This window comes from Gastrolobium bilobum, unplaced genomic scaffold (assembly GCF_033153095.1).
Source record: "Gastrolobium bilobum isolate Gb01-03AN ecotype WA unplaced genomic scaffold, APGP_CSIRO_Gbil_v1 utg8008, whole genome shotgun sequence".
Lineage (NCBI taxonomy): Eukaryota > Viridiplantae > Streptophyta > Magnoliopsida > Fabales > Fabaceae > Gastrolobium > Gastrolobium bilobum.
Window position 1 is genome coordinate 22,065 of NW_026895942.1, and position 72,089 is coordinate 94,153.

The following is a 72,089-nucleotide window of genomic DNA, read 5'->3' on the forward strand; positions in this document are numbered from 1 at the left end:
AACAGCCATTTTTTGTCTGTTTTGGCTATTTAGTCGATTAAAAATGCAACGTAGTCGATTAAAGAGGGGCAGATTGATAAATAGTTTCGAATCAGGGGCAAAATGGTTATTAATTAATTAATAAGGGGCAAAAGGGTGAAAAAGCCCGTATTCTTGTTATTAATTTATTTGCGTTACTATATAGTTTTGACTTTTGTGTATCAGCTACTAGCTAGCCTTCTGCATAAACCAATCAAATCATCAAATTGCAAATTAATTTTGACTAAAGTCAAATATATTCTCTCCCAACCATTCATTGTCAACTACAGAGAATAATTCATTCAAAAGATACCATTTTTCCATTTTTGTAACATTACGTTAGATGTAAATTAAATAAGCACCATCTCCACCTAATTGGTGGAATTTAGATGAGCTGTGTCATTCAGAATTAAGAAGGTTCAAGCTGACACATAAAAATTCATTATTCGAGATAAAAAAGAAGAAGTAATCTTATCTTATATATTTGGCGAATCAAACCATAAACAGAGAAAGTAAGAGAATTTTGTTTGGCAAATTGTGGTTCACGTTTATCAAAATGTGTCTTTTGACTCTTTTCACTCCACCATTCAAACTAGGGTTTCATGTGTGCTTGACTGAAAAATTAACAAAGTTTTTCAGATCTACGTATGGAAATTTTTAGCAGAGAATGCTTTTAGTGATCCTCGAAGCTAGGCTTCACACTATAATTCATGTTATAATCGACTTAATTAATATCCAGAAATGCATAACACTACAAACATTTTGATTTGAATAAATTTCTAATATTTGTTGTTGTAATTATATATTGGAGTCCCAGGGTTCAATTTCCAGTAATTTACTCTTGAACTCTCTCTGTAACCATGCATTATTAACATAATAGTACACATCGCCGATATCTCCTCAATTAAAGTACTTTCCCCACTCCCAGTTTTGATCTTCCTTCCATGCAATTAAGATATGCAAATAGTTTGCTATCAATTTCTTTTAATTTATACTAGTGAAACAAGACAAAAAGACAGAAGATTGAATGTAGACGACGATGATATTAATTGTAGACGAGTATTGTGAGAAAAATACAAGGACAAACTTTTTGAATGTAGCCTTACATTGAGGTAAATCAGGGTAAACCATGCTTCCTGCTTTTTCTCTTCTTTTTCTATGTGATATTGTGTTTGTGTGATTGAAGCATTCCTGATATTAATGCATCACATTATGTCTGACTTGTTCCTTTTTTTCTTCTTGCATAATTCAGAGAATCTAGCCTGTCTCGGCGGTTTTATCTTTCACTTCAACACCAATGCCATCATGGGAAAGGGCTTAAAATCTTAATCTCTGACCTGTTCCGAACTCAATATTAGTCTCATAGACAACTCAAAGAGTCACAATCTTGAAGATACCCAGAGAATCCTACTTACCTCAAAGAGATAATTAGGGTTGGTATAAGAAAAAAATCTTCACCTCAACACAATTCATATTAAGGCTAAGGTCAAGGATCAATGCGGATTGTTCCGGGATTAATTACTTGAGTGGGCGCTTTGTACAATTCACGCAACAAATTCGTTTAATATGAGAAGGATTTTGGTGTCCTCCACAAGTCTATGGTGATTAACAATATTAGTGAATGCTTTTTTTTAGAAATAAAAACGTTTTTTAATTAAAAAATAAAAAAAATTAAACTTAATAAAACCAATGAAAGCACTTTTCTTATAAATCAGAAAGGATAGCTTTTGGTAAAAATGTTATAAAAAAGTTGTATTACAAAAAACCTTTTTTTAAAAGCTATTCTGAATGCACCCTCACATGAATAGTTGGGAAGCTATTATGTTGAATGAGGTGCAGAGGTTCCAAATTAAGAATCAAATTCTAGGCACACATAATTCTCCACTAACGTTGGTTGTATTGTAATTCAAGTGAGAATTCTGAGTACGTGTGAGTAAAAGAAACGATTAAAATGAAAACGATATGAACAGAAATATTGATGTATATAGATATAATTAATGCCGATATCTCCACGGCATTTTAGACTCTTCTTGAGTTAACAAGTTGCAAATCTTTTGTATTGTAAAATTTCAGCAGTACATGAAAATATTTGGTTTGTTATATATATATATATATATATATATATATATATATATATATTATGGATTTTATAATTCTCAAGTTAGATGAGAATCGAAATCTTAAATGGTAGAGACAAAAAGTATGTGAGACCCATATATTACAAAAAGTTATATATAGAACCCATGTCAACACGGAAATCGAAGGGTGTGTAGGAAGATTTCAATTCTCGAATGTGAATTATTAAACCCATATATTATAGTTAGTATGTTTTTATCATATCATTATAAAAATGCTACTTCGTATTAATTTTCTTTCTTATTCTTAAAGTTTTGTGAGAGAAATAGTAAAAATGTTATTTTATTTTTACTATTTCATTCACAAAAAATTTGAAAATATAAAATAAAATAATGTGATATTTTTATAGTTATTCATAAAAATAAATTGATTGTAAATAAAATAAAAACAAAATAAAAATCCATCACTCCCTTTGTTGCATGCCAACCAGTATAGATAGTTGAGGAATCACCTCGAACTCGATAACTGTCTCTCTAATAATCTCCAATCACGTCTTTGAACGCTTCTTTTCTTATTTAGTTCTGAAAAACAGTTAGCAAAAAATGTGGGCAAAAAAAGCATTATCATGATCAATTTCAAAAGGCTTCCTTGGAATTCGAACAAGTAGTGCTATCTCCCTTGTAATGTATTTAAGGTGAACTTAACAATAGAAGTGGCTATCTCCTTTGAATGGTGCCGAACAAATTAAAGAAATATTTTAGAATAATTTCCGAATTTGACGCTTTAAATAAGTCCTCTAAGCCAAAAACATTATTGAATTATTAAGCGCCTGTTTGATTTGAGAAATTTTTTTATTTTAATTAACAATCATAAAAATATTATTAGTTTTATTTTGTTTCCTATTTTTAAAGATTTATGCTTTGTTAGTTTCACCATTTTCTGTACAAATCTTTAAAACACAAGAAATAAAATAAAATAAAATAAAATAAAAGTAATATTTTTTAATTATCAATTAGAATAAAATGAGAGATTCTAATTTGCAGACAATCAATCCAGGTGGCTAGTTAATTTCCCACAACCATGCACACCGAATTTGGAAATTCTGGACCCAATACCAATAGAATAACACTATATTTTAAGCCATATTTATATTCCATCTTTTTTTATTTTTATTTTTTTATTATTCCCTGTTTCCCAACGATGTCAACAGGCAACAACTTAATTCCACGAATCAAACCAACCTACACATGCATACCCTCTAATTGTAAACACTATTATATTTTTTCACATGCATTCATATATTTACATCTTTTTTTTTTATGTAGTTCTAGGATTAATAATGGAGAATACCGTATCTGAAAAATTAAGAACATTTTTAAAGATAGTGTTAGGCATGGAATTCGATCCATTTTACAGAACACCCCACCATATGCTTTATGGGAAATATATATTATTATTTTGGTTGTTTTATCATGAGGCGAAGGGACAAACCCTCGCTATATATATATATATATATAAGGTCACTAACCCTTAGTTTTCATTATAAGTGTAGTGCATGTGCTATAATAAATATGAATGGTTCCAATGAGAGAAGTTCCCTAGTTCCTTTCAAAGGGCTCCTATGAAGCATTTTGTTTGTTGGCGATTGAATAGAGAAACTGTCTTCTGTGACCCTCAAAGGCTTCCGCTACACTGTTTCAAATCGATTGATAAATATGAAGAAACATGGAGTAGCGGTTAGCCTGAGAGAGTTAACTGAAGGCTTTATTCTTTGTATTTCGATAGTCTAATCAATCACAGAGACACTATATATAAGGTTTGTTTGCTTTAATTTGTCGACACATTGGTGCATGTGTATTAAAAGATTGAATTAATGTGATCATTTTCTATTCTTTGTATGATGCCAACCTGAATTGCAGTTCAAATCTTGCAATATAAACATCGATCTATGTGGCAGCCAAATATTTTTCTTCAACTCCAAAATCCAAAGGTAGAAGCACGAGGGAGGAATCATTATTAAATTATATATATGCAGATATTTTTCTTCAGATTCAGTCTTTCTTTTGGCTGTATTATAGCATTCATCTTTAGCAAAATTGTGTTCCTGTTCTTTTTTTCTTTTCTTTTTTAAGTCTCCTTAACAGGTTCGTCTTTTGGACTAGTCCGGTTCAAGCATTGTTGGACCCTATAATGGGACGGCTCTCTCAAGATCATTTTTTTCATATCTAGGGCTCGAATACAAGACTTCTAGTCAAGGGACACAAATTCTTTACCACTTGTGGCAATGGTGTTTGGTTGTGTTCATGTTCTTTACTATTTAGCTCTCTCTATGTTAGTTCATTGTTTATTGCATTTTTACCTACATGTCTTCTTCCCTCATTTACATTCAATTGATTGAATGGTGCTATCGTCCAGGTTTCATTTATTATTTCTCATCCGGTTACATACACCATGGAATAATCTGATGAATTGTTTGCAATTTTTCTTTCAATTACTTGTTAGGGTGTAATATTGAAGTTTTAATATCAGCTGGTATAATAATAATTGCCTTAAAAGGAAGTTATAAGAAGGTTTTCTGATGGTGGTGTCCCGTGTGGAGTTGTTTGCTCCATGTATAGTACTTGTAATTGGAAAAATCACACTACAAACAAACCAGTGCAATTAAACAAGGTTAGGTCCAATCTGTTTACTAGACTATTACAATAACAATACGGGAACAAGAAGTATCTTTGAGAGAACAGAAGCTTCTGTACTACACAAAGTCTGACCGGTCAGACTTTGGGTAAATATGAAAAGTTATTTTTTTTTTTCTCTCTTCCTAATCACATCGCTGACGTGTAAAAAAAATAACTTTTCAGATTTACACAAAGTATGACTGGTCAGACTTTGTGTAAGTCACTAAAAGGACACAACTTACATCCTTTAAAATGACAAATGACACACAGTAAGCTCTCACAATAATGTGATAATTCTTATTTGAGTCTCTCTCTACTCATTTATTTTTCCTTCTTCTCATGGGCTTCTCTTCTCAGCTGACCAAGTCTGTTTATCATAGTCTCTCAACCAGTGAACATCACGGCACTCTCCTATTCTGCCTTGTCTATTTCTACATCAAGAACTATATATGTTAGTGAAACTCAGGATTTTTCCAACTATCTCATTCGGTTCATATTCTGATCTTGTTATATGCAGATTTTAGAAGGCTTACTATCATGACTACATAATAGTTTTCCTTATCACAATCAATCCATCTCCATGTTGAAAACTCAACCAGATCAAGATCTTGATGCTAATTCTTTACATAATTTCAAGGAAATAGATATTTTGCAAGGTGTCCATATGGGTGCAGCTGAGGGAAAAAAATATGTACTATTGGAATAGAAAAATTGGCACCATGCAAAGTTTGAATTAATTATATATTGTGAATTGAAAGATTAAAAAGTTATAATTATAAAGATTATAATAATCCTGGAATAAATTAGAATTACAAAAATATCATGATTTCTTCCCCAAGACGACGTCGTATTGGGCTTACTGCGGATAACTTATCTGTCGTAACTGCAGAAAAAGCGAACCTTTTGTATTAATCCTAAAACTCGTGTAGAAGTGCATCGTACTGGAATTAAAAGGTCAGGCAATAGTCTTCGAAACGGAACGTAATTAGTTCAACGAAATGCCGGGGAAAGCTTGTGAATGAAACAATTTTTTTTTTATAGAAGTGAGAATTAAACACATAATCTAATGCTCAAACCCCTCGTCACTAGACCAATCATAATGACAAATGAATGAATGAAACAAATTAGATCTTATAGAACTGACTTAAAGAAAAATAACAATATTAGAAAAAACAAGAATACTGTTAGTTAAAAGAATAGTTAAGAGAAAGTTTAATTTTATCACAAAAATTAAAAGAGTTTTTTACTAAAAAAAGAGAGTTTAATTTGTTAGCTACACAAATACTCGTACTTATAACCTTTCGATTATATAGAGTAATCTTACCGCGGCTCTAAGGTTCATTCTCATATCCAAAGCCAAGTTTCAACCCATAACAGTAAAGGTGTTAAGTTTATGAATCATTCCAATTATATGATTCTCATTTAGTCTATTTTTAATCAATATAAAATTTCACTATTCACACTTGAATTTCCAACACTTAACCGTCAAAACTGCTTGCGTAGTTGCTTGAGGATGAAGATTAATAAACTGAACTGCACCAAATCAGGTGTTTAACTTGTTGATTTCACTAAACCGATCGAAGACAATACAGGATTAAAACATTCAGTAACCCCCGAGAGTTTCCATGACTCCACATTTCTGGTCATTGAATGATTTGACTGTAACATGGTGGCATGGAAGCCTCTGAGGGTTGCCGAAGACTTTCTCCTTTCAAATTCCATAACACACAAGCCATGCTAACATTACCAACAAAAATACCTATTTATACACAAAGATTAAAAAACTGATTCTCACATCCCACCATTATTTGAAATTGGATAGCAAACGACATTCCCATTCTTTCTCTGCTGAGAGTTTGATTCACCGATTTTAGATAATGTTACTTTTTTTTTTTTTTCGTATAGATAAGGTTACTTTAATTATGGATCATGACTAGTTAGAATTTATTCCTCATGAACTTGCCTATTTCAAGGTCCAATATTGCTTCTGAGATAGGGCCATTGCTTTGCTTTAATTTTGATAAATAAAAGTGATTCTCCACAGTTATGTAGCAAAATTTGAAAATTAATATTGAAAATATGTATTTGCCTGGTAAAATCTTTTCCAGCAGGTTGCACAAGTTATAGCGATATGGAACACTTAAGGATTGCATTTTTTACAATAATTTTGACAAAAAGGTGAAAAAAATGAATAATGTTGAAGATTAATCCCCCGATTGAGTCCTGCCAATAAAAATTAGGGAAAATTACAATTATGTATAGGCCATCCTAACAATTTTATAATTGTACTATGATTATTGAGTATACTTTTAATAGGAAAATATTAGACAACTATATTTTTTTACTAGGAATATTATTAGGGTTTAATGTTTTTTCGCGTAATTAAGTTGAAGATAGAGTTATCTTACTCAGGGTGGTATGGCCCTATTAGGAAAAGAAATAAAGAAAAAAGGAGCCCAACTTGAAATATTAAATCCTTGTTATTATTATTAATTCTTAGATAAACAAGCAATTTTAACCATTAAATTATCTAACAATTATCAACTACCAAAAATCAATTATCTAACAATTATCCTTAACAATTTTTTTTTTTACTATATGTCTAGTATTCGATCCATGTGAAAGAATCTCTTTAATTTGTGTAATTCTGCCCATGGATTTCAAAGCCACTGATGAAAGATATTTGATAGCCAAGATTGCGATTAGTGCGTTGACATTCTAATATGAAGCGTTCGTTTCCAATAAAACAGCATCATATTGGAATTCGCTTTGGGGTTGTGACTTTTTTCGACGGAGAATAAGTTATCCATATAGAAGCACTATGACCTATATTATAGGAAGATAATTGCTTTTTCTGAATTCGCAGAATTCTATGAACGTGTCATTTTTGCTCTTGTGGTCTGTTCTATGAAATCTTTCTGTAATATTAAGGGTCTGCATATAGGGATTTTTTAAAGTGATCCGGGCTTATTTTCTTAGGGTGATCCTTTTTTCATTTTTGAAAAAATGAGCTTCCTTTTTTGTCTCTCACTTCTTTGAAAATTTCCTTCAACTCCCTTATCCTTTACTACTTTTGGAATGAACCATGTGTACCGGGTCCACTAAAACAAAGCTCTGGCATATAATAGTACAAATTTTTAAATCTGTTATTCTATATTTTTTTTTTTAAAAATATTGGTTTATATTTAAATATTAGTTTTTAAAAAATATGTGTAAATTTTATCATGATTTTTGAAGATATAAATCTAGGGAAATATAAATATTGTGTTGTAGGAATAAAAATTGTGCTGCAATTTATTTGTAACTATGTATTCCCCGAATACATAGTTAAAAATGGATTGCAGGACAAAAATGATGTCATGTAACAAGATATCCAACGGATCCATAAATCCATAACATCTGTTATATATATATAGGAAAAATATCTCTCAAGCAGCTTGAGATAAGTTTATCTTCGGCTACCCCAAAATTACGTCGTTTTATTTATTTATTTTCTTATATTAATTGATTCACCTTTGAATGGTTATGATTCTCTTTTTCTCTCTTCCTTTATCACCATTGATCCATCTTTGTACGGTTATGATTTACTAGCCGGAGATAAGATTATCTCAAACAGCTTGAGAAACGATAAGCCCATACATATATATATATATATATATATATATATATATATATATATATATATGGGAGGGATTATATTGACAAACTTATAAACTACACAAAGTTTGACTAGTCACACTTTAATCAAGAGTGTTTAACTAGTCAGACTTAATATAGTTTGTAAGAAAAATATTTGTTAATATAACCTTCCTATATATATATATAGGTAAAATCATTTCTGCAATCGTTTTACGTACAACAACGACAGGCGTATGGTTATGATTCTTCACATTTAATGTTTTCATCTTTTGTATGGTTATGTTTTCCCGCATTTAATCTTTCACGTATATAATGCTTTCATCTTTTGTATGGTTATGATTCCCCACATTTAGTCTTTCACGTATATATATGACAAGTATTTGATTGCTGCACGTACAACAGCTGCAGAGATGTAAACCCTATATATTATATATATATATATATATATATATATATATATATATATATATAATATGGGTAGTATCATTTTACTTTAAATAAAAGTTTTATATCCAATTTTTTCCATTAACTCACTAGATATATAGAAGATAAACGGCTAAAATAGAGTGCTTATTTGAACTAAAAATTCCACTACTATATCTTAACGGAATAAAGATGGGCTGTTTTAACTCGTTCTTCCCTATCTAGCTATTTTCATTCTTACAGAGTTTCCTAAAGATAAGCTTTCTCTTTATCTAAAAAGAGAGAAAAGATAAAAGCAAAACAGAGTTGTGGAGAATCGAATAATGAATCAAATACGGTATGACCCAGCATAGTTGATTTCACCTTTTTTTCTTAGAGCAATAAGGGCCAACCCTGCCTATAAATTAATATGAACAATCGCATATAATCATGGTAAGGTTGAATGAAGAATTCTCCATGTTCCCTCAAAGGCTTCCAGTATACAATCATAACTTGAATACTGGAAGTTTTTGTTGGAACTTGAAGGTTTACTTCTAGTTTGAGTGATCAGTTTCAAAATCATCTACTCAGTTTATCAAAATGTCTGTTCTGTTATATATGAAATGCTCTTCATTTAGATAAAAAAAAAAATGAGGTTTCCGGTTCAAACTGGTTCAAGCAAGCAGCACCAATAGAAAATTCACCATACAATTGATGATCTCTCCATGTTCATTTCTTTCTCTTTCTTCCAAATCTGAATATCAAAATCCTAACAGATGTGGTTGTTGGGACATAATGTGAGGGATGTCCTTGAGCTTCCATAGAATAGGCCTACGAGAAGCTCATTGTGCTCGAGTGAAACAAAGGATTAGTGTACTTAGACGCTTAAGTTAATAAGAATTATAGGTTCAATGTTTAAGATAAAAGAGATACCTCTTGCTTGATAAATGAGGGAGAATACCCCTTTATATATATATGGTGGCAGCACAAGAGTTCTCTTAAGAATATATGATTTCTCATTTAGTGAATTAACCTACGGTTGATATATAATATATGCATAACACCTTTCTTTCTTTGTCTGTGATATCTACGGCCATATTAAAGAGCTAGGATGTGTTAGATCACTGTGTTTTATATCATGATGTTATTTTGAATGTATGCAAGATAGGAGACCTCTCACATGCTCATTTCCTCCCACCAGAACTCGTTGTTATTTCAAAGTTATGTAATTAGCTTATTAATTTTGTAATTAAAAGAACTTATTATTAAAAGTCTTAAAAAAAAATTATTATTTCCTTAAAAAATAATCAAATCAAGATTTTTTTTTTTCATTTTCTTCTTCCAAAAATGAATGTCACAACATGAAGTTCATTGAATAGAAAATACAATTGTAAATTTCATTGCATATATATATATATATATATATACAAACGTAATTTTAAAATATTTGTCGCTTATGATAATTATATAATTATTAAATAAGTTTAACAATTAATACTTCTTTAATTTTTATAATGACAAATAAATAAAAATGATTTTTTAAAGCGACAAAAATTTTAAAAGTGGAAAATTAACTATTTTTCCTCCCACTTAAAGAAAGTTGCTATTTCTATTGGATATGGCTCATACTTCGTATGTTGATGAGGACCTTTGTTGTCCAGGTCAGTTGAAAGACAACTGGAGAGTTTGGGCTTCTGATTTACAAGGTACTGTTGTGGGCTTGTTGGGGCTAGCTACTGTTATGGGCCTTTAATTTATTGTATTTTTCTTTTTTAGTAGTTTGAGTTTGGACCTATGAATAGTTGTTGTTAAGGTTTTTCTAATCCTATTTATATTCTCCTTGCAAACCGAGTGGCTTGTAATGAGTGATGGTGATGTGAATATAGTACAGACAAGCTGGACATAACCTAAATTGGGTGAATCATGATAAATCTATTCTCTCTCTCTTTCTCTTTTGATTTTCGATTTGTGTGATTATCGATTTCCAACAATTTGAGTGCTCGATTAATTTTTAATCGTAACCTTGAATAGGACTTGCTATAATGTTTTTTTTTTCAATAAGATATTAAAATCGTACTTTCCATGTAAAGTTGCCTATGATTTTATTAAGGGAAATACTTTTCTTATGTTGTAGGAAAGTTGTTATCTCATGTTGAAGAAATAAAATTATAAGTGAGAGACTCAAAGGTAAGAGGAGAGAAAAAAAAGAGTGGTGGGACCTACCCCTGTTTTGTGTGTGTAGAAAATTGTTTATCTCATTAAAATAAGATAAATATAACCCTTTTATTAAATTGATATCGAGTTTTCTATACACGAATTATGCTCTCTCTTTTTTATTAATTTGTGGCCATGTCCTGTGACTTTTTATTAATTATATGGTAGATATGGGGAAATTGGGGAACAAGAAGAGAAGTTTTCAAGCAACATATCAATGTCTTTTCCTTTTTTCCATTTTCCAATTTATATTAACACAGCAACCGTTCGCAAAGAAACCAAACACTACCACTACTAAAAAGTGATTTTTTTTCCGACGAAAAAATTACGCCGAAAATGGTTAAAATTCTGTCAAAAATTATGTTTTTGACGGAATTATCGACGGAAATGAAATCGTCGAATATCTCTTGGTGGGTAAATTTTTTTCGACGGAGTTAGAGATTCCGTCGAATATTTTTGACGGAAAATAAATGAAATTCCGTCGATAAATTTCGTCAAAAATTTTCGACGAAAAATGAATGAAATTTCGTAAAAAAACTTTGAAATAATTTTCGACGAAAAATCAAATTTCATCAAAAAAATTTGACAAAAAATGAATGAAATTTCGTTGATAAATCTTGTATTAATTTTCGACAGAAAACAAATTTCTTCGAAAATTTTCAACGGAAAATGAATGGAATTCCGTCGAAAAATCTTGTATTAATTTTCCACGGAAAACAAATTCCGTCGAAAAATTTTAGAATTTTTTTTAAAATTGTTCTCTAAAAAATTAATACCAATTTCTGTATTGCACCAGATAAAAAAATATAATCAATATAAACAACATATAGAAATGAAATCTTATCAATCAATACATTAAAGCACAAAAAGTCCATATCATATATTAAGCTAAGTATTAAAAACAATTATACAATTAACGGATGATGTACAATAAGTATATATTATAACATGTATAACTTTAATAATAAAAATTAACATATCAATATACAATCCTTCTATTCCAACACATACAATATTCAACTTCACCAAGAATTTTTTGACGAAATTTCTTTTCCGTGGTAAATTTTTGACGGAATATGATTTTCGTCGAAAAATTCATAAAATTAATTTCTTTTTGATTTATTTTCTTGAAATTGTTTTCAACGGAATTTCTTTTCCGTGGAAAATCTTTGACGGAATCATAATCCCGTCAAAAAATTCATAAAAACAATTTCTTTTTGATTTATTTTTTGAAATTGTTTTCGACGGAATTCTTTTTCCGTGGTAAATCTTCAACGGAATCTGATTTCTGTCGAAAATTTCATAAAATTAATTTATTTTTGATTTATTTTTTAATTGTTTTCGACGTAATTCTTTTTCCGTGAAAAATCTTTGACGGAATCTGAATTTCGTCGAAAAAATTCATAAAAAAACAATTTTTTTTATTTCTTTTTTTGAAATTGTCTTCGACGGAATTCCTTTTCCGTGGTAAATCTTCGACGAAATCTTATTTTCGTCGAAAAATTCATAAAATTAATTTCTTTTTGATTTATTTTTTTGAAATTGTTTTCGACGGAATTTCTTTTCCGTGGTAAATCTTCGACGGAATCTGATTTTCGTCGAAAAATTCATAAAATTAATTCCTTTTTGATTTATTTTTTTGAAATTGTTTTTGACAGAATTCCTTTTCCGTGGAAAATCTACGACGAAATCATATTTCAGTCGAAAAATTCATAAAAATAATTTCTTTTCGATTAATTTTTTTGTAATTGTTTTCGACAGAATTCTTTTTCCGTGGAAAATCTTCGACGGAATCTGATTTCCGTCGAAAATTTCATAAAACCAATTTTTTTTTATTTTATTTTGTAATTATTTTCGACGGAATTCTTTTTCCGTGGAAAATCTTCAATGAAAAATAATTTTCGTCGCAAATTTGGACTTTTCTAGTAGTGATACTAAGGTCCCAACATCAAAAAATACAAAAGACTAAACAACAACTTAGTGTATGTTTGGGAGCAGTGGCGGAGCCAGTACATCTTGGGTGTGGCCTCGGCCCGGGCTAAATTTTAACAAATTATACTTATTATATAATTAATTATAATTTGGCCGGGTTAAAATTATTATTTGTCCCGGGCGACAATTTGTATTTTGATCCTATCTAAAACTTAATATTTTTTGTAAGAGATTTGAGTAAGTTGTATTAGGTTATGTGTTAATTTTCACTTGTATATAAAAAATATTTAATAAAATTATAATTCTTCTTGATACTGTCTGCTCAGGTGCTCGATATTTAATATAATTTAAATAGGGAGGTTATATTTATAAACTTTTTGTTTATAAACTCTTACAAACTACACTATGTACTCCCAGAAATACATTAGGTAACACTATTTACTTCCGAGAGTATGTAGTATAATTTGCAAAGATTTACAAAAAAAAATTATAAACGGATTCTTCCCCAATTTAAATATATTATAATATGAACTAACTAAAGTTAAGAAAATTAAATACACGTAAAAATTTTTGGCCAATTTGAGCCTGGCTCCGCCACTGTTTTGGAGGTCATTTTTTTTTAGTTTCCTTTCTCTTTATTAGCAAAAGTTAGGCTAAACATATTTTTATAAAAGTTCTTATAATAATTTTTTTTTTATGATGAAGAAAAAAAATCAAAACTCAAGAGCTCTTAGGAGGGAAAATTTCTTCAATGCAATAGGAATACCGAATTGGGTACTCCTTTTCTAAACGGAGAAAGTTTCCTTCTATTTGAATCAAGATTTTTGTTTGCATTTTTATTTAAATCCCATAAACTTTTCTTTTTTGAATTGGGCGTAGGTAGAATGGTTATACCTAGGGGTGTTCATCAACCGATCCAAACTGATTCAAACCGCGGAAACCGAACCGAAAAACTGAAAACCGAATAAATCGAAAATCGAAAACCGAAAAAAAATCACAAATTTTAATTGGATTGGATCGATTTTCGGATGGGTTGATGAAAACCAATCCAATATATTAATTCTCCTCTACCATCCTGGTCCTTTACGCAATCATAGCTCAAAAATTTCTAAACCCAAGACTCATTAACTCATCAACTAAACCCAAGAAAAACCTAGTCACATCTCATCAACAAAATTTCATCTGTGTAGAGCTTCATATCTCATTGCAAAAAAAAACTATAGTATCGTTTACTGATATTTTTGTATTTAAAAAAAATAAAATTACAAAGCCAATATATAAAAGATGTTATTTGCACAATAATCATAAAATTAATTTTAGTATATTCAAAAAACCGAAAACCGATTCAATCCAAACCGAAAAAAATTAGATTGGATCGGATCAGATTTGAAAAAAAAATCCAAACCGAATGGATGATTACATTATCAAACCGAAGGAATTAGATCGGATGAATTTTGCTTCCAAAACCGATCCAATCCAGACCGCGAACACCCCTAGTTATACCGAAGGTTTTCTACCTAGGAGGAGCTTTTTTTAAGTTGTATTAGCTTCTTCTTTTTTTTAAATTAGCAGTTTTTAAGTAACTTAAAATAAAAATTTTATATAATCATTAAACAACTTTTAACTTTATTTTTAATTTTTTTTTCTCTTTTTTCCGATTTTGATCGTGTGTGTGATTGTGTCGATTTCAACACCACACACACATATAATTATGATACTAAAATTTGATTTTATAATGTCATGTAAATTAATTAAGTCTCTTGCCACTAACTCACTTTTAGTGATTTATATATCTTTTACTTTTGATGCATGGGCTTAGAGATGATGCAAAAGCGTGAATTAATGGATAAGAAGGACATTACAATTATCAAGTATCTAATTTTTAATGCTAAAAATATTGACAGTCTTGAAGTTGGAAAGCGAACAGAAGTATATCACTCTTACGATTTCTTTTGCGGATAGCATGCTCCATTTTGGAGCAAATAATGGCAAAGAACAAGACATATCTAATCTTGCTTTTTTTTATAACTACTCCGGCCACAACATTATTATACAAACGCTCCTCTCTCTCTCTCTCTCGTCTTCTCAACTAGATTGTAAAAATAAAAAAGAATAATTAGTCTATGGTGTATTCAACCGAATCCATTGAATTGGTCATCAATTAATAAAGTAGTAGAGATGTCAAAAGGACCATTTAAGTGAGTGGCAATATATATATCTTCTAGCAATATGAATGAACAAATTCAATAACCACATAAAAAGGATGGCTTCGTCTAATCAAATGAGTTCAACAAAGATGAAATGGTAAAAGTGATTGTAATACTCACGTTACTGGTTCTGGCCTCTGGGATACAACTTTGCTTTTCTTTATGTCAAACTTCAAAACATATATGAGGAACCAGTGCCTTTGGAGATTTGTGATTGTAATACACGATGAACAGTTGTAAAGATTGTCAATAGAGGTGATACAGTCATAATTTTTTTTTTTTTTTTTGATATCAACCCTAATTACCTCTTTGAGGTAAGTAAATTCTCTAGGGTATTCTCACAAGTTTCGGCTCTTCGGCTATGGAACTAATCTCAAAACAATAAAAATATAAGGAAGCTTCATCCATGAACCAATAAAAATATTATGACTATAATTTAAACCATTAACAAATAATTAGTAGAAAGTTTAATATCATCGCCAAGAAAAAAAAGAAAGTTTATATAATTTGCTAGCTGGTACAAAATAATGTTCATCTGAGACCACGTAGCTTGTGTATTTTTTAATGTACTCACCCCCATTGTAGTAAAGAAAAGATTGATTGGTTCACATAAACAAAAAGTTTAATAAGAAAATTCAAGAAACATGAATTATTTGACAGCCAAAACCATCCGTGATGCTACTTGAGGATGAAAACAAATAAGCTCAAGTACACCAACTCAGGTGTGTTTAACTCACTGATTTCACTAAACCAAGAGAGGATTAAAGACTTGGGTAACCCAAAAAGTACTTCCACGACTCCACATTTCTAGTCATTGATTGATTTGACTGTAACATGGTGCTGTGGAAGCCTTTGAGGGTTACTAAAAACTTTCTCCTTTCAAATCCCTTACACAAGCCATGCTAAGATTACGAACAAGGAATGCCTATTTATACATAGATGACACATTGATTCCCTCATCCCACAATTAATTGAAATAAGACAACTAATTAACATTCACATTTTCTTTTTCTCTCTGCTTAGAGTTTGATTCACCAAATTTTAGATAAGGTTACTTTATTGATCTCGAATAGTTAGAATTTATTCCTAACGAACTTGCCTTTTTTCAGTGTCCAAGTGTCAATGCTTTGCTTTGCTTAAAGAGTATGCTGCAGAAACAACTAAGATTCAATGTAGAGAACGCTGATTATGAAGGCATTCCATGTGCAATAATCTCTCTAATTTCAAAGCCATTTTAATGGAAGGAATGTGACTGCCAAAAATGCTATTAATAGTGCGTTGACATTCTAGTATGCATTGTTATTATCCAATAATAAAACAGCATCATATCGACATATATAGCTTTGGGGTTGACTCTTTTCATGCAGAATAAGTTATCCATAACAAGCTAGCTCCACATGTTATATTCTACAAAGATCATTACTTTTCTAAGTTTATTGAACTATAAACATGTCATTTTAACTCTTGTAGTAATTCCATGAAATCTAGTCTAATTATTGTTATTATTATCAAATCTAATATATTATTATAAATATTATATAAAGTAAGGATTTAGCCTATGACTTGTATATCATGTGTTATTTTGCGGTTTTTTTATTTTTCTTTCAAAATGATAACTTCTTTCATAAGTTATAAATGTTACTATCAATTAATCCACTTTTTTTGGTATAACTGGCTTATAATAACACACTTAATTTCATTTATACCTTTGATGGTATCTATCTTTAATATATGTATTTACACATGTTTCATTTATTTGTAATTTGTTTTGGATACTTTTTTTTTTAACTATGAAATTTGAATTTCAAATGTTTGCCTATATCACCATTGATCTTAATTATTTGCCTCTAAATGCTTTTTACCAATATTATAAAAACTGGAATGGTGGTTAACCCGGTTGAGGTACTGGATCAGTGAGTCACTGATTCAACCGGTAAGTTACTAATGAACTGTTTGATTTGAATTTATAAAAAAAAAAATAATAAATATTATTATAGTCACAAAGTATTCCAAATAAAGCATTGACATAGTGATTGGTTTCTCTTACTTAGTGCTTGGGGCTGGTTCGAGTCTTGGTAGCACCACACATTCGGTAAAATGATTTTTGAAAAACACCAAATTGGTTCAACCGGTCCGGGTTTCAACAGTTAAACCCAGGTCGTAGACGGGTAGAATTCTTAATCATGTTTCATTCTATACAGAGTAAATACCCTTTGGGGTCCCTAACAAAAAATACGGTCTCCACTTTAGTTCCTTACAAAAAAAAATTAGTCTCGAGGTCCCTAACAAATTCAAAGTGAACCCATTTTAATCCTTTTGAGGAACTAATATGGGTCTTTTTTGAATTTGTGAGGGATCACGATTTTAACTAAATGGGTCCACTTTAAATTTGTTAGGGACCTCTAGAGTAATTTATTTTTGTAAGGGACTAAAATGGGTACCGTGTTTTTTGTTAGGGACCAAAAAAAGTATTTACTCTCTTATATATTTAATAATTGTAAGTGATATACGGACATTAATCTAGTTTTTCTATAATTTTAAGGGTCTAATATACATTAGGAAAACTTCCACTAACCCCACCAAACAAAGTCCTTGACAGTTGACATATCAGAAACTAAGAGAGAATCAATCTGAAGGGAATATCATTCTAAACCATCCAATTCTCATCTTGCTTGGAATTCCACGTATCCAACAAAAAAAAAAAATCATATCCATTTTTCATTAATAAAAAAAATCTAATAAGTAATAACCCATTTTTGTAGAGAGCTAACTTCACCATAATATTCCTGGCTCAAACATAATTGCTTCCTGTGAAAATATATGTGATTTGTCCAAATAATAATAACCCATTCTTGTTGAGGTTACAATCTGATATTCACAATAACGACACCATCTTTATGGGTCTCTATTCTCCACTTCTGCATGCTCAACCAAGTAAGAATAGCTTTTTTTGATATAGACTTAACCTCAATGGCGGAGTCACGTTGAGACCAGCTGGAGCCTTGACATTGTCTGATTTTAAAAATATTACATTTTTAAAAAAATATTATGATACAGCCTTGTACTGGCTAAGTTTTTTGGCATGGACTTAAACTATTTTCTAGCTATGCCACTGTTCAATCTCATGTATAGGTTATTTTTTTGAAACTACCTTAGTTGTTGGGCCAAAGTTATTGTTAAAATAAATAAAAATAAAAAACTTTAAAAAGTAATTATTTCTCCTGTATAATCATTTTCCTTGTTCATGCAAATAGAATAAATTTTCCTTGTTGATGCAAATTTTTCATTGTCTTACTTGAGAAAATACAACTTAAAAGAAAGCTTTTTCTAAGACTTAAAAAGAAAAATTAAGAAGTAGCCTTTGAAACTGTATTCCGAGAACAAAATGATTGGAGGAGGTTGAATAAGAATGCCTCCAGATTCATTCCAAAAAAAAAAAAAAATCAATATATATATATAAAGATGGAGTTAAAAAAAATTTATAAAACTATCATAAAAAATACTTGCATAAAATGAAAATACAAATTATAATAATATTTTTCTTTATTTTTTATTTTATATAAACAGCTTAAATGTAAATGTTAAGTTTTGAATATTAACTTAAATCAAAATGCATACAAATGTTGAATACAAATGTTAAATTTTGAATATTTTCAACGACAAAAATGCATACAAATGTTAAGATTAAAAGCCGAAACACAATGGGCTCATATCATATAGTTATCAAATTTTGAATAAATCTTTTATCTCACTTTATAAAATTAGAGTTATGTTTAAATTAATTTATTTTATACTTAAAAAATTCTATTAAAATACTTTTTGAAACATTTGGGCTATAAAATTTTAAAATTAAAAAAAGTTAATTTAAATAGATATTATGTATTTATCTATCAAATCAGAAACTCATAACGTTACATGAAGTTGAATACAGAACACTAGCACAGGGTATAAAGAGTAACTTGTATGGTTTAATCAGAGACGAAAATTGGAAGGAAAAGAAAAGGTGGAACAATAGCTGCAGTGTCAAAGGCTTTTTGTCTTTTAAGATGGGAATTGATCCTCTCATGCTAAAAGGTGGAACAATAGCTGCAGTGTCTATGTCTCTTTATAAATTTTCATAAATTTTTATTGTATCCCACCTATTTCATGCCAATGAAAAGAGATATAGATATCAAATTTTCAAATATACATTAGGAAGCACCAAAATAGGCTGCAAAGAATGAAACCATGGGAGTAACATTAAGGGAACAAACTCCCAGTAGAAAAAAATTTCTAGAACTAAAAATCAATATACAAAGCATAAAAAGAGAAAGAGTCAAGCTCTATGCAGCATGGAACAGCTTGGCTACAAATTTCTCAACCTGCAAACATAAAGGCACAGGAGATATTAAGAATGTATGATATTTGTATTACAACTAGTATACTGCCAATTAGTATGAAATTTGGGAGGAATACATCCAGCTGATTAGTTAATTCCTTGCAATATGAAACATGATTAAATGTATTTTGTAACAGAAATTGTATATTTACCTCATGATAATATGACCAGTCCAAGGTACAAAGATCCGCCAAGAAATGCAAATGAAATCATTCCCCTGAAATTGGAATTACATATACATAAATATCATTAATGACAATATAATAATGACATAAGTGATAAAGCATATATTATTCTTGCCATCCAGCGGCTCGTTCATGCACTTCTTTTCCTTGTGCTATAACTCATTATTTAACCATCTCAATAATCAATCTTGTGAAGCTTGAAGAAATTTATAAATTTTCATTCAAATCTAACAAAAAACTAAACAATCAGGGTGGCAAAATGAGAACAAGTTTCATAAACAAAAGGTTATTATTTACTAGAGCATAATTTGTAACAAAAATAGTCTAAATTTCAATCCTATAAAACCATTAACTTTCAGTCCAAAATAAAAGAATCTTCTTTGCGTTTAAGTGTGTTTCTACTTTCCATACAGCAAAACTCACCAAATAACTCCCCATCCCACACCATTACAGGGGCACGGGCAAACTTCTGCAAACTTCTCAGCATCACTGGAGTTGACTCTTCGAGATATTAAATCGTCATAAATATCTACATTATATGAATTTCAATCATATAATATAAGCCATGTCAGTAGATTTGTTATCTGAAGTGAAAATAAACCATAAAAAAGGTGCTTGAAAGCATACCATAAACTGAAAACAAACTGTTCATCACACCTGAAAACCAAATCATAGTTAGTTTCCTATATATTTCACAAAAAATGACAAACTGTCTACCAGAAACAAATTCAAATTATTTATAGGAAACAGATGAAGAGGACAAGAACATACCAATAAACAGAATGACATAGCGAAGGATATGGACTTTTGTTTTCTCTTGTAGAAGCCAAATTACAGCAATAAAAACAATAAATCCTGATAGTCATTGATCATGAAGAATAATGTGAGAAATCTTGTCAATGTCTTCTTTGCTTTTATCCATTTTATTTTTGAAGATAGTAAAATCACTCACCAATACAGAGTCCTCGGAGTGTCCACTATTTTGACAAAAGCATGTAGCAAGACATAGGAAAGGGGAGAAAAGTCAGGACACAAATAGATTCAATAGATTTGATAGAAAAGATTTTTATTTCTGCATCTATAACCATCTTACATTTTTAGCAATAAAGAGCACAACAAAAAGAGCAACAATGAAGCAACCAGCAGCAATTCTTGCCGTGATAAGATTTGTGGAAGCAAGTATCAAAGCCATTCCCCAAAATGATGAACCAAGATCTAGAGGAAAAACCAATCAGAAAAATGGTAAAATGCAACTGAAAAGTGCTCTTATTAAATTCAAATCATATGCATTAAAAATTTTAGGTGTGTGCGTGTCTATTCAAGGTATAGAATATTAACATATTTATACATCTCATTATTTGCTGCACATGTATGCAAATTCACATCAAAACCATAGCATGTGTGCTGCTGTTAGTTTCATAAGATTGCTATGCATAAAACCCTGATTATAAATTAACTTCAAAAGATTTAACCCATTGCATACCTTGTTTATACACCATATAATTAAAAACATCAAGTAGCATCCAAGTAAAAATTAATGCGATAACTGAAAATTTAGGGAGAAAAGTGCATTACATCCAGCCGGCAAGATCACCCAGTATAGGCCACCACGTGTCTGTGTTAACCCACCCTCATTTGCATGAACCTGGATTCCCTCCACCTATTGGCATCAAAATAACAATGATTTAACATGTAGAAAACAGAAATAAGTATAAAGAAGCTTACAGCAGAATCAAACTTCTAAAATTTCTCAGCCTTAATATAATAAGGCCACCATGGTCCTGCCAGCAGTAAAAAAAAGTATAAAGCTAATCCATTGTTGACTATATTGGTAACGATATTTTATACAACCTCACATCATTGAAACATGCAGCATTGATGCATAGGAATTCAGGATTTAGGAAGAATTGACTTGATATTAATAAAGTACGCAACATCTTAACTTGCAATACTGAAATAACAATGAATCGCCTTAAAAGCCTTAAATCTATCGAATCCATAATTTGTAAGCTAGAACAGTGAAATTGCTAGTGCTGTAATATCAGAAAAACAATTAAAAATAACAGAGATAAAAAAATAAAAATAAAAAGCCTCTCAGGATGATTGCAAGCCATGGTTTACCCAAAGAAAGGAAGGCAAAACAATCTTAAAGAACAGCATTAAATTCTTATCATGATATACAACTGTGTTTCTTTTCTTTTCTTTTTTCCCTTTATTCATTCATAAAAGTTATTATGATCTCAAGGCATAACCTTGAGAAAATCAGAAGCATGCCCTTCTATCCCTGGTGGTTAAATCAAAACTTCCATAAGCCTCAAATAGAGCATCCTTTTCTAAGTCAAAAAGATTAAAATACTTCTATAACGTCCTCCTTTCAAAACCAAAATTATGTTGGCTCCTACTTTACACAAATGCAATTTAATTACTTAGCAGACAGTTTATTAGTTTATTGTTGTTCTAATGCTTCTATTATATCCATAAACGAGACAAGACAATCACACTAGGAGAAACCGTGTGTAATGATTTAACAGCTTTACTTTAAATAGTCTACCTAACTACCGAAGAGCATTCAAGTGACTAAGATCATCCTTGATAAGCAGCTCATTTGGTGAGCTAAATTTACCATCTTAATCAGCCCGTGCCTGCTAATAACTTTTAGTTGGTGAAATGAAAGATATCTCGTGTTGGAAATGCAACAAAATAAAATAGATCATTAGATGAATTTTCAATGCTATCTCCATTCAAATTAAGTTGCTAGTGGCTACATGTTTGATGATATATATTGGCCTCAGAAATTCTTGGATTTTTTGCAACACTATATTGTAAACCATAACTCATATCTGTATTTTCATGTAATTCAGGGCATAGAATACAAGCTGAAACTTGTAAAACATGGTAAAGGAAAAAAAATTCTTCAAAAGTTGTCTACTTGTATCATCAAAGAACATTAAGCTCCTACATTTACAGGTTTACCTTGCCACAAGTGAGCTTGCAAGCAATTGCATGACTCGCTTCATGCAGAAACACAGTGATGAGCTTAAAAGGTGTAAGTAGAAAAGTCCTCCATAGCTATAACCACCACAACAAATTATTTGCGTAAGAAAATCAGTTGTAAGCCACTGCGACGAATATAAATATCTACATGACATCAATATCAAAGGTTATTAAATCCATGTAAATATCTGGGAACTTCTCTGTTTTAACCAATAACAATTTAATATGATGTAGCATATAGATGTATAGTATATGATCATAAACTAAGGACCTGCTTTTGGAAAGATCCATTGTCAAATGTCAAGTAAATCCAGTTGCTCAGGCTTACTCAAGAACCTAAGTTTGATCCAGTCAAAACTAGTTTGAGAAATAAGTCACACGAAAAAAAAAAAAAAAAAAAAAACATCTTAGATTCTCTTGCTATTCTGCCATACGATTCTCTCAAGAAAACCTTTCCCCGTGGCAAAATTTATGGGTTTCAGGGCAAATGAACAACTAGTACTAGCTAGGAATATTCTACATGGCAACATCATTTGTGGAACTCCAAATTCTTAAACCCCATTCCTCATTTACCAATATTAGAAAGCAACTGTTTTCTCTCAGCATTTCTTTCCTTCTATTATGTAAGATTTCAATCGTTTCCATGTTCAATTTATAATAGTCATCAAAATAAAATAAAAAAAGCAAAATTACCTAAAAAGTGTGTAGTTACATTTCAAAAGAGAGAGAGAGAGAGGAGTGAAAATTAATTATGATTGACTTATTATCTAAAGCATCTGACTGTGACAACCATGGATATACTTTTGAATTTAGAAGAAACAATAACTATAATCCTAATTCCTAAAGTGGGGTTTTTTCCTTTCTGAAAAGAAGTAAGAAAAGTGGGTTTGAGAGAGAGAGAGAGAGAGAGAGAAAGAAAAAATGATACCAGGAGGATTACTACGGTGAAGGCAGCAACACAAGCAATGAAGACCTTCTGGTCGTGATCACAACAGTTCTTGAGTTCCCAGTTCGGCATTGCTGTTCTGATAAAAAAACCCAAAGATGAAAAGGATTCAACTTTGAAGGAGGAGAATGGTGTTGTGTTTTGATTCTCAAGGAAACGTTTGGTGGGGTGGGAAAGCTGAAATGACAGAAAGACAATTTATAAATAAAGTAAAACAAAACAATTAAGAAAACAACAAAATACGGTAAAGCCAATGTATCGGGTAGATTCCTGCGATGACTTGGCTTAGTGTCCAACGCGTAAAGTCAACCACGTCAATGGATTTTTATGATTGGGTGAACATTTGAATAGTTGAATGTTCATCACTTCTTCTAACGCAATCTTCAAAATAACGTTGTTACAAGATAAGAGAGAGACCAGATGTGGTACTTTAAGAGAATACATTTACATTGAATTTAATTTATACTATTTTGTGATTTGAACTCACTAAAATTTAAGGTCTGTTTGGTGTTTGGTGTGATGTATAAGGCCTGATAGTATAAGCTTATACTATACGTTATGACATTTTTAGTTGTTTGGTGTGACCATCGTATAATATAAACTTATACAGCAGGACCCATTTATACATCAAAATGATGTATAACTTAATCCGGCCTAGGAGTTGTGGATTAGGCATGATAAGGGGTTAATGTAATAATATTGCTTACAAGTACAATTCCCAAGAACTAATATATCATTTCAACATTTATATATTAAAATAAATTTTTTTAATATATTAATTTTTAAAATATTGGAGGATATTATCTTATACAATATCATACCAAACGCTGGATAGTATTAAAATTTAATCAGGTCTTATACAATCAGGCATTATCCTATACTATGCACCAAACATGCTCTTTATTTATGTATTTTAGAAATAAACTCACCTTAAAAAAGTCTTATTTTAACCTTAATTAATGGTAAAATCTATCACTTGAAATATCTTTCTCCTATAGTAATTGAAATATTTTTATATATGTAAAAATGTTTTAGCTATTTCCTGTGTAAAACTTTTGCATCGTTATGTACTAAATAAAACACTTCTATTTGTCATTTGATCCTCTCATATCTATCTAGTTGAGTTTTCTTGCTTCCCTGTTCTTTAGATATAGACACAGTCACACAGTCACCATTCAAGATCTTTGTCTGTGTCTCAAAAGCGACCCGGTCCAAATTTCCCTCACATGTAGTTTTATAAAGTAGGGCCTTTTTGGTTAGCTTTTTCAATATGCAATTTACTTGCTTTTTTGTTTGATCATAAAGAAATATTTTCAACTCTTTTCTCCTCATAAACTAATTCTTGTTTAGCTTCTACATTCGCATTCAATTTATCGAAGTTTTGATTATCTGAACTCGTGGAATCATATAAGTTAAAGTAGAATTTCTCTACAGGCAAAATAGTGCCTAGTCAATAAACTGAGTGAAAATATCTAAAAATATTATTGAACTTCGCTTAAACTTGCAACTTGAGCAATGAAATTAGCCCAAATGGGAGAATATTAAAAAAAAATATGTGGGCAATATAAATTAATTAATTTTTTGTTTTAAAATTAATCGGGTTAATAGATATTTCAATTATATTATTTTGACTAGCCCATTGTGATCATATTAAGTTGGGCTTATGAAATCTGTTAATATTGGGTCTAGTTGGACAGTAACGTAGGCTTTAGTTTGACCCTAGTTTTCCACGATAGATGGACCCAGTGGACACAAACTCTTTTCGGGGTATTTGGCTAGATCCCCTCTCTAGCCTATTTATATTGGGGTAAAATCCTATGAACCGTTATGCTCTCATCGTTGAGGCTGCCATTTTCGGAATAGGTCATAGAGATGAAGATATTGGCATGTTGTCCCTTCTTTCCTGCGACTTTATGATGGTCCAACAAGGTACGCACAATCCCAATTTTAATTTCATATTGTTTGGTATTTTGTAATCATATACGTGATTAAAATCGTGGGCACGTAAAATGATCTCTTAGTTATTAACTCGATAGAATCATTTTCAAAATAAAATGATTTTCAAAATAATATTAAATTAATTAATATAGCCCAAGTGTGAGAATATTAGAAAATTTTCTTTATATGGGCAATATAAATTAATTATTTTTCTATTTTTAAAATTAATTAGGTTAATGGATATTCCAATTGTATTATTTTGACTAGCCCATTGTGATCATATTGAGTTGTGCTTATGGCATCTGTTAGTATTGAGCCTAGTTGGGTAGCAATGTATGTTTTAGTTTGATCCTAGTTTTTCATGATGGATAGACCTAGTGGACACAAACTATTTTCAGGATATTTGGCTAGATCCCTTCTCTAGCCTATTTATATTGGGGTAAAATCCTATGAGCCGTCGTGCTCTCATCGTTGAGGCTACCATTTTCGGAATAGGTCATAGAGATGAAGATTTTAGCATGTTGTCCCTTCTTTCTTGCGACTTTATGATGGTCTAACATGGTACACACAATTTCAATTTTAATTTCATATTGTTTGGTATTTGGTAATCATATACATGATTAAGAATTTTTAAATCTTTCAAAATAATCATTTTAACAAGTAATAAGTAATAACTCATTATTATAGAAAGCTAGTTTCACCTTAATATGAATATTCTCGGTTAGAACATAATTGCACCTCTGCATGCTCAACCCAATATGTGATTTATCCCACACACAAAAACAAACAAACCATTCTTGTGTAAGTTACAATTTGATATTCAGAAGAATGCACCATCTTTATGGGTCTCCATATCTCCACCTCTGCATGCTCAACCAAGTAAGAATAGCTTGTTTTAAGATAGACTCAACCAGCAGAGTCCTATGGAGACCAATTGGGACCTTCACGTTGGCAGGTTTTCAAAATTGTTAATAGTTTTTTTTTTTTTTTTTTAAAAAAAGAATTGTGGTAAGTTCTGTCATGGCTGGGTTTTACTTGACTGGATTTTTAGATACGAACTAAAATTATTTTCTTATTATTTCCCGGCTCCGTTACTCTCGTGTGTAAGGAAATTTCTACAATATTACTTGATGTTATTTTCTTATTTTTGGTTTCTCATTTAGGATATTTATTTTGATGTTATGTTACTTGGTCTTTCTTGTAATAAGCTTGTAGCATAGTCAAGGGGAAACCACGGCTGCTCACCAACTGTTAAATGAAATGTCTGAGAGGGATCTTGATGTTGATGTCCTGGTCAGCTCAGTTGTCTTTGCCGATGATAATTCCGGCACTGTTTAGAAGTTCCTCTTGAGGGGGAGCACTGTCCATGTTGCTGATGGTCATTCCAGCACAATTGTCTTTGCCGATGATAATTCCGGCACTGTTTAGAAGTTTCTCTTGAGGGGGAGCACTGTCCATGTTGCTGATGGTCATTCCAACACAATTAATTGTCTTTGCCGATGATAATTCCGGCACTGTTTAGAAGTTCCTCTTTAGGGGGAGCACCGTCCATGTTGCTGATGGTCATTCCAGCACAATTGTCTTTGCCGATGATCATTCCGGCATCTTCCATGTTGATGTTAATTTCGACGCCATTTTTAGCACATTGTTGTTTTTGGTTCCTAATGGGAGTATTATTTATGTATCAAGCTTGTAGCATATGATCTATATGCTACAGCTTGAGGGGGAGTGTTAAGAGTGTTAGTGTTAATAGTGTAGAAGTCCCACATTGAGTGTGTCTCTTTGTATTCTTCAATTGGTTTGCTATATAATAGCACCAATGTTGTGTAGTTTAATATAACAAGGATTACTATCATTTCCTCTTGTATCTATGATATTCAACATGGTATCTAGAGCCTAACAAGATGAATCTTAATCCGTTTAACTTAGTTCTATTTTCCATAATTTCAATATGGTTATAGAGAGATATCACCCTCCTTGAGGGATTCCCGTTGCTATTTTTTTTCGGGTTTTTCTTAGTATGCTCTGTGACTGCAGCTTAGACTGATCTGTCACATCAGAAAAGAATGATCTTTGGGAAGTTGTTGGGTTGACCACCGTTGTCGTTGACCAACCACCGTTGACCGCGTCGTCCACCGTTGACAGTCGTCTACGGTGACTTTTCTGATGACTTCCGGTGACTTTTTCGGCTCCGCTACTCTCGTGTGTAAGGAAATTTCACAATATTACTGTCTTACCCACTTTTCTATACATCCCTCCAATACAAATTAAACACCTATACTGATTGATGACATGGAAAAGAAAAAAATATATATTAAAAACAAGTGTTTAATTTTCAATGGCAGTAGTATACTATTGTTGTACCAAAGATGAGCTCCGTGTGTAGATTATCTTTCTGAAACTAGCTTAGTTGTTGGCAAAGTTATTTTTAAAATAAAAAAACCTTTAAAAAATAATTATTTCTTCTATATAATCATTTTCCTTGTTCATGCAAATATAATACTTTTCCAATTTAAAGAAAGCTTTTTCTAAGACTTAAAAAAAAAGCTACCTATATATATATATATATATATATATATATATGGGAAATCACTTCTGCTATGAATGCAGAAGTGATTTTCTACTGCCACACACTCATCATCATTTTTTCTTTATTTTTATTTCTATTTTACTTTTTAAAAATGGTGGGGTCCACAATACTTTTGGGTCAGCTGCAAACTCTCAAATTTTGCAGTCTCAGCAGAATTGCAAAGCCCATATATATATATAAGATTGAGTTAATTTTTTTTAAAATTATCATAAAAAAATACTTACATATACTGAAAAAAAAATTATAATAATATTTTTTCTTTATTTTTTATTTTATATAAACAGCTTATGTGTAAATGTTAAATTTTATATATTAACTTGAATCAAAATACATACAAATGTTAAGATTAAAAGCCGAAACACACTAGACTTATATGTAAATGTTAAATTTTGTACATTAACTTAAATCAAAATGCATACAAATTTAATATAAAAAAACAAATTATAATAATATTTTTTCTTTATTTTTTATTTTATATAAACAGCTTATGTGTAAATGTTAAATTTTATATATTAACTTGAATCAAAATACATACAAATGTTAAGATTAAAAGCCGAAACACACTGGACTATATGTAAATGTTAAATTTTGTACATTAACTTAAATCAAAATGCATACAAATTTTAAGATTAAAAGCCGAAACACACTCGGCTGTGCCCCCCTTCTACCAAAAAAAGAAGAAAAAAAAAAGCCGAAACGCACTGGGCTCATATATAGTTATCGAATTTTGAATAAATATTTTATTTCAAGGGATCATTTTTTTATGTTGCGTGAGAAAAAATAATTTTCCAGCAAACACAATTCTTATATAGAATTCACTTTAATTTTTTTTCTCTCCCCTATTCTCTACTCTCTGTTCCTTGTGTGTCTGAAAGATTGTTTTTTTCTTATGCAATATACAAAAAATCCCTTTTATTTCACTTTATAAAATTATAGTTATTTTAAATTAATTTATTTCATAATTAAAAAATTCTATTAAAAACCTTTTTTTTAAATTAACACATCGATAGTTCATAAGACGGGAACTTAATTGTGATATTATATATACACTAACATACACCATACCAAAACCGTAACACAAATGGAAGCAAAAACAAGAATCTAAGCTTACTTTGCATTATTCAAGAAAACGAGGAAGCACTCCTAATTTGTCTAAAATATGAAAAACTAGAAGCGTTACTAATCTTAATCCCAGAAAGAAATCAAGGAGATATAAATCACAATAAAGATTTCGAACAAATGCAGCAATGGAGCAACCAACTCCGTACAAAACCCCCAAAAAAAAAATGTGCTACACTATGGCTTTTGCACCACACTCAACTTATTTGACTTGTAATGCACATTAATGTTTAGCAAAAAAAAAAAATCCCAAGAAATACACAACGCTATCCATTTAGAGATTTACATGAGTTTTGATTCAAATCATGGAACTCGATATACAAAAACAAATATATAAAAAAATGGAAACAAAAATTTGATATAGTGCAGAGAATATAGTGCAACATGACATATGCATATACAGTGTCCATGAAAAAATGATAAAGACGATTTAATGTCCAATAAATGCTAATTTGCTTTTTGTTTTCCTTTTGGAAAATATAATAAACAATAAAGACGATTTACTTTTCCAAGTAGCGTATGCAAGCATGGAAAACATTTAACACTTGCATGATTTAAACCTACAGTTATCAGCCCAATGAATTAATCAATTCTGCAATAAATTAAAATTAAAAATTAATAAAGTTATATGTAATATTTCCCTTAAAGCTATATTGGCCCAATGAATTAATCAATTACGCAAAGAGAAAAATTGGACGTTAAATTAAAAATCAATAAAATTATATCAAATATTTCTCTATGGAAAAAATTTCACAGTTGCATGATTCAAAGCTACCGTTATCAGCCTAATGAATTAATCAATTATGCAATAAATTAAAATTAAAAATCAATAAAATTATATCAAATATTTTCCTTAAAGTTATATTGGCCCAATGAATTAATCAAATAGAAATCAATAAAATTATATCAAATATTTTCCTTAAAGCAAATAGTCTTTATTGTTTATTATATTTTCCAAAAATATAAAATAAAAATAAATCAACATTTATTGAACATTAAATTTGCAGAATTGATTAATTCATTGGGCTGATCATACAACTATTAAATGTTTTCCATGCTTGCATTCGCTATTTGAAAAAGCAAATCGTCTTTATTATTTATTATATTTTTCAAAAAAAAAAAACAAAAAACAAATCAGCATTTATTGGACATTGAATCATTTTTATCGTTTTCTTATGGACACTCCATATGCATATGCCACGTTGCACTATAGTCTATGTACTATTCAGCAACTTTAATCCTCTCTCTCCACGTGTCAAAATGTCACGTAACACGCTTGTACATAAAGGGTGCGCATGACAACGTTTTCGGAATCAATTTTTTTTTTTTTTAATTTCTGTTCCCGGTAATAGAAATGGATAAAAAACTCGTTTGTTAAAATCGGTTTATTTTTTTGTTCTCGGGATGAACCAGATTAATTTTTGTGCTGGGGAACAGACAAAAGAATCAGAAAATTTCTGCTTTTTTGTTTCTGGGCACAAAATGAGAAACATTTATATCTCTTAATCATTCTCCATCTCTACCATCATCACCACCGCCACCATCATCCCAACACGACCACCGCCACCATCGTCGTCGCAGCTGTCGTACCCACCCCCACCACCACGATACCACCGCCACCATCACCACCACCTCTACCCATCACTACCACCATGCCACTATCACCACCACTGTCACCGTCACCACCACCACCAGCATCGCAACCACTGTCTCCACCGCCACCATCGCCATCACCACGCCACTGTCACCACCACCATCGCCACCGCTACCATCACCATCACTGTCACCAACCACCACTATCATTGCTGCAGCCACCACCGACACCGCTGCCGTCGCCACCAACCACCACCACCATTACACCACCCCCACCACCACTATCACCTTCCACCACTGCCACTTACACCACCACCTCCATGATGCCATCACAACCACCACCTTCATGCCACCGCTACCATTGTCACCGCCACCAACCACCATACCCACCACCATTGTCGCAGCCACTGCCATCACCTCCACCATCACCATCCCCACCATTACCACCGCCATCGCCGCAGCCACTGCTGTCACAACCACCACCACTATCATCACCACGTCACTGCCACCACCATCGCCGTACCGCCGCCGCCGCCACCACCATGCCACCCCCCGCCGCCACCACAACCACACTATATGGAAAGGAAAGTGATGATCCGAAATTTTTTTATATTTAATAGAAATTATTTTTTATTATATTATTTATTGTGTTATCAAACACAATTCTCATTCTCGGAATAAAAATAAAACATGTTATCAAATATTTTTTTTTTCTCATAAACTGTTCCAAGGAACATAAATAGAAAAGAATTATTTCTTTTCAGAAATAGTGCTAGGGAATAGAATGGTTGTCATGCACATCCAAAGCGACTTAGGCCTGGACACACTGACTGGTTAAAAAAATGCTAAACTGTTGAGCAAGTTTACATAGCTTTAAACTCTACTGCCACGTGTCTAAACGTAAAACGCCAGATGTTGTAGCGTTTTTGATAACATGATATTTGGCAAAATTTTTAGGGAGCATGGTATTTCGAGAAATTTTTAGCCGTTGTCCGCAAATATATAGGAAAACACAATCCTTTTGCTTTAAAAAATTCAAAAAAATATAAAATTATATTCTTTAAAATGATAAAAAAAATTAATTAAAAATTACAAAACTACTGAATATATGTATCTGAATTAAGTGGGTGGAGAGAGAACCTAACGCTGAGGCTCATTCCTCAAATAAATAATTAAGATTGGTAAAAATTACAACTTATAAAAAGTATTTTTAATCCAAATTAAAAAAAAAATTAAGTAGCAAAAGCAAAAACTTAAAGGGTTTTATAAGAGTTATGTTGCAGGAAAAGTGATTGTGTAATGTTACATAGATTCGTTTTGCGTGCCATAAATTTTTTTTTTTTTGCTTCAAAAAATGTGAGCCCCACAAAATGATGTTGTGTGTGTAGGAAATTTTTTGTGTCATGTGAAATGATAAATGCAAATCCCAAACTTAAAATATGTTATAAAAAAAAAAAAAAAAAGTAAAAAATGTAGTGTTTTTGTAGAACGCAGAAGGAGCAAAGCAGCGAGAAGGAGAAGCGAGGAACACAGTAACTGTTGAAATATCATTCAGCTTATTCATTGAGCAATCTTGAGTTCCCTTTATTCTCTCTTGTAGTGAAGAGTGAAGTGTGAAGAACAATGAGTATGAGGTCGAGAAACTTGAATTCAGTTTTCTATGCGGATTCTTACCATCCGATTCAAGCAGGCAGCATCGACGGCACTGATGTTGTTCCTCACGACAATGCTGTTTATCGTGCTCAACTCTGTTCCTCAATTGGCCTCTGTCTGTATTTGATCTTTCTTTTTTCTACTCTCCTTTTTTTATAAATTTTCTTCGATTTTAAGTTCAAAAATTGAATTTTGCAGATGACCCATTTGGTGATCCTAAGGCCACTGGAGACCCTTATTGCACTCTCTTCGTGGGTCACCTCTCTCGCCTCACCACTGAACATACTCTCCGCAAGGTTAAAGTTTTTTTTTTTCGATTTTTTTTTTTTTTATGTGGGATGCAAATAGAATATGTTCATCTTCCATGTTAGAAGTGTTAAAAGTTAGTAATATTGCCTCTCTTTTTTCTTCATCTGAAAAAAAATTTCCTTGTTTATATGATAAATTCAAATATGTAGAAAATTGTTCCAAATATATTTTAGCTTAGTTAATTTAGATTAATTTTTGCTGAAGAAGGGAAATAAGAAATTAGATTACATGGATAGGGTTCAATTCTGACCCCGTCTCTGCATAAACAATAGATCAGCAAGAGTATGCAACGAACATAAAGCTTATGAGTTCAACAGGAGCATCTGGAACTCAATTACAGTTGAGTAAACTTATGAGTTTTTTCCTGGAAGGAAGGAAGAGAACTTCGTTGGATTTATGGAGGATACTGACAGTTCTCCTGAACTATGTTTAGGATACTGCTGCTACCTCATTTTTATGGCATAAGTAGCTTCTCTGGTGTCTTAATTTGCTACGGAATGTGTGGTTTTTATCTTTCAGGTTATGAATAAGTATGGTCGGGTGAAGAACTTGCGCTTGGTCAGGGACATTGGTATCATTCTTTGGTCTATCTTAGTTCTTAACCCCTCGTTGATTGTCAGTTTATGCCAGTTATTTTCTCCAGCTCTATGTGGATCTCTTTTACATCTTCAAATTATATGCTTTTTGAAACACATCTAGTAGAAATGATATTTCTTATTGAGCGAGCTGGTCAATATGATTTAGTACACTACTTGCTGATTGAGTACTTGTATAATGCTCTGAATTTGACCGTGTTTTTGAAAAAAACTATTTTAGATTCAATGATATGTTTTGTTGTATTTAAGTCATTTTAAGAACTGTGAAATATTTAAGTCTCTCAGGAATCAAGATACTGCTATTTTTAGTATAGTTTTTCCAGTATAATTTGTTTTCCATCTTATTGAAATAATATGGTGCATCTAAATTTTATATGCCTGGGAGCTTATATTATTTCTTTTTTATTTTATTTCTCCACTTGTTTATCAATCATCGACTTTAATCTGGTTCGAGCATGGTCCGACCAATGTAGGAGGTGGCTCTCCCAAGACCATTTTCTCCATTCCCGTGCTCGAATTTTAGACCTCTAGTTAAGGGGAACAAGCTCCTTACCATTTGAATCAGTGATTGTTGGTATTTTTTTTCTTTTATTAAGTTGTTTTATGGTTTGCCCGCATACTGGAAAAGGATCCTTTATTAACTCTTTGTAACTGTTCATTTACCAACAGATATAGCTTTTCCAATTGGGCTATATATGCAGCATCTTGTATAGCCATGTTTTTGTGTTAAGACCCTGCAAATGGTTTGGCAATTTTATGCATTTGTGCTTTTGAATGATATATTGATAATTTCTCTTTTAACCATACATATTATCAAGCTTTGGAATTTAAGTTTTTACATGTGATTTATTTATTTTTGGTTGCAGTGACAGGAGCTTCTCGTGGTTATGCTTTTGTTGAATATGAAACTGAAAGGGAGATGCGACGAGCATATATGGTGCTACAACATGTTAAAACTTTGTCTAATTTGTAGCTTAAAAAAGTGAAGCTTCATGACATGACAAAAAATAAAATCCTATCAAGCCTTATTAACTATCTATCTATATATATAGGGAGCATATCTGGTACTAATGAAATCATCTGGACTTCAGAGCTGGCTTGTAATATGCTTTTTTATGAAATGTTAATGGTACTAATAAGTATTGATTTTTCTCGTTTGCAGGATGCTCATCATTCTTTTATTGATGATTGTGAAATCATAGTTGATTACAACAGACAGCAGTTGATGCCTGGATGGATTCCTAGAAGGTTAGGTCAGTTAAAGTGACTCATTCTTTAAGTTGCATATCTACCCACTGAGCCAGAGCCATCTGATCATTTTCTGTCCTCTTCTACAGGTGGTGGTCTTAGTGGGAAGAAGGAATCAGGACAACTTCGTTTTGGCGGAAGAGAAAAACCATTTCGTGCACCACTGTACAGTTCATTCCTCTTATATCTGCAAACTATATTTTTCCTTATTTCTGAGCAATCTTATAACCTATTTTTCAAAGACATGTGTGACAACCTCTAGTGTGTTAAATTCAAATGAATATTGAAGCATTATGTCAATTGGTTGATTATTAGAGTAAAATGTTTTGTATCCCTCACTTGTACGGAAGGCTGTACTAGGGGGAGTATGTGTCTGCAAAATTTTAAATGTGGCCAATCCCAAGAATCGAGATAAGTCTTGGTTCTTGTTATTTTTTATGATTATTACTATTTTTTTTAATGGAAATTCAAAGCACAGCAATTCAATGTAATTTTTGAAACAAGAGAGGAGATGAGTGTAATTTAGCCAAATCTCACGGGTCAGTATAATTTTCTCAATTATTATAATTTTAAATATTATGGTACTGCGGTATTGCCATGTTTGGTTTCATTTGGTTTTATATTACTTTTATATGATGCACTGATACAAATACTCATACTTATTGGGTCTGAGACTGAACCAGTTTTAATAAGTTCTAATGTAAATTAAGAAGTATCCATGAAACATAGCTGTGTGTGGGATATCATTGACCGTTCATTCTCTACTGATTTAATTTTATCCCAACTGAGGTTTATTTTTTATTTTGTTGTTGAACTAGTTCGGTCTAAAATGAATCCGTTGATAGTGATACAAATATAAAAAGGCAGAAGGATAAGAGGGAGAGTAAGATTGAAATATGAGGCAGTGATGACGGTAATGATTTATATGACTACTATAGGTGTATTGAAGGTTAAAGCGCCATAGGAGGATTGAATGCCTCTGTGGTGGAAGCTATGATTCTCAAAACTGAAAGAACTTGTTTGTATAATTCTTCATTGTAAAAGTTTTGTGAAAAGGTATAAAGCTAGTTAGGGCATTGTAGACAAAAGCATGACATATCTCCATTTACTATTTGACTGTAAGCTATTATACGGCTTATGACACCAGCTTGAATTTGACCTAACAAGTTAACTATCATATCTTAGCTTCTGTTCTTTGACTTGTGGCTTTATTGATTCAGTTATTTCTCTACTATTTAACCAGGAAATCAATCCCATATGAGGAATTGGAGAAGCTTGGCATCCCACCTCCGCCTGAGGGAAGATACATGTCACGCTTTCAGGTGTTGTTTTTTTACCTTTTGAGCATATCCTATTTATATAAAAAGTTGTAAGAACAGCAGATCAATATTAAGTATTTTAAGATATTAAAACGACGAATGACTTTGTTTTTGGTCTAGGATTCTTCATTGTGGGTCATGACACGACGTTTCTCTTTACTTGTTCAAGTGTTGCTTTCAATAAATCGTTAGTTTACTAAAAGTTAGTGTTCCAAACCAAGATTTTGAAATTTACAATTCATTTGTTAATTTTTTTCATTTGTCCATACACATGTACAGGTCCCATCCCCGCCTAGAAGAGAAAGGAACCTTTCAGACAGGGAAGAAGACTCTCATAAAAGGAGTTCTAATGACAGGAAAAGAACAGAAGGTTCCCTCAAAAGTTCAGTGGACATTGAGGAAGGTCACTACAAAAGGAGTTCAAGTCACCGAGAAGACCACTCTCGTCGAAGGAGCTCTTTGGAGAGGAGTGGTGATCGTTACCCTGACAGGAGTTCATCTGAGAAAGAACATCGATACAAGAGTTCTACCAAAAGAGAGAAACATTCCCATAAAAGAAAAGAAAGAGATGAACACACTAGGAGGGAAAAATATAGTCGCCATTCCTCTCACGAGGACTGAGGTCTACAAGTCATTATATCATCCTTCTGTTGTGCCTTTCTGCTTTGTGTGTGTATATATAATGGTATTAATGGGAATGATTGTCGTTCTGTAGGACAAAGCAATTCACACTAATGGTAGTAGGAGTTGTGTGAATAGAATGGTGACTAGGAAACTCCACTTCTCGCTCAGCATGATAGAATTTCATTGCACAAGCTGCAAGTTTAAGCAAAGTTCAATAAAATTTTTAGATATTTTCACTCAGTTTATTGACTAGGCACTATTTTGGCTGTTGAGAAAGTCTACTTTGACTTATATGATTACATAATCAAAACTTGGATAAATTGAATGCGATTGTAGAAGCTAAACAAGAATTGGTTTATGAGGAGAAAAGAGTTGAATATGTTTCTTTATAATCAAACAAAAAAGGAAGTAAACTGCATCTTGAAAAAGCCAACCAAAAAGGCCCTACTTTTTACATGTGAGGGAAATTTGGACCCAATCGATTTTAAGACAGACAAAGATCTTGAATGGTGACTCTGTCTATACCTAAAGAACACGGAAGCAAGAAAACTCAACTAGATAGATATGAAAGGATCAAATGACAAATAGAAGTGTTTTATTTTTAGTACATAAAGATGCAAAAGTTTTACACAGGAAACAGCTAAAACATTTTTACACATACAAAAATATTTCATTACTATAGGATAAAGATATTTCAAGTGATCGATTTTACCATTAATTAAGGTTAAAATAAGACTTTCTCAAGGTGATTTTATTCTAAAATACATATATAAAGATGTATTTAATCTTCAATTTTAGTGAGTTCAAATCACAAAATAGTACTAAATATTTGGCATGAAATGAAAAATTAATTAGTGAATGGTTAACTATGATAAATAAAATAATTAGTGGATAAATTCTGACATCAACGGACGTTACAAGTGAACGATTAATAGGTAAATGTAAGATTAATTATGCAAATTGTAACACGTAGCAAAAAGGAAAGAGTTTATATGCATTCTTCACTTAATAAGTCTAACGTTATTTTTGCCGCAAGTAATTAATATTAGCTGCGCTTAATACCATTACAATGATAACAAACCGGGTCGACGCGGGGTGTTATATCTGACTGGCCTACTATAAAAAACTAAAAAGCCTAACACGGCTTCTAAGGCCTACCAAGTTGCAAACTAAAATTTGTAGGCCCAAACCAAATTAAAATATAAAAGAAAAATTTTTATTCACAAATATCACATGAAATAATATTTTCATTAATAACACATGAAATAGTGCACATAAAGATCATATAAAAATACTCATAAAGATCACATGAAAATTTCATAAAAATAGCATGAAAATTTCATATATGTATATATAGAGAGAGAGGTTATTCTACCTATCTTTGCCTACCACCAGAGGCGGATGGAGGCACATGAGAAGGGGGGCAAGTGCCCACCCTTGAAATATGATGTAAAAATACAAATATACCCTTATCTTAAAATTCAAGTTTTTGAATTTAATTTCAGAATAGGATATTATAACAATTAATTAGGGTTACTACCAATGTTATTACCAATCAATTTCACCGTTAGATCGATTATATTGATCCAACGGTTATATTTATTTTCATCTTTATATGGTTATGATTCCCCATATTTAATACTTTATATTTATTTTCACCTTTGTATGGTTATGATTTCTCATATTTAATGCTTTTACATTAAATATGGGGATCATAACCATACAAAGATAGAAATAAATATAACTATTGGATCAACATAATCTATCTAACGGTGAAATTGATTGGTAGTAACCCTAGTTGGTTGTTACGATATCCTGCCCTTTAATTTTCCTCATTCTCTTTAATTTTCCCGTGAATTTTTTCTTCTTCTCCACCTTCATTATCCAAACCTAACAGAGACCTTTGTTCCAGACCCATTATTTGCATATACATACTGATTCATCTCCTCTCAAACCTCAATCTCCGTTATTGGAAGTTGAAACATTTGCATCTTCCTCCATTATCGGTCCAGTTGAGTCACAATCCGTCCAGATCTAGATCTAAACCAGACCCAGTCAAATAAGGCAGCTCGATCAAGTTTATCACGGGAGATCTGTCTAGTATCAGCAAATCGATTCTTCAATAAGGCAGCTCGATCAACTTTATCACGGGAGATCTGTCTCTCAGTTGTATCACATCCTCCTACAATATTTTTTTTTTTTTGGTGGATGACATCCTCCTACAAATTTAATAAGACAATGGGCTTCTAGGGATCAAATATAACAATAGAAAAATGTCATCAATAATCCATGCACTCTTACCATCTTGATGGCTATAAGAGTGAAAAGAACGTAGCTTTTGCTGAGAGTCATCCTCAAGTTTATCCGAGCCACTAACATATTCTGTAAGAAATAAATACAGCAATAACCATGAAATTTAAACTTGAACAATATGAAAGGCAGAGCAAAAAAAATTCAATGCAAGCAAGTATGGAAACGTAAGTTTATGACGAGTCTAATAATATTAGCCAAGTAATAGTCACTATTTTTAGTCTGAGAATGCTACATCAAATAAAAATATGTTCTTTCAAATCACTTTTTGCGAATGCTACTCAAATTTTATTCAAGTTTGATGATACATAAGATAAAAAAGAAGCAAATCATACATTAAGAAGCCATGCAGAAGAAGCAAATCATACAAAAACAGGAGACAAACAATGGGAGGGAAAACTTAAATTTGGCATGAAATGAATAATTAATTAGTGAATGGTTAATTATGATAAATAAAATAATTAGTGGATAAATTCTGATATCAACGGACATTACAAGTGAACGATTAATAGGTAAATGTAAGATTAATTATGCAAATTGTAACACGTAGGAAAAAGGAAAGAGTTTATCCGCATTTTTCACTTAATAAGTCTAACGTTGTTTCCGCCGCAAGTAATTAATATTAGCTGCGCTTAATACCAATAACAAACCGGGTCAACGCGGGGTGTTACATTTGACTGGCCTACTATAGAAAACTAAAAAGCCTAACACAAGTTGCAAACTAAAATTTGTAGGCCCAAACCAAATTAAAATATAAAAGAAAAAATTTTATTCACAAAGATCACATGAAATAATATTTTCATTAATAACACATGAAATAATGCAAATAAAGATCACATGAAAATTTCATAAAAAACACATGAAAATTTCATATATGTATATAGAGAGAGGTCATTCTACCTACCTCTCTTTCTGCCTATCTTTGCCTACCACTCTCCAAAAAAGTAGATAGAATAACCTATATCTTTATTATTTTTTAAAGCGATAATTTTTTATTTATTTAATTTTTATACTTTTAATTTATTTTTTAAATATGTTATCTTATTCTACAAATTTTCTGAAAGAGAAAAACTAACCGCCACGTACATAGGACACGAAACACGACACGATATGACACTCCGACATGATAATTCTGAAAATTATTATATTTCAATACGTTAGGACATGTTTTGATATTAAATAATAATTTTATTTTATGTAGTGTATATTATATTTAATATTCAATAATTTAACAAAAAAATGAAGTTAAACTTATAATACCCATCATTTTTGTAAAGAAATATAAAATATCTCAAATATTTATATTAAACTCAATAAAATAGTAATTCTATAATTTTTGCATAGTGTGGCTGTACTTGCGAATGTTTATGAAGTTCGGACGCTTCAAAAAACATATAAATTTTGTTTCATGTTTATATCGGTGTCCATTTTCTCTCAATATAAAGTGAATTTTTTTTTTCCGTGCATCGCACGGGTAATGCACTAATTTTATTGAAAGTTATACACTTGTTATATATGTTTGTCTTGTGGTTTTCGCTAAAAAAAAAATTACATTGGACAACTAATAAATTGTAAATATTTTTTGACTTATAATTTCAAAGTTTATTTTGATTTGATGAAGAAAGTGAATGAAAAATTAGGATGAAAAATAAAATAAAAAATGAGATGTTTCCAAATCCCTGTAAAGAAAAAAAATAAAATAAGACAGGTATTGTGTCTTAGCTTTTAATCCTATCATTTCGTATATTTTGATTTAAGATTATATACAAAATTTAATAGTTACATATAAGCTGTTTATATAAAATAAAAATAAAAATAAAAATAAAGAAAAGAAATATTATTTTGTTATAAATAATTTATTGGTTGTCCAATAACCGTTATGACTGTTGGAGACGTTATGGCTGTTGGAGACATTATGGCTATTGGAGAATAATTTCAGTTATCGTAGCTTTCATGTTTTCCGAACCTATAAATAAGGCATCATTGTAGTGTGACAATACAACCCGAATACGTTCCATTGTAATGTGACAATACAACACATTATCAGCACGAGACCAGAGCTATAGTCGGCAGTCGTAGCCATCACAGTCGAGATCACATTCGAGATCAAGTTAAGTCTTCGCAGCGTTCATCAGTTAAATCTCCTTTAATATCTCCTCCTCGTTCACGTTTGAGATCAAGGTCCCGTTCTTTATCAGGTTGGTATTATGCTAATGGCCGGTTCACCAAGGTACGCACAATCTTAATTTTGATTTTTGATTTCATATTGTCTTGTATTTTATAATTATATACAAGATTTAGGGTTAAAATAATTCTATCATTTGGTATCAGAGCCACATATATATGATTATAAAAGTCATGCTCTTGAATCAAAGAAATTGAAGTTTTTTTTATAAAGGTCGAAACTTTATGTATTAATTCATAAGTTTATTTTTTGTTCAATTGATTAAGAATGTTTTTGTTTTTACATAGTAAGATCTCTCAAATTTTAGGGCTAATATATGATTATAAAATCCATGTTTTTGAATCAAAGAAATTGAAGTTTTTTTTTATAAAGGTCGAAACTTTATGTATTAATTCATGTTTTTGTTTTACATATTAAGATCTCTCAAATTTTAGGGTATAATATATATATATATATATATATATATATATATATATATATATATATATATATATATATATAGGGATAGGATATTGTGACACCCAAGTTATGTGACACCCAAGTTATGTGACACTCAGTCAATCTCACCGTTAGATCGTTTATGTTGATCCAACGGTTATATTTATTTCCATCTTTGTATGGTCATGATTTCTTAAATTTAATATTTAATATTTATTTCTACCTTTGTATGGTTATGATTTTCCATATTTAATGCTTTCACTTTAAATTTGGGAAATCATGACCATACAAAAATGGAAATAAATATATATATATAAATTATTGACATCGCTGGATAATTAAAAAAATACGTTTTGAATTTTGTAAATGTCAATTGAAAATGTCATTTCGAATTTTCTGCGTGTCAGTCCGATTTCAATTCCTTTTAATATTCAATGATGGAAAAGAAAACACGTATCTAATGTATATATCTCCATCGCAATTGACATCAATGCTATTGATCTATGCTTATTGAAAATATCAAATTTTGGTTTCCATTTTTTTATGTATTTGTTCTTGTATATCGAGTTCCATGATTTGAATCAAAACTCATGTAAATCTCTAAATGGATAACGTTGTGTATTTCTTGGGAATTTTTTTTGCTAAACATTAATGTGCATTACAAGTCAAATAAGTTGAGTGTGGTGCAAAAGCCATAGTGTAGCACGTTTTTTTTTTTTTGGGGGGGGTTTTGTACGGAGTTGGTTGCTCCATCGCTGCATTTGTTCGAAATCTTTAATGTGATTTATATCTCCTTGATTTTTTTCTGGGATTAAGATTAGTAACGCTTCTAGTTTTTCATATTTTAGACAAATTAGGAGTGCTTCCTCGTTTTCTTGAATAATGCAAAGTAAGCTTAGATTCTTGTTTTTGCTTCCATTTGTGTTACGGTTATGGTATGGTGTATGTTAGTGTATATATAGTATCACAATTAAGTTCCCGTCTTATGAACTATCGATGTTTTAATTTAAAAAAAGGTTTTTAATAGAATTTTTTAATTATGAAATAAATTAATTTAAAATAACTATAATTTTATAAAGTGAAATAAAAGGGATTTTTTTTATATTGCATAAGAAAAAAACAATCTTTCAGACACACAAGGAACAGAGAGTAGAGAATAGGGGAGAGAAAAAAAATTAAAGTGAATTCTATATAAGAATTGTGTTTGCTGGAAAATTATTTTTTCTCACGCAACATAAAAAAATGATCCCTTGAAATAAAATATTTATTCAAAATTCGATAACTATATCTGAGCCCAGTACGTATCGGTTTTTTTTCTTCTTCTTTTTTTTTGGTAGAAGGGCCACACAACCGAGTGTGTTTCGGCTTTTAATCTTAAAATTTGTATGCATTTTGATTTAAGTTAATGTACAAAATTTAACATTTACATATAGTCCAGTGTGTTTCGGCTTTTAATCTTAACATTTGTATGTATTTTGATTCAAGTTAATATATAAAATTTAACATTTACACCTAAGCTGTTTATATAAAATAAAAAATAAAGAAAAAGTATTATTATAATTTGTTTTTTTATATTAAATTTGTAGCATTTTGATTTAAGTTAATGTACAAAATTTAACATTTACATATAAGTCTAGTGTGTTTCGGCTTTTAATCTTAACATTTATATGTATTTTGATTCAAGTTAATATATAAAATTTAACATTTACACATAAGTTGTTTATATAAAATAAAAAATAAAGAAAAAATATTATTATAATTTTTTTTTCAGTATATGTAAGTATTTTTTTATGATAATTTTAAAAAAAATTAACTCAATCTTATATATATATGGGCTTTGCAATTCTGCTGTGACTGCAAAATTTGAGAGTTTGCAGCTGACCCAAAAGTATTGTGGACCCCACCATTTTTAAAAAGTAAAATAGAAATAAAAATAAAGAAAAAATGATGATGAGTGTGTGGCAGTAGAAAATCACTTCTGCATTCATAGCAGAAGTGATTTCCCATATATATATATATATATATATATATATATATATATATATATATATATATATAGATATAGGTAGCTTTTTTTTTAAGTCTTAGAAAAAGCTTTCTTTAAATTGGAAAAGTATTATATTTGCATGAACAAGGAAAATGATTATATAGAAGAAATAATTATTTTTTAAAGGTTTTTTTATTTTAAAAATAACTTTGGCAACAACTAAGCTAGTTTCAAAAAGATAATCTACACACGGAGCTCATCTTTGGTACAACAATAGTATGTACTACTGCCGTTGAAAATTAAACACTTGTTTTTATTATATATTTTTTTCTTTTCCATGTCATCAATCAGTATAGGTGTTTAATTTGTATTGGAGGGATGTATAGAAAAGTAGGTAAGACAGTAATATTGTAGAAATTTCCTTACACACGAGAGTAGCGGAGCTGGGAAATAATAAGAAAATAATTTTAGTTCGTGTCTAAAAATCCAATCAGGTAAAACCCAGCCATGGCAAAACTTACCACAATTCTTTTTTTTAAAAAAAAAAAAAAAAAAAACTATTAACAATTTTGAAAACCTGCCAACGTGAAGGTCCCAATTGGTCTCCACAGGACTCTGCTGGTTGAGTCTATCTCAAAACAAGTTATTCTTACTTGGTTGAGCATGCAGAGGTGGAGATATGGAGACCCATAAAGATGGTGCATTCTTCTGATTATCAAATTGTAACTTACACAAGAATGGTTTGTTTGTTTTTTTGTGTGGGATAAATCACATATTGGGTTGAGCATGCAGAGGTGCAATTATGTTCCAGCCGAGAATATTCATATTACGGTGAAACTAGCTTTCTATAATAATGAGTTATTACTTATTACTTGTTAAAATGATTATTTTGAAAGATTTAAAAATTCTTAATCATGTATATGATTACCAAATACCAAACAATATGAAATTAAAATTGAAATTGTGTGTACCATGTTAGACCATCATAAAGTCGCAGGAAAGAAGGGACAACATGCTAAAATCTTCATCTCTATGACCTATTCCGAAAATGGTAGCCTCAACGATGAGAGCACGACGGCTCATAGGATTTTACCCCAATATAAATAGGTTAGAGAAGGGATCTAGCCAAATATCCTGAAAATAGTTTGTGTCCACTGGGTCTATCCATCATGAAAAACTAGGATCAAACTAAAGCATACATTGCTGCCAAACTAGGCCCAATACTAACAGATGCCATAAGCACAACTCAATATGATCACAATGGGCTAGTCAAAATAATACAATTGGAATATCCATTAACCTAATTAATTTTAAAAATAGAAAACTAATTAATTTATATTGCCCATATAAAGAAAATTTTCTAATATTCTCCCACTTGGGCTATATTAATTAATTTAATATTATTTTGAAAATCATTTTATTTTGAAAATGATTCTATCGAGTTAATAACTAAGAGATCATTTTACGTGCCCACGATTTTAATCATGTATATGATTACAAAATACCAAACAATATGAAATTAAAATTGGGATTGTGCGTACCTTGTTGGACCATCATAAAGTCGCAGGAAAGAAGGGACAACATGCCAATATCTTCATCTCTATGACCTATTTCGAAAATGGCAGCCTCAACGATAAGAGTATAACGGTTCATAGGATTTTACCCCAATATAAATAGGCTAGAGAGGGGATCTAGCCAAATACCCCGAAAAGAGTTTGTGTCCACTGGGTCCATCTATCGTGGAAAACTAGGGTCAAACTAAAGCCTACGTTACTGTCCAACTAGACCCAATATTAACAGATTTCATAAGCCCAACTCAATATGATCACAATGGGCTAGTCAAAATAATATAATTGGAATATCTATTAACCCGGTTAATTTTAAAATAAAAAATTAATTAATTTATATTGCCCACATATTTTTTTTTAATATTCTCCCATTTGGGCTAATTTGTTCTCTTGCATATCTTCTAAAAGGAACACACTGACCATTTCCTCCTATTTTTTTATTTTTTGGTGCAGGTGTGATAGAGTAGATAACTCTTCAAAGGACTAGGATGTGCATGACTACATGAAAGAAGATGATTTTTTTTCTTTAGTAAACAGAGAAGATGATTTTTTGTATAGACATTCCATGACAAATTTCTAAATAGTTTTATTTGACAATTATTTCCCTTATGTAATATTAGTAGAAAACTTGATTAGCTCATATGAACTTAAAATTTGGTGTCTTGTATAAATTCTTCAATGATATCAATAAACAAACTTAAAACTTGATTAGCTCGTATGAGTTTGGTTCATGTTCCATCGTATTCACTATTTTGCTTAAATATTTGTTAAATTCTTCAATTATTTTCTTTATAGATGTAAAATATTTGTTAAATTTGAAATATTTTTAATTAAAAAATTCATATATTTAGCACATTCATGAATGTGGTAAAAAAAAATTTCAGACATAATTAGCCACATTTTTTTATTGTGGCAAACTATACAGTTTAACCACATTTATAAAGTGGCTAAATTAACAATAATTGTGGCTAAAAATAGGCTACCACACTCAATCAAAATGTGGCAAAATGAATCAAATAATGTGGCTAAATTATTGCAACACCTCTTTTAACCACATTTAATGAAAATGTGGTAAACTTTGTTAGCCACATTTTTTATCAATGTTTGCCACATTTTTAAATGTGGCTAAATAGCATTTTTTTGTAGTGTATGCAGTGCGGGAACGAGATGATGAATCAAATTAACGCGGAAGCTGAAAAGGCAGAATTTGATAGATGGTGGATATAGTAGGAGGTGAAAAAAGTTCCATGTGAACCAAAATCCCACATTAAATCTAGGATTATGTTTTTATTTTAATTTTTTTTTCCTTCCTTATCTAGTTATATTGAACATTTGTTACATGATGAGGAGAATCATGAAAGCCATTGCTGGTTGCTATATATATTTAATAAGTTATCCAGGACATCAGCGTTATCCTTGTTGATTGCCAAGACTGATCCTGACTTTTTACATGCTATTTAGTTGGATAAAATTGAGCAAGATTTACAGGTGTATTATTCACTGTATCCCCATTTTCCTAGTCTGTGTCCGCTAGATTATTATTACCATTAGCTGAGGTTCTTTTTTAGGGAAATTAATGGGAAAAAAATTAATTTAATGCTTTTATATAAAATAATTATGTCTTTATTACAGTTTTAGAATTATTACGGATCTATTGCACAATGTGGCTCTTTTTGAGCGTCACATGTGACGCCTCATTTAGGCGTCTCACCCCAATGAGACGTCTCTCATAAGGTGTTGACACGTGTCATAATTTTTTTCCAAAAAAAAAAATAATTTAATCATAAAACTTCTGAAGGTCATAACTTTTGATTCGGGTATCCAATCCAGGTAATTCTTTTTTTGATTCCATATAACTTTTCGAGATCTACGCAATGACATCTCATTTGAAATATTTTATTACTCACAAACACAATTTTAATTTGCAAAAATGGTATTATAAGAGCGGTTAAACTCAGAAGCCTCTGAGTTCTGGATTTGCGATTTAATATAAATAAATAAATAACATTTTGATTTGTGATTTAAATTTTTTTTATAATAAATTTTGTTATTATAACAAAAATTTGGTTTGTGATTTAAATTAAAAATAAAATAAAAATTATTATTAATAAGGAAAACAAAATAAAGATTTGATTTGTGATTTAAACTACAAAATCAATTTGAAAAATCTGTAGAAATAAAGAAAATAATTAAATAAATATTCTAAATCTCTAAGGAAGAAGGATATTATTTTTGAAATTAATGATTAATGTTATAAGCTTCTGGGGTATTACTCGTGGTCTAAAATTAATGATGGCTTATGAATGTTTTTCAAAAATAAAATTACCTAAATTAGGCGTGATCGCCTCTTGATTGAAACCCAATTTAGACGTGATTGGTAACATGTCAAGTGTTGCCACATGTCACATTTTTAAACTCAGAAACCTCTGAGTTCTGCGTTTGTGATTTAATATAAAAAATAAATCAAGATTTGATGTGTCATTTAATTTAAAAAATAAAAAAATTATTTTTATTACAAAAAAAATTTAGTTTGTGATTTAAATTAAAAGTAACAATTATTATTAATGAGAAAAATAAAATAAAGATTTGATTTGTGATTTAAACTCAAAAATCAATTTGAAAAATCTGTATTAATAAAGGAAATAATTAAATAAATATTCTAAATCTCTAAGGAAGAAGGATTATCTGATTTAAATTTAAATTATGTTTGTGAGAAATAAAATATATCAAATGAGATGTCATTGTGTAGATCTTGAAAATTTATGTGGAATCAAAAAAGAATTACCTGAATTGGATACCCGAGTCAAAAGTTATGGCCTTCAGAAGTTTTATGATTAAATTATTATTATTTTTGGAAAAAATATGACACGTGCAACACGTCATGAGAGACGCCCCATTGGGGCGTCACATGTGACGCCTAAAAGTGATGTCACATTGTGCAATAGATCCGTAATTATTTTCAAAACGATAATAAATGCGTAATTATTTTATTAAAAAACATTACATTAATTTTTTTGCCGAAATTACTGCGCTAAGTCTTTATTCTCCGTAATGTTAATGTTGACGTTGAACTAGAAGCTAGTAATAATTTAAATTGAATCTTTTATTTATGGGTTTTATTAATCTCATGTTAAAGGAGATAGTTATCTTCATATCATAGAGATAAATTTGTGAGCTCCACCGCCTGAAAAAATAAAAGAAAAGAAAAGAAAAAAGTAACACGGTTATCGAAGGGTGTGTAGGAGAGAAAACTGAGTAGTTTTTCCCTTTTATTATACATCAAAAGGATGAAAAACAAACAAAAGAAAATGCACAAATTAAACAAAAAAAAAATTAAACACACAAGCTATCCCATTATACAGTATTACACAGTATTAACCACTCCCCGTTAAACCCGACTAGCGAGTGTGGGGTGGAGAAAATCCTTGTACGCAGCCTTACCGTTACATAATTGCAAAGGTGTGATCATACAGTATTACACAAATTAAAATTGAAATAGCAGGATTTGATGCTGCCTCCGTACCACCATGGAAAAGAACAAGAGACACCATCCCAGACACTATATATAACATGTACAGTATTACACAGTACTGCACTTGTCCAAAATAAACTTATAGAGAGAACCTGTAAACACGAATTGCAACATCAGAGGAACTAGATGACGCACCATGATATGAGGTGCTACACCATTATCGTTCAAAGAAGTTGCGGTGGTTATTCCAGGAGAAGTACATAAAGAAAATTCTGAAGAGGTTCAACATGGATCAATCCAAGATAGTTAGTACTCCTCTAGCTGGACACTTCAAGTGGAGTCAAAAGCAAGGTCCAAGAAGTGACGAAGAAAGAGATGAGATGAGATGTCAAAGGTCCCATATCATTCAGTTGTATGCAGTCTTATGTATGCCATGATAAGTACGAGGCCCAACCTTGCTCATGCAGTCGGGATTATAAGCCAATTTCTATCAAATCCAGGTAGGGAGGATTGGGATGTTGTCAAATGGATATTCAAATATCTCAAAGGTACAGTAAATAAATATTTGTGCTATGGGACAGGAAAACCTGAGTTAGAAGCCTACTCGGATAGACTTGGGTGGAGATGGCGACTTGAGGAAGTCAACCACAGGTTACATGACTGCTTTTGCAGGGAAAGCCATTTCCTAGCAGTTCAAACTCCAGAAGTGTGTTGCCTTGTCTACTAACGAAGTCAAGTATTTTGTTGCAACTGAAGCTTACAAGGAGCTAGTGTGGATGAAGAGGTTCCTACAAGAGCTTGGCCATAATCAAGAGAAGTATGTGTTGAAGTGTGATAACCAGAGTGCTATACACTTAGCAAAGTACTCAACTTTTATGCATGGTCAAAGCACATTGATGTGCGCTACCATTGGATTCGAGATGTAATAGGAGAGAAGTTTTTGTAGCTCGACAAGGTGCATATCGACCTAAATTGGTCAGACATTAATGGCACCAGTAATTAAACACAGAAAATAGCTCAACAAGAAGGGAAATTAATACTGAAAACCTCATATATTGCTGAAAAGCTACAAACAGAAATTGCAGCATTACAATGGTGCCATTCTATGGACCTTAATTGAATCAGAAAAAAACAACTATCCGTAAATGAACTACCCGCTTGAGTGTTCCAGATTTTCCCCAGCTAAGAGACTGCCCCTGCCTCAATAGCCAACCCCTCTAAAAGCTCAATACAAATCTCATACCCTTTAACCGTTTCCTCGCACACTATATCTGCTCTCTTTCCCTTGCATTTTCCATCCCCCCTTCCACTAATTCCTCTCCATTCACAGCCTGCCATGTGGCATTTTTTATAACCAACTCTCCCTTATTTTCCTGCTGTTCACGTGCCACTAGTTTGCTCCCTTCCTCCTTTCCCTTGCTGCCCTTCCTTTGATATATCTTCTTATAAGGCTCTATTTGAGAACAGCCCACTTGTGGAAGCCCATCAGACATGATGACCAAGACGATTCGAGCATTGAAGTTCGAAGATTGCTGCAAAGGTGCCGACATATAACCCCGTCTAATTAAGTCGGAAAGGGGGAGATTTGTTGGATTTTTCCTCTTGGATTATATGTGACGCTAGCAGCAACTTCAAGTAAGCAAAGTGAGGGAGCCGAAATTGTTGAAGCTCTTTTTTCTTTTTCATTCCAATTTGTCAACATGTTGATTGGTAGCAGCTATTTCGATTGGATGTTATTAGGCATACATACAGCATATTAGGCGGAGCAGTAGCATATTATGCTCAAAGTGGAGCTGATATGCTAGGCAACAAAATAATCTATGATTTTAAGATATCTTGTTAGCAACCACCCGAAGTACTATATATAGGGGCAGATTACATTTGTTCAATGCAAGCAATCTAGAGAGAGAGAGAGTTCCTCTTAGAAGAGAAAGAGAGTTCCACCACTTATGTGAGAAAGAAATCCTTCAAGTGAGAGATAAAAGTATTATAAACCATTCTTAGTGGATGAAGTATTTGTGTGTAAACTTCTAGTCTTGTACTAAAGAGATCATTGTTGTAATCATACTTTCATAGTGAAAGTTTTCTTGGATTTAGTGGTCTCGTGGTTTTTACTCCTCACATTGAAGGGTATTCCACGTTAAAATTGTTGTGTTCTATGTGTGTGTTTTTCTTCTACTTCTTTATTTTCCCATCTTACAGATTTACTTCGCTTTCGCAAATAGAAGTTGTTATTAACCCAACACAAACTACCGGTAAAATTATATGTCAACAAAATGGACAAACAAAAAAATGTATTGAAATAGTCTATAGAGAAGGATTCTGGCACAATACCCAAATACAGCAAAAACATGTTAACAGACATCCTTGGGTAAGTGAAGAATTGAAGAGCAAAATAAGTTGGAATAAGGAACTTGCATGGAGAAGAATTTAGAATTCTAGAATTCTTGGGTTATGACCTTTCTTTTCTTTATTTAATTCGCTATAATAAACTTGGAAGACTCGAGAAGGTTTAATGACCCGACAATGTAAAGACTTCAGAAGACACAGTACAAACTAAAACTGAAACTAGTAGGTTAACGTAAAAATTGTGTGAATAAATTAAAACAGAGAAATATCAACTACAAACCCAAAATTGTTCCAATAACAAATGGATATATATTTTTGTTCATAACTAGTTAATTTCTTTTAATCTCCTCAGGCTCCTGAACTCTTTGAGTCTTTTCCAGTAACTGATGTGCTATTTTTAACTTGCCACACTTCTGAAACACATTTTGAAATGCGTCTCTAGCATAAGCGGATAAATGAATACCCTTTTCAAGCATTGATTTTGTTTTCTCATAAGCAGCATCTAGTTCACCCCGCTTACACAGCTTCTGCAACTTCTGGTTCTCCAATTTTCTTTCCAATTTAAGGCATAGATCCAACTGATCATGCTCTCTCAAAAGACTGTCTACTAAATTGTAAGTGTGAAAATGTGGAATCCAGGCCAAACCCAACATTTCCATTAATAAGTCATAAGCAACTCTCCAGTTCTTACCCTCACCATGAGCATGGATCAAGGCAGTGTACGTTAAAGTATCAGGAAGGCATCTATTCTTGTTCATTATTTCAAAGACCCCAGTAGCATGGTTCAAATTTCCCAATTTACAAAGCATGGATATAACAGAATTGTAAACAACCAACTTCGGCTTTAATCCACGGGCTAACATTCTTCCAAACAAATTACTAGCTTCATCCACTCGGCGGTGTTCGCATAATGCCTTCATAACAACTGAGTATCCCTCTTCAATGCAAGTTAGCTTCCTTTCCTCAACAATCCTCAACACTGCAACAGCTTCTTCTGTATCACCTATGCGACAAAGCTCTAACAATAGCTTGACTACAACAAAAGTACTAGGCAATAAGCCGGAATTAAAAACTGCCCAAAATATTGCAACTGCAGGCTGAATTGCACCCCTATTTCCTCCCATATTAGGAACTAATATAGTATATGGTCTACGAGTATTCCTCACTCTTACCTTCTCAACATACCCTTCTTTTGCACTCATCAAGCACAACTCCCCAATAAGCATGTTGAGCGCAGAACGAGTGGGAAGCACACCAATCTTGTCCATTTGGCCAAAAATTTCAAGAGCTGTCTCTAATCTACCAAGTTTACAAAGACCAACAATCATGTTACTACAGGAATATGTATCAGGTGATTCCATCTTGTGAAAAATTGTAAGTGCAAGCTCAATCATCTCACAAGATGATTGCTTCTTGCAGAGCACATAAAGCATATTATTATACACAAGATTATCAGCCTTACACCCAAATAACGTTTCCATTTCCTCAAACAAGGACAATGCTTCATTGATTCTCCCTTGCCTACCCAAAAACCTGATACAAATAGACAATGCCTTACACGAAACTCGACCCTTTTGAGATGACACTGTCATGAACAAACACTTGATATCATCAAAGAGCTTCCTCCTACCCAAGAAATCAGCCATGTACTCAACCACAGAATCATCAAACTGAAAACCCATCTGAGTCCCTGCCCATGAAAAGAATTTCAAGGTCTTAGCCCTACCCAAGTGCTTGTATCGCATCAAAACCCCAAGCACAAGGTTGGAACTTAACTCTCCCTTGTAACGATTCAAAACAGCATCAATGTTAGTGTCACTTGTGCAAGAGAGATGGTCACAAAGCAAAGAGCAAGTGGTAACAACATGAGAAGATGTTGTCTTGTGGGAAAGATGAGGGAAGGAAGTGGGTTTTGTTGGTACAAGAGATTTGGAGGAAATGGTTTCTGGGTTTGTGAAATTAGGGTGAGTTTTGGAAGATGAAGAGTTATGAAAGGATGCAGAGAGCATAAAAAGACGATTAGTGATAGAAAAAGCACCATATCTAGTCCTACAAAGCATTCCAAAACACTGAAGTTAACGTTGTTTACTTGTTGTTGTTACCGTTTTTCGGAGAACCTTTCATAATCATATCTTCGATTCACTTTTGTCCCTGTGCTTCTGTTTCTTCCTCCATTCTTCGACGAGATGCTGGAATTTCATTTTGGGGAAAAAGTTTTGAAACCCACTATGTTTTTCTTCACTTATCATTCTACGGTTATTTTATTTTATTTTTTGGAAAACTTAAAAAAGAAAAGAAAAAACAAACCCTTACAAGTTTACTCATAAATAGTGTTTTAAAATTCGGACCGGTCGAGATACTGGGTCATTGGTTCAACCGGGTTGAACCGGATTTACTGTTCATATATTAAAAATATTACTTATATTAAAAAAATATTCACATAAAAAAACTATCAATGAGCTTCAAAATATTAATTGATTTTCAATGATAGCAAATATTATACTTTTAAGCTTCTAGCTCTAGACCATATCCTAATATTTGATTAAAATTACAATATAAGTTAAATGCACCTTTTGTGCTTGACATGATACGGATAAATTAAAACATGATAACAAATAGTATGCATGAAATATACACTAAGAAAAAAGTGTCACCATTATCATGATAACAAATAGTATGCATGAAATTTACACTAAAAAAAATTGTTCACCGTTGAGATGAGATCATGAGACTACCAATGTTTATCACCACTTAACTTCATGAGATCATTACAAGATGTAACTAAATTACGTAAACGAACTGCACTAATCTAAAATACCTTATTATTTTCACCTTATTTTTAATTATATTCATTATAAAATATGAATATGATTTAATTCAAGAGTTCTTATAAATAAATAAAAAATTTACCAAAAAAAAAAAGAATAACCGGTCTAACCTGGGTCAACCGGGTCACCAGGTCGCCGCGTTTCGGCCGGGTCATCCGGTCCAATCCGGATTGACTGTAGAAACGGTCCAACTACCCGCTCGGACCGGGAAACCCACCAGGTCACCGAGTCTCGGGTCGACCCGATCGGTCCGAGCCGGATTTTAAAACAATGCTCATAAGTCATAATCATTTATTCTCTTTCTAAAATTTTAAATTATTTATACTTTTAATTTTAAAAAAATTTGTCACTTACTCCCTATATTAGGAAGGTAAATAATAAAAAAAAATTAACTAAGGAGATAAATGATAAAAAACTTTAAATAAAAATATAAATAATTTAAAATTTTGAGAAACAAGTTAAGTGATTCTATAGTAAACTTGTATTAGGTTTTTTGAACTTTACTTTATTTTTTTTATCATTTATGCTATGATTTTTTTTATTTACTCGATCTCTTAATTCTATTAAAAATTAAATTAAACCTGTCTATTTTACCTTTGTAAAAAAAATTATGATAGGAATAAGACTTTTATAGTGTAATATTATTTTTTTGGTAGTTTAGTGTAATATTTTTTTATCCTACTCTGATTGTTTTCTAAAATTTACACCAAATTGTTAAAAAAAATTCATAATGATATTAGAGAAAAAAAAACAATAAAAGCGATAAGTTAGCAGCTAATTTTGATCTTCTAATAAAATAATATTCACTACATTAATAGCAAGAGTAAATGCTTAACTTAGAACTATTATCTTTCTTCTTACAAATTTATATATTTTTACCAGAAAATAAAACAAACATTAAAAAATAAAATAATCAAACCAAAAGTAATAGGAAAAAAAATATGAAAATAAAGTCATAAAAAAATAAACAGAAAATAAATAGTCTAACTAAAAAACCAGAAAAAATAAACAAACATATAATTTATATAATACATAAATACAAAAATGAAATTAAACAGAAAATAAATAGACTAACAGAAAAAACAAACGTATGAATATAAATAATAAAACAGAAGTACAAAAACAAAAAACAACTTCAACAGTTGATTCATATCATAACAGTTGCATTAATTCATATAATAACAAGTATATAATAACAAGTGCAAATATAACTGTGAAACAGAATTAATGCAAATGTAACTGTCAACATTTGTATTAATTCATATTATAACAGTTGACAGTTACACTGCAAATGTTCTGTTTGCAGATTCCTCATTAATTCATAATAAATGTAACTAACTTACTATTGACCACTGAGCAAACTTATTATATATAGAGGGTAATAATCTTTGCTGGTTGTGTATTAGAACAAGCTCAACCAGGGATATTATTGTATGCAATGGGTAGCATAGAACTAGTTGAGAAAGTTGTAATTGTTCCTGATCAACCAACACCCTCTAAGAGAATGTTCTTGTCAAATATTGACCTGTCCCTTGTTGTTTTCCAAGATTCTGCCTCCTTTTTTGATCCTCCAAGTAGCCAAATGAGCTTTTCTTATATTTGTAGCAAATTTTACAGTGCACTTAGCAAAATGCTTGTGCATTATTACTTTATGGCTGGTAGGCTAGTGCCAAGTTTGGAGGAGAATCATCGGTTTGAAATAGACTGTAATGATGCTGGTATTGTGGTTGCTGCTGCAAAAACTACTAAGAAATTGAGTGACTTTGGTGTTATTTCTGCACCTAATCCCGAGTTAAGGGAATTAGTTGTTTTCTTACATGAAGAGGGCAAAGAAGAAACTGACCTGAAAGAAAAGCCCCTTGTATCCTTACAGGTAAATGTTCTCATCAGTTTAAACACACAAAACTTTGGCTTTTTTTTGTTCCCTTGCCCCCCAAATAATTTTAATCAAGGATACATAACATAAGTGCTCAAAGTTAAATTACCTTATTTATTGCTTATGACAGCTAACACAGTTTGGATGTGGAAGTTTGGCACTTGCTTCTCACTACAACCATTGCACACTGGATGGGATATCAGTAAGAGATTTTGAGGTGAATTTGGCTGCATTAACGAGTGGTGATGACCTCATTGTAGTACCTAATGCAGATAGGACACTGCTAAGAGCTAGAAACCCTCCAATGATAAGTCATCCACATTTTGAGTATTCAAAATCTTCTGACACAGAGAACTCTTTCACTATCCGTGGTACAAGTGGTACAAATGTTAGACAATCCATGGCAGATAATCAAATTCATATGCTTTATTTATCACCACAACAAATTGCCAGCTTCAAAAAGAAAGCTCTCAAGGATAGCAACTTGAAGACCAGCACCACTTTTCAAGTTGTTGCTGCAAAAATATGGAAGGCAAGAAGTATTGCAACAAAGATGCCAAAAGATAAAGTATCCACAATGTTGTTCCCAGTAGATGTTAGGAAAAGGATTGTTCCTGAACTTCCAAATGGGTTTGCAGGTAATGCATTGGTTCCTGGCTTTGCAAGAGCAACTGTGAAGGAGCTCATGGAATTAGAAGATGCTTGTCACATAAGGAAAGTGCAAGAAGGGATTGAAAGATTGGATGATGAGTACATTAAGTCAGGTATAGATTGGTTAGAGGTGAATAAAGGGTTTCCTTGCAATGATGATAGTTTCTCCTTGGTTGCATGGTGGAGATTGGGCCTAGAGGAGCAACTTTTTGCATGGGGTAAACTAAAATGTGCCACTCCACTTGCAGTTAAGCCTGGTTTGGTCATGCTTTTGCCAGGGTCACAACATGAAGGAGGTCTTAATATATGCCTTGATTTACCTGAGGATCAAATGCAAGAGTTTTGTAGGTTAATGCTAGAAATTTAGATCTTATTTTGCATTTCTCTATTAATCGGTATGTAGCCTGCAAAATTGATAATCATTCATGGCCTATGCAATTAATTAATTCCCGTTTGATTTACAAGCTACCAAAGGTGTTTGGTTGTCTTTCTTTGATGAAGATCTATTCAAAAAATTTAAAACCTTTATTTGAAAGTCCAATTCTTTAAACGTTTTAAAGAGCAATTTTCCCGTCACACATATATATAGCATTTCTGATCAAGATCCTCAACAATTGTTCTTTTAAAACTGCAAGTGATCTCATACATTTAATTAATTTTAATGTTTAATAACTTTAATGAAAACTGTAGGTGATGTATGACAACAGAGGGAGAGAATTTATTGTGGTCCGGGACCACTATTTTTTAGGTGGTTCCTTAGTGTAAATGAAAGGATAAAATTGGAAAAGAAAAAAAATAACAGAGATAAAAAAAGAAAGAAAAAATTAGTGTTGTGAGAGAGAACACCAAATCATTAGATGATCCTGAAGCATATTAAATATTTCCCAACAGAGTCCGTGACAATGGACAAGACATATTTACCAAAACAAATATATAACTTAAAATCAAGCATAAAATAAAAATTCATTAAGCCAGGATGAATTAGGAAGACTATATAATAAAAACTCATCCATGGGAATTGTAAATATGTTACATTTTGTTGGGTCAAGTCGGACCCTCAAATCGATTGCGAAAGCGAACTAGTAAAATGGAAGAGGAGAGAGATAGAGAAGAACACGTTGAAGAAGTAAAAACCCACAACCTTCTCCCATAGACACTAGTCCAGAGTCAAACTTCTACTATAAGAATAATGGATTACAACAATTAAACATTCATAGCCTAAGAATAATGGGTTACAACAATTAAACATTCATAGTCTAAGAATAATGAGTTACAACAATTAAACATTCATAGCCTTTCACTAAAAGTACAATCAAAACTTATTACAAAAAAAAAAAAGTACAATCAAAACTTCACCAAGTATGGTGGTAATATCAAACTTCCTTAAAGAGGTATTTAGATTCTTTTTCCTATTTCATATTTTTCTCATATATCTAAACCTCACAAACTACAAGCTTATATAGGGGGAGATGATTCAAGATATTGAACCACATGTGTCCCTTGAGCCTTGCACCTTTATTTATGAAAAGATATTAAACCACTCAAAGGTTACGACCCTTGAGCCTTGCATCAAAATGGAGAGTTCCAACCTCTTGCGACTTGAGCCAAGCATTGAAGGAGGAATAACTCCCAACATATTTTAATCTATTTTAAAGAAAACAACCCTCTTAAAGGTAATGAATAACTATGAAGAAGCTAATTTTGAATTTTTTTTTTTTTTTTTTGAAATTTTAGATGATGAAATTATATTTTGAACGTTCTTATATATATGCAAACTATTAGTTCGGAAAAGGTGCTAATCATATTCCAGTTAATGATCTTCGACTCGAATAGCGTGCCGGTTTAAACTTTAAAGTGAGAATATATAATTATAAAATGTGTTTTCTTATTGGGTAATACAATTATCATCTAACAGAAAAATAATGTCACTTTCCTGCTGACATATTCATAGATGGGTTCCAAAGGAAAATTTAGTCTCACCTCATTTTCTCTTCTCTCTCCTGATTTTTTCTCTTTGGAAGCAACATTGTTTTCCTATTACATGATAATTGTATGGCTTTAATAGCTCTCATGTCACTGCAGATGGGAAAAAGTGCAGCAACACTTATTTTTATCAGAATACGGGTCCGGATCATGATGTATTTTTTTTTAGGCCAGGATACGGTCCCGTATCCTAGTGTTAATAATCTGCTGCAACTTTTCTCATCAGCAGCAAAAGGAGAAACGACGAACCCTAATTGTATTACCCTTTGTTATTTTATTCTAAAAACAGTTTTTGTACCAACAAAACCCAGCACCGATACAGTTGATAGATAGTTGGGTCCATTTAGCATGTTGATAAGGATTTGATTCATGACCGTATGTATATAAAAACTACTTTGTTGAGAGAGATTATACCTACTTCAGTGATCTTGGGTCCTCTAAGGGATCTGCTTTGGCTATAGGCTAAAAGATATTGGGAAACCAAAAAAAAATGAATAAAGTTCCAAAAACAACAATATAATAAAAAAAAGGAAAAAATTCACCAATACTCTTATAATTTGCTTCATAATCACCTATGTCCTGTGATTTTTTATTTTTCACATATGTTCATATTGTTTGTAAAAAATAAAAAACCACATGAGCATATATGGTAATAAAACATACTATCTTGCAAATCAAAGGTGCAAGGACATAAATAATTCTTGAGTAAACCACATAGAAATTAGTGAATTTTTTTTAAAAAAAAGAAAAAAAAACATAGGTAACTAAAAGTATAAAGTTTTGGATTGTGTTTACTTTATGAAAACAAGAAATCATTTTCAAAAATAAAAACAAACAGGCCCAAGTGTATTTCGTTTTGTGTTTTAGGTATACATGCAATAAACATGGCCCAAGTATATGAATTCTCCACCGTCACCTTAAATCACTGCAAGGGCTGCCTGCCTGCCACCAACATTGCCTGAACCGCCACCTCGTGGCCACCGGCGCTGCCACAGTTGCAACATAGTATCGTCAAGTTTAAAAAACTTATTATCAAAAAAGAAAATTGAAATTTTTATTCTGTAAAAAATAATTATAAGAAACAATTTTCAAAAACAAAGAAAACAAATTTTTAATGAGAAAAGATAGAGATGAGTGAAGAGAGAGAAACCAGCAAGGAGGCGAGAGATGCTACGACGGAGGAGGAAGATCTTCTCCATCGAAGCACAAAAAAACCTAAAGGCCCTGCTATGGAAGATCAACCTATGGATGATCACATGGCAGAGGAGGATATCCAGGTGAATGTGACTAGCAACGGGGGAAAAAAGAAGGAAGAGTCAGATGATTCATCTAACAGGAAGTTGGTGTCATATAAAGATTCTCTTCTTGGTTTTAATGGAGGACCCCATGTTGCTGATAGCGATGAGGAAGATTGGGTAGAAAAACTACGTAAGGAAGAGGACGAAGAAGAAGGGGATGAGGTCTTTGTTACGGTTGATGGTGAGGAGGATCCTTTTTGCCCAACGTACTCTTTTCCAAAAGCCTTGCATTTAGAAGGTTGCAGACCTTGGAGACAGGTAGTGATTGTGAAACTTCTGGGGAAGAAAGTTGGAGTTAGATTCTTACTCAATCGTTTACTGAGAATGTGGAATATCTCAGGCACATATGAGTTCATTGATATGGAGAATGACTACTTTTTGTTCCGATTTTCAAATAAGAATGATTACTCTCATGTTTTGGAGGATGGTCCTTGGATCATAGCTGATCATTATATGGTAGTTCAACGGTGGCGTCCATTTTTTAATCCTTATGATGATGAGATCAGAAAGCTGGCAGTTTGGATTCGTATTCCAGGACTTCCTATTGAATTCTATACCTCTCATCATTTGTGGAATATAGGTAGTATTTTTGGTCGCACATTGAAGATTGATAGGAACTCTATCAGGAAACGTGATTCTGGTGAAGGTGATATTACAGAGAGAGCAAAGTTTGCTAGAATTTGTGTCGAAGTTGATCTTAGGAAAGGCTTTTTGTCCAAATTCCGGATTGCTGATCGTATCTTCCATGTTGGATATGAGGGTCTCCACTTAGTTTGTTTTGCTTGTGGAAAGTATGGGCATAGAAGGGATCAGTGTTCCCATAGTAATCTTCAACAAGATACTACGGCTTATTCTCCTGAAGTTTCTGACTCGGTGGTGCATAAGCAGCCGGAAAAAGATTATGTTCTGGCGAAGGAGGAACCGTTTGGGAATTGGATGCTAGTGCAACGTAACCGTCGATCAAGGAGCATAGCACAATCAAAGGAGGAATCAAGGAGCATAGCACAATCAAAGGAGGAATCAAGGAGCATAGCACAACCAAAGGAGGAATCATTACCATCGGGTAGGAGACAAGTTGGCGTTGTTAATAATGCAGCGTTACGTAATAAGGCAGTTTCCAATTCTCATCCTAATCACAGACAGGTCATTCAATCAGGTTCAAGATTTCAAGCTATTGCTGAGTTGGCTCAAAAGGATAATAATATCTTAATTATTTCTGATTCTCCAGTGATTGATTCAATCAGCATTGAATCTGGTCTGACACGAATTAATCATGGGGAATTAATTGCTCATAATGAAGAACCGTTGGTGAAAAAGGATATTCAAATGGAAACAGTTTCTCCATCTGCTAACCTATCCGCGGGCAAGTCGAGAAAAGAGGTCCAAAGTCAAGGAGTAAAATTCAAAGAGAACCAAAAGAAGAAAGCAACTGCATCATCTGCTAAAGTTCATCAGCTGGTCCAGAATGCTAATATTAGCAAAGGCAGATTAAATGCTTCAAAAGGTGCAGAATCTCAAAAGAATAATTTTAAACTTGATTCTCAGAAGAATATGTCGGAGGATTTCCAAGATAGACAAATTGTCTTGCACCCTTCTTTATCTAAATTCCAGAGGAAGACGTCTCATGTGGTTAATGATCAGCAAGTGACTCTTCCTTCTTCTAGTGGCTTGGATAATGGAGGTAAACATGGAAGACCACCAGATGCTCTTACGTTAATGAGGAATTTTTATCAAACTCACAAGGATTCTATCCCTTTGGATAATTTGGACGTTTTGGGTGCGACTTCGGTCTATACCAATGCTCTTTCTTAGGGCCGGTTTCTGTTCGGATAAATTTAAGATTGTTTTTATGAATATTTTGACCTGGAATTGTAGAGGGGCTGGGAAAAGGAGTTTTCCGCCTCTAATTCGGGATCTTTCTCATAGATACAGTATTAAAGTTATGGCTTTGTTAGAAACCAGATTGAGTGGTGTTATGGCGGATAGAGCTATTCGGCGTCTTGGTTTTTCTGGTCACTTTCATCGTGATGCTGTTGGTTTTTCTGGCGGTATTTGGGTGCTTTGGAACACTGATGAAGTTTCAGTGGATGTTCTTTTTTCTCATCACCAACTTGTCCATACTAAAATTTGTTGGGTAAAAGAAAATAGAGAGGAGTTCATGACTTTTATTTATGCAAGTCCGCGAAGACAGGAACGTATTCAGCTGTGGGAAATTCTGTCTTCACTGTTTGATCAGTCCATGAGGAATGCAGCTTGGGGGATAGCAGGTGATTTTAACACTTATTTGTATGAGTATGAGAAGCTAGGTGGTAATGGGCATAACTGGAATAGCATGAGGGAATTTCGTGATTGTTTAGATGAATGTAGCTTGTCTGACATTGGCAATCAAGGTCCTATTTTCACTTGGCAAAGAAGAAATCTTCAGGAACGTCTTGATAGGGTTTGCGCTAATGATAATTGGAACTTGGTTTTCCCTAACCGTGTGGCTTTCAACTTGCCTTTCTTTGGCTCAGATCATCGACCAGTGTTATTATGGGAAGGTCAACCTGCTATTTATCCGAGAGGGGAGCGTCCTTTCCGTTTTCTAGCGTCCTGGTTAACAGAGAGCACTTTTCATGAGGTGGTTAATGGATGTTGGTCAAACAATGTAAACTGGATGCATGCTATGGAGACATTTCGGATTAATGCTTCGGAATGGCATAGAAATGTTTATAGGATTGCTCTGAAAAGAAAGAATGATTTGCATGCAAGGATTAGAGGTATTGATAGATGTCTTAGTTATCAGTACAGTCATAGCCTTGAGATGTTGCAAAAGGATCTATGGAGGGAACTAGACAAGATTTATCTTCAAGAGGAAATTACTTGGTTTCAAAGATCGAAATTGAATTGGTTTGCTCTTGGAGATAGGAACTCGCGTTTCTTTCATTCTGTGACGGTTGCCAGACGTAGGAGGAATCGCATAGATACGTTGAAAAACTCTGAGGGAGTTTGGATTGGTGATCAACAGGTTTTAATGGAAATGGCTGTTTCTTTCTTTGAAAATCTGTACACAAAAGATCCATTACCTAAACCGGCTTTTCCAGTTCGTGGCTTTTTTCCAGTTATTGAAGCGCATGCTTTAGACACGATGAGTATTATGCCAAACAGTAAGGAGATCAGAGATGTAGTCTTCTCTTTTGGTCCATACAAGTCGCCTGGGAAGGATGGGCTTAATGCTCTTTTCTTTCAATCTCAGTGGGATAAGGTGGGTGAGTCAGTTATCTCTTTTGTGAAAGGTGTGTTCCTTCATCCGGATAATATCAAAGAGGTTAACCAAACTTTGATTTGTCTGATTCCTAAGATTGATGTGCCTGAATTACTTAAAGATTTCAGACCTATTAGCCTTTGTAATGTTATTTACAAGACTGTAACTAAGATTGTGGCTAATAGGCTGAAATTTCATATGGCTCACTTGGTTATGCCTAATCAATGTGGTTTTATTAAGGGTAGACAAGGAGCGGATAATATCATTGTGGCTCAGGAAATCATCCATTCCATGAATAAAAAGAGAGGAGATAAGGGTTGGATGACTGTCAAAGTTGATTTAGAAAAGGCTTATGACAAGATTTCTTGGGAGTTTCTGAAAGACACGCTTGTGGATGTTGGTTTGCCTGAGAATATTATTTCTCTGATCATGTGTTGTGTCTCGTCATGTACAATGAATTTGTTATGGAATGGATCAACTACGACAGAATTTTCTCCTAATCAAGGTCTTCGTCAAGGAGATCCTTTGTCTCCTTATCTTTTCATCCTTTGCATGGAAAGACTTGCTCATTTGATTAATGTAGCAGTTCAAGAGGACGTTTGGAAGCCTATCAGATTGAATAGAAGGGGACCACTGCTTTCCCATCTATTTTTTGCAGATGATCTTCTGCTCTTTACAGAAGCCACAGAAGGGCAAGCTGTTATTATTAATAAGATTCTTGATTGTTTTTGCAGGTGCTCTGGTGAGAAGGTTAGCAAGGAAAAAACAAAAGTCTTCTTCTCCAGAAACGTTAATCATACCCGAGTGCAGAATCTAAGCCAGTTGATGGGCTACTCTCCTACAAATGACTTGGGTAAATACTTGGGTATTCCTCTTCGTCATAGCCGTGTTACAAAGAGTACGTTTGGCTATATCTTAAATCGGATGCAAGCTCGTTTAAATGCCTGGAATCAACGTACTCTTTCATTGGCAGGAAGATCAACTTTGGCTAGGTCAGTTCTTACTGCAATTCCTCAATATCCTATGCAAACTTGTATTATTCCTAGTGGTACGTGTGATCGTATTGAGAGTGTAACTAGGAATTTCATTTGGGGATCAACTTCTGAACGAAGGAAAGCTCACCTGGTTTCTTGGGAGACGGTCTGTTTGCCGAAGAATGTAGGGGGGCTTAGTTTTCGTAAAATTAAAGAGAATAATATGGCTTTTATCATGAAGCTAGGTCACCGAATCATGACTGATCATAATTCATTATGGGTTCGGGTCCTTTGTAGCAAGTATAAGGTGGAGGAAAGGCTCATTCCAAGTATCTCGGCTTCCGCAAATGATTCTGGTTTATGGAAGGCTATTGTTAAGTATTGGCCTCAAACTCTAGAGAATTCTCGTATCATTTTAGGGGATGGGGTTCATACGTCTTTTTGGATGGATTCGTGGGTGCCAGGATGTCCTCAACTTGTTTCTCTGGCCGTTCAACCTATTCCTCCTATTATGACTCATTGGTCTACGTCTCAATTTGTAACTTGTTATGGTAATTGGGACTGGCCTTTATTTCAGCACCTTCTTCCTACTTCAGTATTAGACAAGATTCGTAGTGTGCTCCCTCCTACAGTGGATCCTTCTCCGGACCGTGTTATTTGGGCAGGTAGCCAAGATGGGGTTTTTTCAGTGAAATCAGCTTATAACTATCTCATGGGTACCTCGCATTATCATCAGGATAGGATTTGGAAGGTAATTTGGGCTTGGCCTGGTCCTGAACGTATTAGACAATTCTTATGGCTTCTCTACAGAGGTTCTCTTTTAACTAATGTTCATAGAGTGCATCGTCACATGGCTACAGATGCAGGGTGTCTGAGATGTCATTATAATCTTGAGGATAGTTTACATGCCATTAGAGATTTTCCTGGTGCCAGGGAATTATGGGAGCATTGGGTTCCTTCTGATAATCGTAGTGACTTTTTCTCCATGGATCTTCACCTATGGATTCAGACAAATCTAGGATTAAAAGGTCAGTTTCAAACTGATCGAACTTGGCCTTTGTATTTTGGGGTGATAGCTTGGTGTTTGTGGGGGGAAAGAAATAAGGCGATCTTTGATCAAACTATCACCTCGAAGTATGGTCTCATTAGGCGCATTACCTATACTTGTGGTAATATTCAATTGGCTAATGAAACCCTTATTAAGATTGGTCATCAGGAGCTTAGAAGAGAGGAACGTCTTATTCACTGGAATTTTCCCTCTGAGGGTTATGTTAAACTTAATGTGGATGGTTCTAGTATAGACAGTGGGCAAAGGACTGCATGTGGTGGAGTCATAAGGGATGCTGCTGGGAACTGGTTAACTGGTTTTACAAAATTCCTTGGGAGTGGTACTTCTACTTCAGCGGAAATTTGGGGGTTCTTGACAGGTATGGATCTGGCTTGGCATAAGGGATTTAGGAGAGTCTTTGTGGAGGGTGACTCCAAGGTGGCTTTGGAATTTATAAGAAAAGGGTGTGACGTAAGTCATCCTCTTTCTGCTTTAATCATTCGAGCTCGTAGCATGCTTCAAAGAGACTGGATTATTCAGCTTAGTCATACTTATAGAGAAGGCAATTTTGTTGCTGATTGGCTTGCTACTCATGCTTCTCATCAGGATGGACAACTGATTGTGCTGGATGTCCCTCCAACGGCTTGTTTGGAATTGTTTCGTAATGACTTGAGGGGAGTTAGTCTCCCAAGATTGTGCCCAGTATAGGGCTTTTTTTGATGTTGCTTTAGTTTTCATTGTATTTCCAAAAAGAAAACAAATTTTTGAAACAATCACATAAAAGTCAAGTAATGAAATAAGTTTTGTTTTGTCAGTTTCTGTATACATACAATGATATGTAAAGCTTTTTTCTTATTGTTACGGGCATGTCATGTCATAAAGATTAAGGGTTTATCATCTATCTTTTAACATGATCACAAAAAATTTCCTACACACACAACATTTTGTGGGGCCCGCAGCAAAAAAAAAAAAAAAAAAACTTCGGCACGTAAAATGAATCTCTATAACATAACACAATCACTTTTCCTACAACATAACTCTTATAAAACCCAAAGATTAAATACCTTTTTCAATTACTGTACCAATTCATTTTTTATTGCTGCTGCTGGATTGCCTATCACATACATATATGTATGGATTTTATTAATCTTATATTAAAGGAGATAAGTTATTTCATGTCATATAGATAAATTTGTAGCCCCACCATCTGAAAATAAAAATGTGGCACAGTTATCGAAGGGTGTGTAGGAGAGAAATTTATCACATGTAACATGAGAGTAGTATTTTCCTATATATATATATATATATATATATATATATATATATATATATATATATATATATATACATAGGGATTATCATTTCTCAAGCTACCGGAGATAACTACTTTATCTCTGGCTACTAAATCATAACCATACAAAGATTGATTAATGGTAATAAAGGAAGAGAGAAAAAAAAAAGGAATCATAATCATTCAAAGGTGAATCAATTTATATAAGGAAATAAATAAAAAAAACGACGTAGTTTTGGGGTGGCCGGAGATAAACTTATCTCAAGCTGTTTGAGAAATATTTTCCCCATATATATATATGAAGTAGGATCCTTTGACACCAGTGTCAAATTTTAAATTTGACACCTCATCTGAGAGTCATTAAATCAAAAAAGATCAATGGTGTCACATGCTTACAAATCAGAGTCGTTGATCTTTTTTGATTTAATAACTCTCAGATGAGGTGTCAAATTTGAAATTTGACACTGGTGTCAAAGGATCCTACATATATATATATAGGGATAAATAAGAGTTATGTTATAGGAAAAATAATTTGATTATGTTAAGATAAGACAAAATAACATCATTGAGCAAAGTGTCTTATCATATTTTTTTATTTTTATTTTTTTTGTCTTTTAGTGTTACATGATATCATGTGACATGATAAAATAAAGACCCATATATATATGCCTTACGTGTGAAGCACTAAAACATTCTAGAAGACACCAATCTTTGTATCCAATCCTTTGCATTGAATGAGATGAAGTTGATTGCCAATCTGTAATAGGGTCCTGTCCCACGAGAAAAGTTAATGTGCACCGGATGCATTTTTATGGAGTGTTCCATTTTCTTAAATTAGAAACTTTTTATGACATTTTTATCTCTATTATTTTACTTATTTCCTTTCATGTCCTAATTCTTTTCTACTTTTGAAAAAGGTGCATTGCACCATGACCATGTTAACTTTTCTCCTGTCCCACTCTCTAAGCTTTCAACCTCTTCTTCCCAGGACACAAGACAATCTGAGCGGAGATTTGAATCTTTTTATGTAAAAAAAAATGATCATATAGTTATATTATCTGATTATAATTATTTATTTAAAAATTATATATATATTTTTTTATCACATTATTAGTAAGTGGTTATGATAAAATAATATAGTTATATGACAATTTTTTTTACGTAAAGAGAATCCCTAAGGTAGTGTTTGGTTCGGGAGAAATTTTTTTTTACTAGGGAAATGTAATTGATAGGAAAATGATTGGAAAGTGAGTTTGATAGGAAAATGTAAAAAAAGTTGTTTGGTTGACCCAAATATTACCAGGGAAATTTATTTAAATATGTAAAATCTATGTTCGGGAGAAATTTTGCACCTGTTTTTTCACTTCCTCAGTCATCTCAAAATACCACATCTCAAGTGATATTCTGTAACAGTGAATTTCATTCAAAAATCAACATAAAAGTCATTTTCCCATCTATCATATTTGTCTTGTATTTCTTGAAAAAACCTAAACTAAACGTGATATTTTTCAATATCCACCTATACTTTTCCATCAATCCTAAAATAAACCTTCAACCAAACACTACCTTGCGTGACAATCACAAAATTAATTAGCAACGAATGCATGAGGAGCAGCTGGGACAGTGAAATGATTTGTTGATCGGATACTTTTTTGTATAATTGGTCCATGTGGATTATAGCACGGGCTTAATTTTCCATCCAACATTTAATAATTAGTCTATTCTTAACCTACTCAAAGAGCCCATTTTGTTGTGATAGAAACAAATATGAATGTATAAGTTTTAGTTTGTGTGATAAAGATATCAAATTGTAGCTCCCAAAAATTTCCTATGATTTATTTATGGAAAAAAGAAGTATCCTTTTGATTGACACAAGTTTGTGTTATTGTAGGTGTTTTACACAAAGTACGATCAGTCGTACTTTGTGTAAAACTGAAAAGTTACTTTTTTTTCTCTCTTCTCAATACATCGCTGACGACGTATAAAGTGAAAAAAATAATTTTTCAGAATTACACAGAGTACGACCGTACTCTGTGTAAATCACTAAAAGGACACAACTTGTGTCCTTTTGAATGATACACACTAAATCCTTTATTTATTTCAAGAAACTTACAAATGATATGGAAATGTAAAAAAAAAAAAAAAGGAAAAAAGAATGAGAATATTTTTTGTATAGCAGGAACATTTGATTTTTCTACTTTTAGTTTTTTTTTTTTGGCAAATTAGTTTTTGGTCACGAGGTAAAGTGACCAAAGATGGAAATTCAGAAGTTGGCATATATCCATCCGCTTTGAAAAGAAAAAGGATTTTTATTGTTTTTTAGGCTATTCCGTTTAATTTATAAAAAAAATTAAATTAAATTTTTTAAAAATATTATTTATTTTAAAAATTTAAGCATGTTTAATTAAAAAATATTTGTCACTTGAAAAAAATACAAATAAACTGCTAATTTTTTAAATTTTAAAAAGCGAGGCTGAGTGGACATGTATATGATGGTTCCTTTTGTTTGGCTATTTTGGGTAATTGACAATTAGGGGACAGGATGGGAAAGGAAGGAACAATAATTATTTACTATTTATTTTTGAGGTATGATGATTTGCAATATAATTGAGGAAAAGAAGGAACAATAATTATTCATTATCTATTTTTAAAATATAGAAAACTTTTCCTAATCTTAAACTTCTACTCATAAAAAAGAATGTGATAATCATAAGAACCAGAAAAAGAAAGAAAGAAAGAAAGAGAAATTAACAAGTAATACAATGTCACGCTCATCATGAAACAAAGAAATCTTACAAAAGATTTATGTTGTTGGTAATTGAACGTGTTAAATTAATCCACAACTTGTGTAAATAGTTGTATCCATTGATTTGGATGATTTTCCAAATAAAATGGCATCTTGAATTCTATTTTGGTACAATATTGTTAGTCTATTATAGTTGTTTCGTAGTCTATTATTATTGGTGTATTGTAGTTGGCTTGTAGTCTATTTTTTCACTAATTACAATGTCATGCACAAACAAAAGAATACGCCAAAGACAGATCCGTAATAGAAAACAAAATCATCAAAGCCAACGCCAACTCTCTAATAGTCAAAGTGCAGATTAACCCCCTCAATAAAGTTTCTCAACCAAGTTCATGAGGATGATTACTTTTAGTTGTGCAAGGACTTTTAAAATCTCCTTGCTCCTCTTATAGTAAATTCGGATGATTGTAACTTCTATTATAGATTACATGCATACTTTTAATGTACGAGCTATGTAACACCCGACATCGATACTGGATACGACACTTCGACACGTTAATTATAAAAAATATTAGATTTTGAAATGTTAAGACACGTTTTGATATTAAATAATATTTTTAATTTATATTGCGTATATTATATTTAATATTCAATAATTTAACAAAAGAATTAAAGCTAAACTTATAATACCCATTAATTTTGCAAAGAAACATAAGATATCACAAATATTTATATTAAATTCAATAAAATGATAATAGTAATTCAACGAATCTAACTAGTAGTTAGAACTAAAAATGCAACGCAACCTTTGAACTTTTTTTTGATTTTCTACAATGCGTGTTAGAATGTCGTGGAGTATCGGAGTGTCGGACATAAGACGTTGGAATTCTTGAAATATCTATAGCATACAAGGGAAAATGTGGAATGGTTCAAAATCATCAGAAAAATCTACTTTATGAATTATAAGTGTAGCACTTGACAACCGAATTGATAAGCTTGCCGGAACCATTATGACTAATTAACACCAATTGCTTAAACTTATTTATATTATGTGAGTTGTTTCCCTTTGGATGGTGATCGGTCCAATAAGGTTTTTTGATGACTACGATTAGTATAAACTTGGCTGAAAGCACATAGAAGGTAGTGAAGAAACAGTTGAGAATTGTACACCTTATACAAAAGAAACTCATCATACTCTAAAGTAGACAAAAAAAGAAGTGTCACCGATGAAGTAGTAGTAGACTCGGTGAAAGTGACACCACAGACTCTGAGCAAAGACTACAATCAGAAGAGCAAAGAAAGAAGGGATTTTATTAGAAACTTATATGGAAGGACATCACGAATCCAGTACCTATAACCAAATTATTTGCCCATAAGAAAATACTGAAATGTCCCCCTTTTTTATATACTAATATGTTGCCACCAAATGATAGTGTAACGCTAGAGAATTGAACAAGTGAGAGTAAGATGATGTGCTCAATCTTCTTCAATATTATTTTTGAAAGGAGTTTAATGTTTTATTTCAGAGACTCGCCCTGAATCGGACTAATAGCGACGTGACGAACTGATAGAAATATCTAAAAAAAAAAAAAAACATGTTGTCAAATCAATAAGTAACCACATAGTTAGCGTAAATAATTTTTTATTGAGAAAATCACCGTATGGCTTAATTAATAATCATATAGCCACCGGATGCTTAATTAAGCAGAATTGAGGGGAAAATTTCTTAAAAGATATGAAAAAAATATTACTTCTAGAATGCCAAATTAATCCATAGAAAATCTAACAATTGTTATAACGTGTAAGTATTACATCTCATCCAACATGTAATAACAATCTCAACTAAAATTAAGACGTGAAAAGCACTTGTCAATGACTTGTAGCTTAGAGGCACATGCTAGTTTTAAAGGCCTAGCTAGCAATGTATAAATTAAGGATCTGATTTATTACATCTTGTGTTGCCCTTTTACATATAGTGATTTAGAAACAATTTGACAAAATTAAATATTGTCATGCAACATATTATCTATAAGCCAGAAAAAAAAAGGCAATCATAAGGGAACATTTTCATGTCTAATTTTATTTTTTGAAGTTTACCATTATTAATTACTCATATAATAATTTTAAAAATATATAAAACGATGGTTTATTATTTTAAATTTTAAGGTAAACACAAACACCACTTCCCTTGTATATGCTTGTACTTTTAATGTGATGAAAAAAGTAAAAGAAAGAAGGAGAAAGGGAAAGATGAACAAGAGAGGCAGAGAGCAATTGCGTTTGTGCTACTTACCTGCCGCTGTTTCAGAAACATGATGACATGTTCCCCACTGTTGTGTAAGGATGTTGTATTTGTAAGGCATTGCATTTTGGATTTTGGAGAGAATAAATTGAAGCTTTATTAATATTGTTATGTATTTAATAATATTTATTCATATTTTGTAATTAAAAAATTTAATTTATTCTTAATTAACTGCAGAAAAAAAATGATGAACCAAATTTAAATTAAATAAAAAATATGTACCAAAAGTCGATTTTTTTATCATTATTATTACATAAAATATTAATTACGTATCGATAACTAACTTAAAACTCGGAGGATACAGAAGAATAATATAAAAAATCAATTTCATTTTTAACCACGTGTAATATTGTATGCATATTACATACATAATCATAGAGATAAATTATAAATTTTTTAAAAAGTAATTAACTTGCAATTATAATAAGGGATAAGAAATATTTTATTACTTAAAAAAAATTACTTTTCATTAAATTTCGACTAACTACGAGTGTTGAGGTGAGAATAACTTTTATATATAAAATTATCCTTACATATTTATAAAAAAAATTATTTATATTCGAATCCATGCATTTCAAATAGAAAGGAACTTCCCGAACTTCACCCTCTTACATATTTTATTACTTAATTAAATAAAATTAAATTATGTATACTTAAAATAGAATCATATTCAAACTTTTTAAATGAGAAAATATTAAAATAATGTTGATGAGTCACTAAATATTAAAAAAACCATAAATTTGTTTAAAAAAAAAAACATAAATTTAGCAGAAAAATTTGCTTCCTTAAAACATGTGGTATTAAATTTACCTGCGATAACTATATTTTACATAATAATTTATACTATTATAGATGGGTTTTATAAGAATTATGTTGTAGGAAAA

The 72,089-nt window shown here is 32.0% G+C and overlaps 4 protein-coding genes across 4 annotated transcripts; 2 read left to right on the forward strand and 2 right to left on the reverse strand.

Annotated features, from left to right (window-relative positions):
• Positions 1–19,322: 19,322 nt before the first annotated feature.
• LOC133296905 (uncharacterized) lies at positions 19,323–23,821 on the reverse strand. Its single transcript, XM_061495951.1, has 10 exons — positions 23,649–23,821; positions 22,700–22,795; positions 21,302–21,386; positions 20,820–20,941; positions 20,679–20,703; positions 20,498–20,581; positions 20,354–20,383; positions 20,150–20,255; positions 19,694–19,758; positions 19,323–19,524 (listed from the first exon to the last, which is right to left on the reverse strand). Exons 1-9 carry the CDS (start codon positions 23,736–23,738, stop codon positions 19,695–19,697), a joined length of 702 nt encoding a protein of 233 aa, XP_061351935.1. The 5' UTR covers positions 23,739–23,821; the 3' UTR covers positions 19,323–19,524; position 19,694.
• An 8,605-nt stretch (positions 23,822–32,426) lies between these two features.
• On the forward strand, positions 32,427–36,818 carry LOC133296903 (U11/U12 small nuclear ribonucleoprotein 35 kDa protein). The gene is made up of 8 exons (XM_061495949.1): positions 32,427–32,674; positions 32,758–32,855; positions 33,388–33,439; positions 34,331–34,401; positions 34,627–34,717; positions 34,802–34,877; positions 35,956–36,034; positions 36,311–36,818. Exons 1-8 carry the CDS (start codon positions 32,530–32,532, stop codon positions 36,650–36,652), a joined length of 954 nt encoding a protein of 317 aa, XP_061351933.1. The 5' UTR covers positions 32,427–32,529; the 3' UTR covers positions 36,653–36,818.
• A 14,435-nt stretch (positions 36,819–51,253) lies between these two features.
• Positions 51,254–53,296, reverse strand: LOC133296904 (putative pentatricopeptide repeat-containing protein At5g59900). Its single transcript, XM_061495950.1, has 2 exons — positions 53,067–53,296; positions 51,254–52,909 (listed from the first exon to the last, which is right to left on the reverse strand). Exons 1-2 carry the CDS (start codon positions 53,092–53,094, stop codon positions 51,294–51,296), a joined length of 1,644 nt encoding a protein of 547 aa, XP_061351934.1. The 5' UTR covers positions 53,095–53,296; the 3' UTR covers positions 51,254–51,293.
• A 1,934-nt stretch (positions 53,297–55,230) lies between these two features.
• Positions 55,231–56,686, forward strand: LOC133296902 (acyltransferase GLAUCE-like). Its single transcript, XM_061495948.1, has 2 exons — positions 55,231–55,665; positions 55,799–56,686. Exons 1-2 carry the CDS (start codon positions 55,231–55,233, stop codon positions 56,684–56,686), a joined length of 1,323 nt encoding a protein of 440 aa, XP_061351932.1.
• The last annotated feature ends 15,403 nt before the right edge of the window (positions 56,687–72,089 follow it).

What these genes read in the sequence shown, in the direction of transcription:
- LOC133296905 (XM_061495951.1), bottom strand. Translation starts at nt 23,738, where the DNA reads ATGCCGAACTGGGAACTCAAGAACTGTTGTGATCACGACCAGAAGGTC. An exon ending in ACTCCGAGGACTCTGTATTG is followed by an intron (nt 20,582 to 20,678) that starts GTGAGTGATTTT and finishes AATGACTATCAG; the next exon opens with GATTTATTGTTTTTATTGCT. An exon ending in CTATGTCATTCTGTTTATTG is followed by an intron (nt 20,384 to 20,497) that starts GTATGTTCTTGT and finishes TTTGGTTTTCAG; the next exon opens with GTGTGATGAACAGTTTGTTT.
- LOC133296903 (XM_061495949.1), top strand. Translation starts at nt 32,530, where the DNA reads ATGAGTATGAGGTCGAGAAACTTGAATTCAGTTTTCTATGCGGATTCT. An exon ending in GCGCTTGGTCAGGGACATTG is followed by an intron (nt 33,440 to 34,330) that starts GTATCATTCTTT and finishes TTTTGGTTGCAG; the next exon opens with TGACAGGAGCTTCTCGTGGT. An exon ending in ATGGATTCCTAGAAGGTTAG is followed by an intron (nt 34,718 to 34,801) that starts GTCAGTTAAAGT and finishes CCTCTTCTACAG; the next exon opens with GTGGTGGTCTTAGTGGGAAG.
- LOC133296904 (XM_061495950.1), bottom strand. Translation starts at nt 53,094, where the DNA reads ATGATTATGAAAGGTTCTCCGAAAAACG. An exon ending in GAAAGGTTCTCCGAAAAACG is followed by an intron (nt 52,910 to 53,066) that starts GTAACAACAACA and finishes TCACAAACCCAG; the next exon opens with AAACCATTTCCTCCAAATCT.
- LOC133296902 (XM_061495948.1), top strand. Translation starts at nt 55,231, where the DNA reads ATGGGTAGCATAGAACTAGTTGAGAAAGTTGTAATTGTTCCTGATCAA. An exon ending in AGCCCCTTGTATCCTTACAG is followed by an intron (nt 55,666 to 55,798) that starts GTAAATGTTCTC and finishes TGCTTATGACAG; the next exon opens with CTAACACAGTTTGGATGTGG.